Source organism: Schistocerca piceifrons, chromosome 2, assembly GCF_021461385.2.
Source record: "Schistocerca piceifrons isolate TAMUIC-IGC-003096 chromosome 2, iqSchPice1.1, whole genome shotgun sequence".
In the NCBI taxonomy this organism is placed as follows: Eukaryota; Metazoa; Arthropoda; class Insecta; order Orthoptera; family Acrididae; genus Schistocerca; species Schistocerca piceifrons.
Window position 1 is genome coordinate 492,001,771 of NC_060139.1, and position 72,089 is coordinate 492,073,859.

Here is a 72,089-nt window from a genome sequence, read left to right on the forward strand (position 1 = left end):
AAACAACTGCCTCAGTGCCCTTCTGCCTATACACCTGTGAGAACATAAGGTGACAGGAACTGCCACGAGTATGTTGAAATATAACGAAAATGATATATCGACCAGAGTGGACTGCTGCTACTGGATAGCGTGGTGTTTACTTATAGTTCTAAATGGATCAAATGGCTCTGAGCACAATGAGACTTAACATCTGAGGTCATCAGCCCCCTAGAACTTAGAGCTGCTTAAACCTAACTAACCTAAGGACATCACACACATCCATGCCCGAGGCAGGATTCGAACCTGCGACCGTAGCAGTCGCGCGGTTCCGGACTGAAGCACCTAGAACCGCTCGGTCACCGCGGACGGCTACTTATAGTTCTATGTAAAGTAAATTAATTTTGATACTGCAATTTTTCCTTCTGATTTAGCACTGACGACTGCTATTTATTGGCGAAATCTAGGTCTGCAAGAATAATAAGAGCTAATGGGACTGCGACTGACTGCTGTGTGCCTCTCCTGCCTTATAGTCTACGGTCGCTGTGCATAGCTGTTCCTAGCGGAATCAAAGTTGGTTAAGAAATTACTGGGGCGCTGGCGAGTCGCAGCAGTCAGTCGCTGCTTCGTGTACACGTAAGTCTAACGAGCGGCTTCTGTGCACAACTGAACGTCGATTTTGGATGGGAGTTGGTTCAGTTTTGAGGCAGTATTCCCCTTAACTATTAACTTCTGCCTTTGGAAGCAATGCGAGGTCCTCTCTCGTGATATTTCCGCCACTGTTTTACATAGATTCAGATGGAGCCGAACTGGTTCTTTAATCGGCCACGATTCACTTCGCGCGTCGTATGTCCAGATCACTTTCATTATTCTTTTCGGTGCGAGTCGGATCTCAGCCTTTATTGTTCAGTCACTACTGGGAAATGAAGAACTTTGCTTTCGAGTATTCTGTAAGCCTGAATCTTTCTGTGCGAGCAATAGCACGTCCATATTGCATTCCGCAGTCAACCCAATTCTTCCTGAATAATGATGATATTTACGATATTACAGATTGCCTGTGTGGAAGCTAGTGTTAGAATTTTGTATGTGTTTCATGTTAAATGAAATTCAGGGCTACACTCCGCTTTCGTGACTAAATGCTTTTCATGCAGCTAGTCAGTTTGTTAAACATATGGTGCATATCAGCACACTTTCCCTCCACATACGATCTCTAACCTCACATACCCCGTAAGAGAGAGTTACAAGGAAATATTGAATAAAATGTAAACCCTAATCGGTCGATCTAAATTTCAGTATTTAGATGCCCTTTGAGAGTTTCTTTTCTTCCTTTGGATAGAAATTAGGACTATAGCAATTTTTGTCGTGCTTCACACGATTTGACACTCAGATGCAATGAGGCAATGTTGAACACTATACAGGGTGTCCCTTTCAAACCTCCCGCATTTCAGCTGCGAGGAAAAAAGACGCTATAGTAGATATGCTAATTGAAGATGCACCATACGGTAGAGCATCTTAAAGAACTGATACAGTATTAACGCGTCAGACGCGCCACCTATTGTCGCCAGAGTGCAGAATGATAGCATGAAGCGAAAATGGTGACTTCGCACCAGCGTGCGCAAGCAGTAGTTTGGTTTTGCAAAAACAAAATCGCCGATGAATGTGCAAAGTAATTATCGTAGGATGAATGGATGTAACTCAACTGGTGTGAAAACAATTAAGCAGTAGTATCGTAACTTTCTGGTAACTGGAAGTGTCCTGAAACGTTCTCGTGGTGGACTTCCTAGAGTTGCGAAAGACACAGAGGACGATATCATACAAGTGTTTCTCGGACGCCCACAGAAGTCAGTTCCGCAGACGTCTAGGCATTTTAATGTACCCCGAGCAACACTGCATCGTGCAGTACACCAACTTATTCGTTTGTATGCTTACAAAGCGCAAATTCTGCAACATCTGATTCGGAACGACAAATCATGTCGACAACAATTCGCTATAGATGCGCTGCAGCGCACTGACGTGAATACCAGCTCCCTGGAAATATTTTATCTACAGTTAAGACCACCTTTCATGTACCAGGAATGGACAATCGGCATGATGGTGGGATTTGGGGCTCGCAACAGCCGCACGCTGTCACTGAACATGTTCGTGATAGCCCTAATCTGAACGTCTGGTGTACGCTAATGCGCGACAGGACTGTTTGACCTTTCTTCTTTGCAGGAAACACAGTGAATGGATCACTGTGTCTCGACATGGTGGAGCAGTGTGTGTACCCTCCAGTACAAGACCTTGAATCGAAAATCATCTTCCAGCAAGATGGAGCTCTGCTGCGTCGTTCAATGGCTGTTCCCAAGTTCCTGGATACAAAATTTGCCAATTACTGGACCGTACGTGGAGGGCCCCATCCCCTGACCACGACGCTCACCCAACATTATCCCGCTGGATTTGCTTTCGTGGGGATTCGTGGAGGACTTCATGTATAGGCCCAAAGTGGACGATATTCCAGCTTTAAGACGTTGCACCAGTTATGTAATTGCGACAGTGACAGGGACATGTTACAAAGAACATGCCAAGAAACTGAATACAGATTCTATAGTCTTTGATCTACAAATGGTTCACATGCAGGGGCATACTGATAATTATTAAATAAACTCTTGGCGAACTCCGGTATATAGCACAATTTCATTATCGTATCTACTGAAGTTTTATCTTTGGGCCTTTGAAATGTGGAAGGTTTTAAAGGGATACGCTGCATTTATTTAGTCTGAAGCTCGTGGCTACGAGAAGTCCACATTATAGAGCGCAAGTTGGACCCACCATACAATTAACTGCCGATTTTTACTTAACTAGTCAGTAAACAATGGGCGGCTTTTATTCTGACTGCTGCCAAAGAACGCAGTGTTTTGGAGCTTTTAGTGTAGATAGGTGGACGATGGTTACTTTCATTAGGTGTATTTTTTAAATTTTGGATCTTCCTCTTTTCTGCTATTTTGTGTGTGAGTGTTTTAATTTTTGTGGGCACTCCGTACATCCTAGGACAGTAATGATTAATCCTTGATATAAGGCCCATCGAACTAAAATCTACAGGGCCGTGGAAATCTACAATATATGAACTGTTGCTAAACAGGTGGGAGCACAAATTTCACAAATGAGGTCTTTAGACTAATTTGTTCGTATTACATCGTCCGGTCACCAAATGAAGAGCGTTAGATGATGTGCAAACGAAGCGTGTTACTGCGCTCATTTACGAGGCTGCGAGAGCGGTGCGTCAATTCAGGGCGACCATACGCGTCCCGGCAAACCTCTCTGTCGGCTCCACTGTTTGGACTCCAGCGCGCAAGGGTGCATTACAGTAATGAGTCGCACGGGCGCTCGTTTGGAGAACACCATCTGGAGTAAGTTCCACTTCGTGCTGACTTGCTTGCTGTATTTGTATCCTGTTCTTGATTGTTTCCACCTAAGGCTGGCTCGGTTCACTTTGAAATGGATGTTGATATATATTCACTGTCAGCTTTCAGCTTCATTTATGAACTGGACACACAGGCGGTAGTCGCGCTATCTCTGCGTCGGCATCTCCTCACCGACGTTGGTCGTAGAGACAATCAACCCGCATCGTGTGATCGTGAACTGAGCCATGGCCGAGAAAACGACACAATGATGAAAACTTCATATTACTGAAGAAATTAATTTTACAATATAGTTTTTTACATCCCTACTGCGAGAGAGAAAGACTGATTTGATGATGACTTCATTCATAATAACGTAATAATTAACTTCTTTGCTTTATTACGCACGACCTGCTGCCTGCACAGCGTAATAACAATTTAGTAGCTAGCACAGAACTTTCCTCCTCTGCTTAAACAGGTAACATTAGCGACAGTTTAATAAAGATTAACTCAATTAATGCAACCAACGATGAACATACATATTTCGTAATAATTCTTTGAACATGACACGGTTGAACAAACAACTTTAATATATTTTAGACGTTGTCATTTCTTTGCAATTCTTGGTCATAATGAAGATTTCTTTTGTGAAGTGACTTTCCTAAATTGGCCTACACACCTTTTAAAAGAATCAGCATTACCGTCATTTATTAGGTCGTCATCCACTCTCCAATCTTTCTCATTCAGTAGATAAAACTTCACAATTGCAGTTAAACAAATGCAGACACATTACGTGGACTCATTGCACACGGTGTTCACCTGTAGTTAGTTTGCCTTTCAATAAATGAGACGCGCCTTTGTAGTAGCTTTCAATAGCAGCAGTAGCATCAGCAGTTTCGGGAGAGCAGTTTCCCGAGAGTAATTCATTGTCACAAGTAAGCCAAAAGAGAAGAAGAAAAAGTTACATTTCAGATTTCAATGACCTCTCATTCAAACTACCATAAATCAGTAACGTTTTGTCAAATTTCATGGCAGAGAAGTAAATCAGTATGAAATAGAGGGTTACAATTTTTGTAGCGAACTTATGTTGAATGTTGTTTGCTTTACTAGGCGAATCGGCAAACTTTCATGGAAATATCTCAATCAGATTAACTTCGACTTCGATTCATCGTCTTCAATAGACACAGCTTCGAAAACAATCTTTTTAGACAATCCAACAATAGCAACTGGCAACGCAGAATGAATATATAGAAACTATCAGTATAACTAATAATACTTTTTCTAAACAAACTTTCTACTTCCATCCATCATTAGTTCTAGATGACTTTTATGCCAGCGTAAAAAAATTAGTTACCTTCGAAGCAAAATAACACATGACTGACGAAGCAAAGAGGATGTAAATAAAATTAGCAGACGCAAAGAAGGTATTCCTCCCCAAAAAATGTCCACTGGTATCAAACATCGGCGTTAATTAGAGGAAGAACTTTCTGAGAATGTAATTGCGGAGCACAGTATTGCATGGAAATGGAGCGTCGACTGTCGGAAAACCGACGAAGAAGAGAATCTAAGAGCTTGAGATATGGTGCTGTAGACGGATATGAAAATTAAATGGACTTATAAGATAATAAATAAAAGGGTGCTCTGCTGAATCGACGAAGAGAGGAACAAGAGGAAAACATTGACAGTGAAAAGGGGCAGTATAGATGTGCATGTGTTACACATCAAGGAATAACTAGAATGTTAACTGAGCAAACTAAATACGTTAGAAACTCTTCAAGATGACGGAGATTAAAAAAATACCCACCAGATATTGGAGGACGGTGGTTACATGTACTACTCTGAGATGAAGAGGGTGACACAGGAGAGGAATTCATAATGGGCAGCATCAAACCAATAAGAACACTGGTGGAAAAAGAAAACGAAAATATTTAATTCCAAACTGTTACCACAATATGTGAAGACGTGGGATGCTTGAAACTCCGGAATTAATGATGGAAGAAAGGAAAATTACCATTTAACATCTCGCGAATGGGATTGCGGGAGATGCAGGACGAGGACAGAGAAGGACATAGGCTTTGCACACTTATTTTAGTCAAGAGTAATTACGTGTGACTTTGCTTCCTTCCCTTTGTCGACAACGTAGTCCTCAGTTTTAATGTTAGCTTTATCGCCAATACATTTCCGCTACTCTTCACTACTTTCCTCTTTCTACTGTTTACTCTCAATCCGTATCCATATCCTGCCACTCTTTCTTTCACTGAGGCTAACAATAACCTGATAATGCCCCTGTCTACCATCTTAGCGTCGGCCTATAGCGATTTAGGAAAACTTCTGAAACTCCACATCTGGATGGCCAGGTCTTCGGTAATGATTCCAGCCCAAATCTGGTATAACAGCCCCTGGCCACCACATCAGCTGACGATTTTCACTGTGGCCACAATATACTTGGGTAGTTCTAAATACCTTTCACCAGGCGATCACCAGATCCATACACTCCCTCATGAATACTACTGGTCACTGCTGGCGGGGGGGGGGGGGGGGGGGCGTTGTTGTACGCCTCTAATCGACATCACACATTCGTTCTTGCGACGAATAGGTTGTACACAGCAAAACGACTATGAAATTACATTTACTTTTGGATAGATTTCGACTTGGGCAAACACACTTTATCCTTCTTTTTACCCTTAACATCTTTCACTTAATTTACATAAGTAGTGGATTTAAAAATATTGTTTCCGTCAAATTGCTCTTTGCTATCTGTACATGCAAAAATTTTAGTTTTTAAGAAAAGTGTTCACAAATCTAAATACAGACAAAGTCTTCAATAATTCTTTGTTACCACATGGTATAATATTTATAGTTTTCTTTATTTTGCGTTAAAGAGTCTTTTTTTTTATCATCTACAACCATAGGGAACTTAAAGCTTACTTGTATTTGCATCAAAAAATTACGACTGGGATTGTTATAGTTAACATTATTTTACTCTTTAGGAAAATTGTCGGTCTGTGTGTTTGTGTCTGTATGTGCAACATATTTCCACATATTTTTTTCTGGTTTCCACATTACCTACGTCGTGAAAACTTTCACCTTGTCTCTGTTTACAAGATTCGGAAACAAGGTGGCGGATAGTTGAATGGGGCGCGTGGAAATTTTGAATCTTTTTCTGGTATTAGGCTTTGAGAGGAGTATCTGATATTGTGTGCGTGTGTGTGTGTGTGTGTGTGTGTGTGTGTGTGTGTGTGTGTGTGTGTGTGTTGTGTGTGTTTTCGTGGATTTGGGTCGTTTGACAGTTCTTTGATGGCAGAAAACAGAGTTCCGTTGCAGAGAGTTGTGTATTCTTTTATTATGTCTTCTCCTACAACTATGGCTTTCTTTATTTGATAGTTTGCCTCAGTTAGATTTTTTCGGAAGCTGTTGCTACATTTGAGAAATTTTAGGTAGGTGTAGAGGTCTATTGGTCTGTGATCCATATCCATAAGGTGTTCTGAGAATGATGTGGAATGGCAGCTGTTACTTTTTAGTGCTCATCTGTCTTCTGTCTCCGTAAAATTGAAATTTCTTCTTGTCGTCCAATATTTTCCTTTCATTTAAAGGAAAGAAAATGAAAAAGCCACTGATAACGCAGTAACCTTAGGGAGACATGTTTGGGTAAAAAGAAGGAAAAAAACTTTTGTCTGCTCGAGTTGAAACCTACCCAAAAACAAATTTATATGTAAGCAAATATGGGCAGAAGAGTGAACTTCAACCTGAAGACCATTACGGCTCTGAGACCTGAATCGCATTGCTTCTCTGTGGCTTGTTCTTTTGCTGACTTCAACTGCATGGTTAGACTCATGCTATAGTTGGTACAGTTGACAGAACACTTAGTCCGTACAGCACGCGTAAGTGTTCAATTCGTAAAATCTTAGGGGTACCAGTACAATGAATTTGCTGCTCCCGTTACAGTTCTACTCTACAATGACGTCCATATCGTGTTATTATTATTATTATTATTATTGTTATTACGATTGTCACGATGACTGGCAGCAGCAGCAACAGTAGTACAAGTGTTTTTGGTTTTAACTTCGCTACTTCATAGTCAGTATTATTTATTCATATCGTCGCTACAGACACTAAATGATTTTAATACTATTTGTCAAATTAAGATTGTTGTTTTTTAAGTTACTACGATGCAAACAATATATGTGTGAAACCCTGGTCTGATGTAAGACAGGGTCTGATAGACCCAATCAGATCAGGCTAAGTAAATAAGGTAAATAAAGTTGGACTTCGGCATCTGCACCTCCAGAGAAATCCGTACCTGAAAACCGGCTTGTGGCATACTAAATCGCATCCACCTTAACCGTTAATGATTTTATTCCAATGGCGATTACCATAACATGATCACGTATAGTTGGTAGGCATACGTCACGATATTATAAAATAAGATGATGATGTTTGATTTGTGGGGCACTCAACTGCGCGGTTATTAGCGCCCGTCCAAATTCGCTTTTCTCAGTCCTACTTCGCCACTTCAATGAATGATGATGAAATGATGAGGACAACACAAACACCCAGACATCTCGAGGCAGGTGAAAATCCCTGACTCCGCCAGGAATCGAATCCGGGACCCCGTGCTTGGCAAGCGAGAACACGACCGCGAAACCACAAGCTGCGGACTGTAAAATAAGAATTTCATTCTTCTGCTCAGTATAAACTTCCTCAGTATAAACTTCTCACGTGGAGCATATACCTGTTGTAGTTGCTTCAGGCTTGACATTTCATGCGATATTTCTCTCATATACTTGTCACGCCCCGATACAGTACGACGAGACACTTTCATGGCACTGTAGCGAATGCAATGTAAGTATTTGTCGTTGACTTGCTATGTTGTATGATATTACGAGGTTAAGATGATTATATGGTTGTTAATCACAGTACAATAACGACGGTTAATTATTAGCTGCGATGGACAAGAAAATATTTAATTATGAATTACACAGCAGTTGTAATGGGCGAAATATAATAAATCCTTGCACTCATGTATAACAATATGTATAGACTGTGTTAAGTAAAGTGTGTGGGATTTTCTAGTCATATCGTGTCGATCTTGTTGACCAGAAGAGTCTGCATTCAGTCAATTAGTAATACAATCTTAATGCCAAGTATGTTTGTAACACCCTTTTGCTGCAAAAAGCACTTCAGCCTATCGGTCCTGTCCTTATTTTGTCAGTTTCACATGTGGCCTTTAAAGATAATGAATTTCTGTTCGTAAGAGACTGTGCAGATGAAGGAATGTGCTTGATTGCAAAACATGTTTGAGCAGTTCTAAAAGTGAAAAGAAAGAGAGGGAGAAATCAAGTGAATAATTCTGAATACGTACTCTCGCTGAGGTTTGTAGCAGTCGAGATTATATTGAAAGAGATAGTACCTTTTTAAATAACACAGGAACTTATAATTAAAGACGGAAGCAGAAATTTTCCTCAACACTGAAAAAATGTTATTCATCACCTAAAAAGTACGTCACTTTTAGGAATAATTGATATTTCTATTCAAATATAAAATTATTGTAGACTAGCTGTTAATCGCTGCGTCGCTCGCATATCAGCAGCTTTGTTATGATGAGTGAGCAAGCTAATAGTTTTACGATCTATCTGTGTATATAGTGGTGTAGAGAAGTATGTATAAAAAATACGTGCAGTATCGGTATATAGGCACATAATGAATGTGTTTCTATGATTTTGCTATATGTCAAATCTGAAAACATGCATTATATTTTCTAATTATATCTAAGAAATGTCTCAATTCATTACATACGCACAGAAGTAGAGATTTTAGAGGTTTCTCTTGTTCACCTAGTACTGAATGTGAGATTTTGCTACCAGAGCAACACGTACCAACCGTTTCCCCCTTCCATTTTAATGCACCATAGTGCCTTCATTTTTCATCCATTCCATTATGATGATTAATTTATGACTAACAGTCAGTTAGTAGGCCATAATAAACTACAGTCCTAACTCAAATCCTCCAACGTTCCTGATGTAAAGGTACAATTCTCTGTTTGCCGTATAGCCTCTAAATGGCACCGTCGTTGTAAGTCTTCAAGTGTCATCGAAACTGTAAGAGACTCGTAGCGCTCAGCTCTTAAATGCGTCGGGCTTGTGACTGTCTCTGTAGTTCTTAAGGCCTCTTAGCATTCTGCATCCAAATTCTGGTGGACCTGAGATTGCTCGTATGTTTGTTGGAATCGAGTAACTTTCATATTTGAGCTGTCGTGGAACTATGCTCTAAATCATACTTACGTTTTTCAAGGCATATAGTAACAGTTTTAAATATGCTTACCTTCCGATTATATATTGCATCTCCACCAAAACTCTCTATCTATTGCAGATGGTGTAGGAACTCAATATCATAAACCACACTCACAATAACATTGAATTTGCAGTCATGGAATAATTTATAAACACTAAGAATCGTCGACCATCGCACCAGCATCGTCTGCATGCCACTGCACATACCATATTTAACAATGTTCATAATATTCAAAAAGATAAAATTTTCGAAAGTAGCCCATCGTCTTCCTCAGGGTTAAAGCTATCTTCATTGTTGTTGTTGGTTTGATGCAGCTCTCCATGCTACTCTATCCTGTGCAAGCTGCTTCATCTCCCGGTACGTACTGCAGCCTACATCCTTATGAATCTGCTTAGTGTATTCATCTCTTGGTCTCCCTCTACGATTTTTACCCCCCGCGCTTCCCTCCAATACTAAATTGGTGATCCCTTGATGCCTCAGAACATGTCCTACCAACCGATCCCTTCTTCTATTCAAGTTGTGCCACAAACTCCTCTTCTCCCCAATTCTATTCAATACCTCCTCATTAGTTATGCGATCTACCCATCTAATCTTCAGCATTCTTCTGTAGCACCACATTTCGAAAGCTTCTATTCTCTTCTTGTCCAAAGTATTTATCGTCCACGTTTCACTTCCATACAAGGCTACACTCCATACAAATACTTTCAAAAACGACTTTCTGACACTTAAATCTATACTCGATGTTAACAAATTTCTCTTCTTCAGAAGCGCTTTTCTTGCCATTGTCAGCCTACATTTTATATCTCCTCTACTTCGACCATCATCAGTTATTTTGCTCCCCAAATAGCAGAACTCTTTTACTACTTTAAGTGTCCCATTTCCTAATCTAATTCCCTTAGCATCACCGTAGTTAACTCGACTACATTCCATTATCCTTGTTTTGCTTTTGTTTATATCCTCCTTGTTTTATATCCTCCTTTCAAGACACTGTCCATTCCCTTCAACTGCTCTTCCAAGTCCTTTTCTGTCTCTGACAGAATTACAATGTCATTGGCGAACCTTAAAGTTTTTATTTCTTCTCCATGGATTTTAATACCTACTCCGAATTTTTCTATTGTTTCTTTTATTGCTTGCTCAATATACAGATTGAATAACATCGGAGAGAGGCTACAGCCCTGTATCACTCCCTTGCCAACCACTGCTTCCCTTTCATGCCCCTCGACTGTTATAACTGCCACCTGGTTTCTGTACAAATTGTAAATAGCCTTTTGCTCCCTGTATTTTACCCCTGCCACCTTCAGAATTTGAAAGAGAGTATTCCAGTCAACATTGTCAAAAGCTTTCTCTAAGTCTACAAATGTAAGAAATGTAGGTTTGTCTTTTCTTAATCTAGCTTTTAAGAAAAGCCGTAGGGTCAGTATTGCCTCACGTGTTCCAACATTTCTACGGAATCCAAACTGATCTTCCCCGAGGTCGGCTTCTATCAGTTTTTCCATTCGTCTGTAAAGAATTCGCGTCAGTATTTTGCAGCTGTGACTTATTAAACTGATAGTTCGGTAATTTTCACATCTGTCAACACCTGCTTTCTTTGGGATTATATTCTATCTACACAACAAATACACTCCTGGAAATGGAAAAAAGAACACATTGACACCGGTGTGTCAGACCCACCATACTTGCTCCGGACACTGCGAGAGGGCTGTACAAGCAATGATCACACGCACGGCACAGCGGACACACCAGGAACCGCGGTGTTGGCCGTCGAATGGCTCTAGCTGCGCAGCATTTGTGCACCGCCGCCGCCAGTGTCAGCCAGTTTGCCGTGGCATACGGAGCTCCATCGCAGTCTTTAACACTGGTAGCATGCCGCGACAGCGTGGACGTGAACCGTATGTGCAGCTGACGGACTTTGAGCGAGGGCGTATAGTGGGCATCCGGGAGGCCGGGTGGACGTACCGCCGAATTGCTCAACACGTGGGGCGTGAGGTCTCCACAGTACATCGATGTTGTCGCCAGTGGTCGGCGGAAGGTGCACGTGCCCGTCGACCTGGGACCGGACCGCAGCGACGCACGGATGCACGCCAAGACCGTAGGATCCTACGCAGTGCCGTAGGGGACCGCACCGCCACTTCCCAGCAAATTAGGGACACTGTTGCTCCTGGGGTATCGGCGAGGACCATTCGCAACCGTCTCCATGAAGCTGGGCTACGGTCCCGCACACCGTTAGGCCGTCTTCCACTCACGCCCCAACATCGTGCAGCCCGCCTCCAGTGGTGTCGCGACAGGCGTGAATGGAGGGACGAATGGAGACGTGTCGTCTTCAGCGATGAGAGTCGCTTCTGCCTTGGTGCCAATGATGGTCGTATGCGTGTTTGGCGCCGTGCAGGTGAGCGCCACAATCAGGACTGCATACGACCGAGGCACACAGGGCCAACACCCGGCATCATGGTGTGGGGAGCGATCTCCTACACTGGCCGTACACCACTGGTGATCGTCGACGGGACACTGAATAGTGCACGGTACATCCAAACCGTCATCGAACCCATCGTTCTACCATTCCTAGACCGGCAAGGGAACTTGCTGTTCCAACAGGACAATGCACGTCCGCATGTATCCCGTGCCACCCAACGTGCTCTAGAAGGTGTAAGTCAACTACCCTGGCCAGCAAGATCTCCGGATCTGTCCCCCATTGAGCATGTTTGGGACTGGATGAAGCGTCGTCTCACGCGGTCTGCACGTCCAGCACGAACGCTGGTCCAACTGAGGCGCCAGGTGGAAATGGCATGGCAAGCCGTTCCACAGGACTACATCCAGCATCTCTACGATCGTCTCCATGGGAGAATAGCAGCCTGCATTGCTGCGAAAGGTGGACATACACTGTACTAGTGCCGACATTGTGCATGCTCTGTTGCCTGTGTCTATGTGCCTGTGGTTCTGTCAGTGTGATCATGTGATGTATCTGACCCCAGGAATGTGTCAATAAAGTTTCCCCTTCCTGGGACAATGAATTCACGGTGTTCTTATTTCAATTTCCAGGAGTGTACTATCGGAATCAGTTCAGCGGTATAGTTGTAAAAACGTAACAGAGTGCGGCAGTTACTTTCGCAATTAACAATACTGATATTAGAAGTATGGAATAAACACGTTGGGAATTGAATAAGCATGATAATAAAATGATGAGGACAACGCGCACATCCAGACGTGAGCAGAAGAAAAACGACACTAGCGGGAATTCAGCTCATGAACCCATGATCGAGAGTCTATAGCGCTCGCTAACCACATGACCAGAGGCTCTAACACACATTATAATGCAACAAAGAACTTATAAAAACGCATAACGCCCAGCGGCTAACATTTAAAGTGTTGTGACTGATATTAGTTTTGAAGTAGGGATTAAACACGTAGAGAACTGTGTAAGCATTGTCTTCATGTAGAGCACATCAAACAATGAAAGCATTTTCACGGTTACAATGAACTTCAAAAGTCAAAGAGTAAACAGCTTTTTCAAAGAGTGATTATTGTTCCATATTTCACGTTATATTCTGCAAATTAGTAAATATGTTGCACTGCATACTTCCTAAGTAGCCAGCATTCAAGCTGTCATTACATCAAATTTTGCCAAAATTGGTTCAGTGGTTTAGTCGTGAAAGCATAACAGACAAAGTTACATTCGCATGTACAATATTAGTATGGATTACATACTTGAAAGAAAATGGTTCCATGTTTTAGAATAGTTGACTACACTGGAGAGCAATTTAAAGAAAGAAAAATCGTTGATCTGTCTTTTTAGAAGTTTGTAATCTCGGGTATCGGGTTGTTACACTTGTTTGTTACAGGTAATAGCAATTATTAATTCGCAGCCATTTGTGTTCAAAAAAGAGTCGTATAGTTACGATTTGCAGGAGTAAAATACACTTTGCAGAAAATTACAAACCGTGTGACAACTTATCACATCACAATACTTTTGAGCTTCTGAATGCACGATTACGACAGTTTAAAAAGGAGAGAGTGGTAAGATCGAACACTAAGACACTGATTCACCAGCTGTCGCAACTGAAGAGCTCATCTAGTGAATGCGACTCACGGACCTTTTCTCATACCGACTGCAGACCCGGAAACGGTGTTTTTCGATTTAGCTTTAGAGGTAAGATATTACGAGTAACGGGAAAGTTTTTGTGGGGCAAAAAGCGTTCCTGGTCTCATAGCAGACGAGCGTGTGAGTTAAGCGCGCCACTGTTCACTGGGCGAATTCCACGGCTGCACCGATGCGAATGACTGTGACTATAGTTTTGTTCTCGTGAATTGTCGTGTCGAGTGATAACAGGCACACTGTACGCCGACTATGACGGTGCTGGACTAGTTTCAGTGTCAGCTCATGGAGAATTTGAAATCTGGATAGTGTGTTCCTCGTGGAATGAATTATTGAATGATTGTTGATGATTCTCAATACTTTGATTTATTTTAATTTCCACTGAAGGAAACTTTGAATATGTTCTTTTAGACTATTACTTTACAGTTAAAAGACCACAGATTTCGAAGAATATATTTACGAGGAGGATTAGTAATTTTCAAGGAAATCTAAAAACTCCTGAAGGTGGAACTTAGTCACTTTTTTGTGACTGAGTATGCTACAGATTGACATTATTCCGCAATATTCACTAAAGGATTTCATTGCACGTAACAGGATCTTTTGCTAAGGTGTTGTTTTAACAGAGAATAATAAGAAACAAATAAGTGGAGCTTTGCCTTTGGCCTTTCTTCGAATTTATGGATTGCAGGAGACAGGAGCGAGATGATTGAGAATCCGAATGAGGGAGAGAAAAAATTTGAAATTTGTGGTAAGGTCTTAAGGGACCAAACTGCTGAGGCCATCGGTCCCTAAGCTTACACACTACTAAATCTAACTTAAATTAACTTACGCAAAGGACAACACACACACCCAGGCCCGAGGGAGGACTCGAACCTCCGACGGGCAGAGCTGCGCGGACCCTGACAAGACGCCTCAGACTGCGCGGCTACCCCGCGCTGGCAGGAGAGATACCAACCAGTGGCAGAAGTGGAACGTTTAGGTCTTTCTCTTTCCACCAGAGCGTCTGGTATTCCGGGGTCGCTCACTAAGCTTCCTATAGCTAAAATTGTCAAGTGAATAACCCAGGCAGTGGTAGCGAAAGCAATTCTATGACACAGCTTGTGTAAAAAAGTGACTCGTTAACGATCCGAAGAGAGTTTGAGGGAAACTATATGGTGAAACATACGTCACTAGAACAAAGTTTGAGTTTTGTGTCAATTTATCGTTGGTCATTCGTTAGCTGATCTGACAGGTAAATTGTTATCTACAGGCTGAAAAAGTTTGGAAAATTTGGAACATGGGGTAAGGCCTTATGGGACCAAACTGCTGAGGTCATCTGTCCCTAAGCTTACACACAACTTAAATTAACTTACGCTAAGGACAACACACACACCCACGCCCAAGGGAGGACTTGAACCTCCGACAGGGGCAGCCGCCTCAGATCGCGCGGCTACCGCGCGCGGCGAAAAAGGTTTCTTTTGTCATAGTGTCCTGTTATTGCACTACTTGATGACATAATGCGTCCTCGGTCTGTGTGATCGTTGAAGACTAACGCGCGTTACTATCGGCTTGTAACACGATCTTTATGAATCTAGTGTGTCTGTGTCCGTCTTGGTGTGCACAAATCGTTCACGATAGAGGAAATGGCCGACCCCTCGAGCAACACGGCTTCAGATGGAAACATATCAGTCTGTGGCTTCTATTGTCAATTGGTTTCTATTCAACTTAGTACAGACTCGAACGATTAACAAACTCGACAGTTTGCGATAGAGGGTTAGTTTTCAAAATGGATCAAATGGCTCTGAGCACTATGGGACTTAACATCTGAGGTCATCAGTCCCCTAGAACTTAGAACTACTTAAACCTAAGTTAACCTGAGGACATCGCACACATCCATGCCAGAGACAGGATTCGAACCTGCGACCATAGCGGTCGCACGGTTCCAGACTGAAGCGCCTAGAACCGCTCGGCCACATCGGCCGGCCGGGTAGTTTCCAAAGGACCTGTGACTGTAGAGCCTTACCTCTACTGTTGAAATAGCTTTGCAGCAGTGTTACATGTATGGCATTGCCTGCCCTATACATACTTCCACTAATGACGATATCGGTCTATAGACAGACAGAAAACATTAAGTTCTAAATGAAACCCAAATTTGCCCCCGTGGGCAGAGTCAACACCTGTTTTGCAAACTGTTACACTTTCCAAGTGGTCAGTGTTGTAGTACTACGTAGCTATGACGTAAGAAAATAAAACATCTCGCGGGAAGTTCGAGATTGGCGGTTTAGAATTTGTGAGGCGAAAATTCGTAACAGCAGTTACTGTGCCAGAATTTTGGCTGCTTCTCAATTCACTCAATTATCGGAAGAGTGCGGCAGCATCACGCCCAATTTAAGGGAGTGTTTACTTCACTTGACTTGGAAGCCATTTATCACACAAGAGAGCCATTCATTCACGGTTAGGCCAGAAAACGCGCCACTAATATTAGGCCTCTCTTCATCTCTTAAAAAAGGCTGAGGCACGCACTGGTTCATCACCTCGGAAAATACATGATATCTGGTTACAAAGTTCGAGCCACAAATTATAGTTCTTTGTGTGACGACTTCTGATATTTTTCCTATTTAGTGAATAACCCTGATAAAATTAACATTTTCTTGGCGAAAGCCAGCCGCTGTGGCCAAGCTGTTCCAGGCGCTTCAGTCTGGAACTACACGGCTGCTACGGTCGCAGGTTCGAATCCTGCCTCGGGCATGGATGTGTGTGATGTCTTTAGCTTAGTTAGGTTTAAGTAGTTCCGACTCTAGGGGACTGATGACCCCAGATGTTAAGTCCCGTAGGGCTTAGAGCCATTTGAACCATTTTTCTTGACAAAAATTTAATCTTTTCAATGTATGACACATTTTTGTGTGAAACTGCAAAGTGAAATGCTGAGCTTAGAAGAAATTCTAAATGTGTGTGTGTGTGTGTGTGTGTGTGTGTGTGTATGTGTGTGGAATCTTACGGGACTTGACCGCTAAGGTCATCAGTCCCTAAGCTTAACACTACTTAACCTAAATTATCCTAAGGACAAACACACACACCCGTGCCCGAGGGAGGACTCGAACCTCCGCCGGGACCAGCCGCACAGTCCATGACTGCAGCGCTCAGACCGCTCGGTTAACCCCGCGCGGCAGAGCATCTCTGCTCGAGCTAAAGAGCGTTCTTAGTCCACTTTATAAGAAGTACCAAAAATTAGTTATACGTGGTGACTTTAATATTAATTTTGTATATGATTGTGCAACAAAAGGGATGTTGATACAGACTCTGTGTTTTACAACTAGGGTGCAGGGGAACAGTAGCACAGCCATAGACACTATTTTTATTCACTCTTCATTACTAGATGGGCATTCTGTTAGTAAAAGGGTGAATGGCCTTCCAGAACATGATGCACAAATTTTAATAGTAAAAGGCTTTTTTACTCAAACAAATGTCACATATAATTAAAAACCATGTAGGAAAGCTAATCCAGTGGCAACAGAGAGTTTTTTAAACCTCATTAAAGAACAAGAGTGGCAGGATATTTATAGTGCCGATAACATAGATGACAAATATAATGCTTTCCTTAACATATTTCTTATGCTAGTTGAGAGTTGCTTTCCATTAAAATGTTCTAAACGGGGTACTAGCAGTAAAAAGAAGCCTGTGTGGCTGACTATTGGGATAGGGACATCATGTAGAACAAAGCGGGAATTATATCAAAATGTTGGAAGTAGTCCCAATCAAGCTACAGTAGCCCATTACAAACAGTATTGTAAGGTGCTTTAAAATGTTATTAAAAAGAAAAAAGAGTGTGTGTTACGCAAATAGAATAGTTAACTCAAACGATAAAATTAAAATAATACGGTCAGGATAATTGAAATGGCCTGGGAGTTGGGACAGGTTCCATCAGACTGGACAAAAGCAGTAATCACACCAATCTTTAAACATGGAAACAGAAAAAATTGTAACAACTACAGGTATCTCTTTAATCAGCGATGTTGGTAAAATCTTCTCAGGTATTGTTGAAAGGATAGTGCGAGTATTAGTTGAGGACCAATTGGATGAAAATCAGTGTGGGTTTAGGCCTCTTAGAGGTTGTCAGGACCAGATCTTTAGCTTACGGCAAATAGTGGAGAAGTGTTATGAGTGGAACAGGGAATTGTATCTATGCTTTATAGATCTAGAAAAGGCATATGACCGGGTTCCTAGGAGGAAGTTATTGTCTGTTCTACGAGATTATGGAATAGGAGGCAAACTTTTGCAGGCAATTAAAGGTCTTTACATGGACAGTCAGGCAGCAGTTAGAGTTGACGGTAAATTGAGTTCATGGTTCAGAGTAGTTTCAGGGGTAAGAAAAGGCTGCAACCTGTCTCCACTGTTGTTCATATTATTTATGGATCATATGTTGAAAACAATAGACTGGCTGGGTGAGATTAAGATATGTGAACACAAAATAAGCAGTCTTGCATATGCGGATGACTTAGTTGTGATGGCAGATTCGATTGAAAGTTTGCAAAGTAATATTTCAGAGCTAGATCAGAAATGTAAGGACTATGGTATGAAGATTAGCATCTCCAAAACGAAAGTAATGTCAGTGGGAAAGAAGTATAAACCGGTTGAGTGCCAAATAGGGGGAACAAAGTTAGAACAGGTGGACGGTTTCAAGTACTTAGGATGCATATTCTCACAGGATGGCAACATAGTGAAAGAACTGGAAGCGAGGTGTAGCAAAGCTAATGCAGTGAGCGCTCAGCTACGATCTACTCTCTTCTGCAAGAAGGAAGTCAGTACCAAGACTAAGTTATCTGTGCACTGTTCAATCTTTCGACCAACTTTGTTGTATGGGAGCGAAAGCTGGGTGGATTCAGGTTACCTTATCAACAAGGTTGAGGTTACGGATATGAAAGTAGCTAGGATGATTGCAGGTACTAGTAGATGGGAACAATGGCAGGAGGGTGTCCACAATGAGGAAATCAAAGAAAAACTGAGAATGAACTCTATAGATGTAGCAGTCAGGGCGAACAGGCTTAGATGGTGGGGTCATGTTGCACGCATGGGGGAAGCAAGGTTACCCAAGAGACTCATGGGTACAGCAGTAGAGTGTAGGAGGAGTCGGGGCAGACCAAGGAGAAGGTACCTGGATTCGGTTAAGAATGATTTTGAAGTAATAAGTTTAACATCAAAAGAGGCACCAATGTTAGCACTGAATAGGGGATCATGGAGGAATTTTATAAGGGGGGCTATGCTCCAGACTGAACGCTGAAAGGCATAATCAGTCTTAAATGATGATGATGATGATGATAAATGATGAAGATGATGATGATGATGATGGTCAGTTGTGAAGAAAGTGTGTCGTCAGCAGCACAAGATCAATGATTCAAAGTAAGTTCGTAGTAAAAATATTTCTGTTACTAATAAGTGAGATATATGTACAGTATTTAAGAGCCACTTTCTAGGCGTTGCTGGTGAATTAAATAAAAACTTATTTTCCACACGGAATCATATAACTCTGTTGGAAAATGCCTTTCCGAGAGTGATGTTTGAAATGCTCTCTTTGACACCGATTAGGGCGAGATTGAGTTAATAATTAAATCACTGAAGACTAGGGACTCTCATTGATATGATGGAGTTCCTAGCAGAATATTAAAGTACTTGCTGCACATGTTAGGCCTGTGCTTAGCCATATTTGTAATTTTTCCTTTAAGGAAGATCAGTTTCAGGACGATTAAAGTACTCATTAGTAAATCCGCTTTATAAAAACGGAGAAAGGGGTAACGTAGACATTTTTAGACCTATTTTTATGCCATCAGTGTTTGCTAAAGTTATCGAAAAGGCTATGTGTGTAAGGATAATTGATCATTTTATTTCACATAATTTGCTTTCAAATGTACAGTTTGGCTTTAAAAGTGGTTTAACAACTGAATCTTTTCATTGTTAGGTGCCGGATGGATTAAACAAAAGGTTTCGAACGCTAGGCACATTTTTTTTTATTTAACTAAGGCGTTTGATTGCGTTGATCAAAAAATATTGTCCCAGAAGTTGGACCATTACGGAATATGGGAAGTATCTCACAATTGGATGATTTCTTATTTCAACAGACAGCAAAAGGTCATTATTCACAGTGTTGAGAATGGCTGTGATATGGGGTCTGAGTGGGGTACATCCAAATGAGGGGTGCCCCAGGGATCAACGTTGGGGCCATTCCCATTCCCAATTTATGTTAACCATATGGCCTCTAGTATTACAGGTAATTCGAAAATATTTCTGTTTGCTGATGACACTAACTTGATAGCAAAGGATGTTGTGTGCATCATTGGCTCTGTTTCAAATAGTGCAGGTAATGACATAAGTTAATGGCTTGTAGAAAATAAACTAACGCTAAATCACAGTAAGACTCAGTTTTTACAGTTTGTAACACACAATTCAACAAACCGAACGTTTTAATTTCACAGTATGGGCATATGATTAGTGAACTGAACAGTTCAAATTTCTAGGTGTTCATATAGATAGTTAGCTGTTAAGGAAAGCCCACATTCAGGATCTTGTTCAGAAACTTAATGCTGCCATTTTTGCTATTCGAACGGTATTTGAAATGAGTGATCGTTCAGCACGGAATTTATTGTATAAGCGATACGAAGAAGCTGCAATAAATGCTTCGTTTAACTCGTTGTTTATAATTTATAATTTGGAACCACATAACCTCTATTGCTTCCCTCATGTTTTCCTGGCTCATTGTCGCGCTATTAAGCCGCCAAAGTATCTTGCCTTATCGCAGGCAGTAAAACCTGAACTTCGATGGCAGCCGGTCCTCCCGCGCCGTCCCCGCCCCCCCTTCCCCCCCCCCCCCCTCTTCGTGGTCTTTGCGCCGCCATAGCCACTGCGTCCGGGCCGTTTTATCTCCGGCAGTAAACAGCCCACAGCGGCGTTGACCCGATGACAACACAGCACAGAAACTTGGGGCATCTGAGAGTTCCGCCGTCCCTTTCAGCGGACGTTTCACTACGTCTTCCGGTTTCTTAAATGGCACTAAGAGTCGAAAACAGGGACACGAGGTGTCATTAAGTGTTGGTTTTGGCGCACGAAAGACTGATTTTTAGAGCCCGTACAAAAATCTTTGACGAGATGAGCTTAGGTATGTGTGGAAAATGCAGAATACTCGAGAGAGAGAGAGAGATAGAGAGAGAGAGAGAGAGAGAGAGAGAGACAGCCAAACAGGTACACTCCGAAACCTCAAGCCGAAAAATTTGCACCAGAGGGCAGATACTACTCAAAATTGTAAAAGGTTCACCACACCCGTCTTGTCAGATAAGATAAAGGACGTAGTCCAGTCATCGACGGAAAATTACGATAAAAAATTCATATACTCACAAATTTTTGTACAGCTGTAGCAGACAGTGTAAAGACCAGCATACTAAAAATTATGACCTGTCAGATGTCAGGGTGAGGGTGGAGGAGAAAGGCGTTTAAAAGTAAAATTTTAGTTTTCTTGAATATCTCCAAAATCGCGGCTTATAGCGAAAATTTTTTTAGTACAAAATTGAACTACTTTACATTTCATACAAAAAAGATTTTCATTTTGTCTCTGTGTCTAATGGTTATGGGAAATCGCAGAATGAAAAATACTGTTTTAATGGTACAAAATTAACGTATAATGTTAAATAACGTGGCTTGAGAATAAATATTAAATTTTTGTACCATGTCTCCATGTAGTAGACCCGCGTTAAGGTATCAATTGAGCTCTGGGTGTGTAACAGGGTGGAGGCTAGAACCGCAAGAGAATATAGGTCATCAGACTGTGGTAATGCCTTTCCCTCCTTCATAGGTCTGCAAAATCGAGAACGAGCGGGCAACGCCCTATTGCTTCTACCACACTACATGAAAACAGCAACTACAGGGTGTTTCATAAAGTTATACCGACCCTTTCGCTGCTCGTCTTAGGAATCACTGGTGACACAGTGTGCAGGCATGCATGGGGGTGTTTATTTCCGACAAAACTGCATTAACAATACGTGGAATAAGGATGTGAGTTACTGATAACACTAATTCAACAACTGCATATGGGGACAATCTACGACATGTCTCTGCGTAATTCTCTACGATGCAAGAGGGAAACTCATTCTTTGTCATCCTGTACGGTAGCTGTAGTGCTACTACGAGAAAGGCAACTTCTCCGATCCCACCTTTCATTTTACGGACAAACTATCCTCCCAGTATTTTCTGTCCAGTTCTCTCAAGAGAGCAGACAAAATAACCTCACTGAGCTTATGTTCATACAGTGGAGTTACTTTCAGTTTAAAGAGTGAGTATTTGTTTGCAGTTACTAACTGAGCTAGTGAGTAAAAATACTAAACAGCTGGAGCTGTCTACTATCACACTAAAGAGCCTGCCCCATGTGTAATATCCTGCCAATATGTATTCGACAATGTCAGCTCCACTGCCGCCCTTAGCAGTGGTTGGAATACTTTTCGCAGCTGGAGGATCTCAACGCCTCTTAACATCTGAAGAGGCCCATAGGCTTAACTCGGGTCCTCAGGAGCAGTTCACCTGTATATTATGTAACTTCAGGTATATCAACACAAGTCAAACAATGTGTTACAGCAGATTTCTGTGCTTGATTTAAACATTGTCGGTCCTATTTCATGACACATCTTGTCGCATCCTTTACAAGATGTACTGTGGATGTATGTGAAGCGGCTCCAGTCAATGAAGCCCACTCTAGAAGTGCCAGAAATTCCTGACTGGAAGAGATTTGTGCAGTCTACCAGAAATGCAATTAAAGGTGAGAGAAGTGTAGTAACTTTCTGGTTATTTATTAATTCACTACTAAGTGACTACAACACGGTTACATGAATTTACAATATGCTATCAACGACAGATGACAGCAAGATGCCACATTTACCAATCCAACCCCTTTCTCAACGACACTACATATGTCGCTGCCATCATCACGTAATTAAGTATTTCTCAGCCCTTGTTTATAAGAACATATTTCACATAAAAGCCCACTTAACACCTGCAAAATAGTTCTCACTTAAGAAACTTGAAATATCTCTACTGTACAAACACGAGTTCAGTGAAGTACCTTGGTCTACTTTCATAGGAGAACTGGACTGGAAATGATGAGGACATACAGACTGTTTGGTGACTAGGAAGCGAGCAATGCTCTTGGTGGAGGAAGTCGCCTTCCCCGGAAGAACACCATGAGGGATGACTAAGGATCAATTTCCTCCGTGGCAGCGTAGATTTACGTAGAAGCTGTTCATTTTATTTTCTTGATTTTATGTTATTAGCAACTAATATCTGTATTCAATGTAGTGTTAACATAATCTGTGGAAAATAAACACCCCCGAACACGTGTGAACACTCTGTCACCAGTGATTCATAAGGTGAGCTGAGGAAGAGTCCGTATAACTTTGTGGAATACGCTGTATTTGCTTTTGTGATGTCCCGTCGAGGGACTGGAGAGCTGGCGGCTAACTTTTCAGTTTGCAGACCTATGATGGAGAGAAGTGCATGACCACAGCCTGGTGACCCACCTTCCCCCACGTTCCTAATCTCCGTTAATATGGTTCCACTGCATTTAGATGTGATACAGACATTTAATTTTTGTTCTCAGCCAACATTATTTAACAATATGCATTAATTTTATGACACGAAAACAGTAATTTCAAGAATCTGCGTCTTTTCCATCCCATGGAAAGCGAAAACTATTAACCCTAGAGAAAAAATGTATGAGTCATTCTTTGTAGGAAATTTAGTGTAGTTTAATTTTGTACTGAGAAACATCTCTGCTAGAAGCCGCGGTTGACGATATTCACGAAAAACCTAAATAAGTGATCTTTACACGTACCCCACCCTTACGCTCTCACCCAATCGGTCAGGATTTTTGTATGTATGCCCCCTACCTTTGCTACTGCACGAATTTTCTCCCCCACCATTTGGTCTTCGTTGACTAGGCTAACATGTCCCCATTTAGATTAGATTAATTAATCATTCCATAGACCCACGAACGATGGGATCCTCCTGGGTGTGGAACATCTACATTTGGTTCTTCTCATTACTCAAAATACAATTTTGTATTTTTATATTTATAGTTTTACAAATACCAGGGCGGAGGTGGCCCATAGTGAACTTCAGGTAGTGATGTAAGAATCACAATAGTTGGGTGCCCAGCAATCCTCATGTTGCATACAGAGAAATTGAATACCTGAAAGTGAGGTGGTAAATTCCAACTTATAACATGATGTATAATGTATTTATACTACACAAACAGAAACTGAAAAAATAGTGTTCAAAAATAAGATATCTTGCCACTATGCTCAAAATTTTAAAAATTGGTATTTTTTGAGGCACTGTAGCGCCTTAGATATTGGGAGTAGAAAAAAATGGCAAGAATCAAATTTGTAGAGAATTTTGTGCTCTTTAAAAAGAAAATAGACGTTAAAGCGATAGGAGCAAATAAAACTGAGATATTTTGAAAAAAACTGAAGAAAGACCGAAATTTTCGAAGTTTTTTGACTGCAGAAAGTTTTCCCAAGCGAAATTTTGTTGGCAAAACTCGGTTTTCTAATCTTTCCAACCATATGAACGAGCTGAAAAAATAAACTCTTCTACCCCACCTTTTGCAAAGTATATCTACTATTTGACTGGACTATTAGGCTTACTGAAATTAATTAAAGGGAGTTTTACACCACACGCGTCTGACTTTTATTTACCAAGCATTTTTTGTGGGCTTCTACACATTAGACCCGTATATTTGTGCATATTTTGTTGTTGTAGATTAAAAACAGCATTTTGTTTATAAGTTGGTGTACAGCTTACTTAGGTGTATCCAGTTTGCAGAATGACCACACAAGATGCTTCGTGGTGGTGGTGGTGTGTTGGGTCTTATGGGCGCTCAACATCGAGGTCATCAGCGCCCTGACACACATTAAAAGGAACGAATGTGGACAGACCTAAGAAAACTAAAGCACACACTCAATGAAAGCAGGAAAAGTAGGAAAATGCTACATAAGAAAGTAAAACCTAAGGAAAGGGGAAACATAGCAACAAGAATGTCACAGGAAATTGTTATTGGCTGGCCACTTACATAAAATATGGGCGAGCTTGTCACACAGTGAGCAAATTAAAATCCTCTCCCTAAAATCTTTGTAAAAACATTTGACAGGGCACAGAATGCTTCGTAACCAGAAATGAAACACGTCTGGTGTAATATTCTCTTTTAGTAACTGCTGCAAGTGTAGGACGGGGAACCAATAATAACTGATAGTAGCTGCTGCGGAAGATACCCAGACTTACAAATTAACTGATTTTGATTTACTTGCTGCTGAAATATACGGTGTGTACCCTGTTCAGAGTCTTAGCTATGATCGTAGTTTAATCCCCCACCCGCCCTTACAGGTTTTTAACAGAAAATCTTAAAGCCTTATGTATTCTTTAAAAATCACATTGCGTGTTGCAGACGGGTGAATCCAGCACGAGTGCTCGGGAGCGGGGTACCAGGGAGGTTGCTGGCAGAACGTCTGCGCCAAACGAATTAGCGGCAGAGGAAAGCGGAGACGCTGCGGGCAGCGCGGGCGGCGGGGAGGAGTGGGCTCAGCCAGATTTAATGAAATTTTTCAGCCCGAGCAGGGAGGCGGCTAATACGGCGAGGGCGAGGGCGAGGGCACAGTAGCAGCCGGGCGCGCCGCCACTTGCTGCCGAGCCGCCCCCGCAGGAGCGCGCGCCGCCCGCTCCGGAGTGGTCGGGCGTCTAACGCCACTCGCAATCGCAAAATATTCAATCCCCTGCAGGACTTTCCGTTAGACTTACGGAAAAATATCTTCCGCCCGATCCTGATTACAGAAAGGGCAGAAAACTGAGTGAACTAGCGCAGAATCAGCTGAACAACTTATGCATACGAATTATTGATAAGAATAATATAAAGAAGGATGGAAACGGAAACTGAGTTACTTGTTAGATGACGTTCAGTTTGTCTTTATGAAAGGCAAAGATACAGGATGGCAGTTCTGAGGTTGCGTTTGACAATCTGGGCATGACTTAAGGAAAATCATGACACTTCCAAAGGATCTGTCGACTAGGAAAAAGAGTTCTGCGTCATAAAATGCTGCAAAATGTTCGAAATTAATATAAATGTGCATATAAGCCCTATGGGGAGACAGAAACAAACTGACGTATGGGTGCTATTCGGAGACGGGTAATACACATTATATGCAAAAGCTGCGACCCCCCTTCCTCTCCCCTCCCCCCAGTTCTTAGAGAAAGGAAAAAATATAGTGTAGTCAAGTGTTTTTCTTTCAAGGTCATTTAAAATTCGGTATTATGCAAGTTTATAACAGGGTCGGAACTGAAACATTTTTGTGGGTACTTTAAGCCGCCCCTAGTCGTCGAAAATATTAAAAATACTCCATACCCCCTTCCCCCGCCCCCTCTCCGGTCTTATCCCCCACCCCAACAAACTGACGTATGGGCGCTATTCAGAGACGGGTAATATACATTATATCCAAAAGCCAATATGCTTTAATGTGAATGGAAGACCAAGGAAGTGCCTAGATTATAAGGCAAAAATCAGTCAGTCTCCGATAATATTCATCTTGTACATCGAAGTAGTAATAACGGAAACAACAGAAACTTTCAGGAGTGCGATAAAATTCGGGGTGAAAGGATATCAGTGATAAGATTCGCTGATGACATTGTTACCCTGTAGAAAGCAGGAATATTTAAATGACCTGTTGAATGGAATGAACACCCAAATGAGCAAGCATTATGGATAGAGTGTGAACATAAGGGGTACGGAACTGATCAGCAGTAATAGAAGTGAGATTACTGAGAGACTTAACATCAAAACTGGGTACTACGAAGTAGCCGAAGGGAAGGAATTCTGCTACACTGAAAGCATAACAGACATACAGAGCAGACTAGCATAATCAAAGCGTGCGCTCCTGGCAGAAGGAATTCTATTAGTATTAAACATCGGCCTTAATTTCGGGAAGAAATTACTGACAATGTACGTTCGTAGCACAGCATTGAATAGGAGTGAATAGTAGACTGGGAAAATTGGAAAAGAAAAGAGCCGAATCGTTTGAAACGTGGTGGTACATGAACATGTTGAAAATAAGGTGAACTGGTAAGAAAAGAGTAGGCTCTCTGCAGAATAGACAAAATAGGAGCATGTGGAAGACATTGAGAACAAGAAGGAACATGATAATAGGACATGTGTTAACACATCAAGCAATAACTTCCATTGTACTTGAGGGAGCTGTTGAGAATAAAAATATAGGAAGACACAGAGTTGGAATACATGCAACAAATAATTGAGGGCTTTGAATGGCAGTCGTTGTGATGAAGAGACTGGAACAGGAGAGGAATTCATGACGGGATATATCGGACGTCAGAAGACTGGGGAGAGAGAGAGAGAGAGAGAGAGAGAGAGAGAGAGAGAAAGGGAGAGGGAGAGAGAGAGAGAGAGAGAGAGAGAGAGAGAAGAAGTAATGAATGGAGATTCGTATGAGGAGGAGTAATGAATGAAGATTCTTGTTACGTTAGGCGTATTGCAGAGTACTGTTATAGAAGGAAAGCTGCCTGACATCAATTCCGTCTCTGTATTTCTGAGTTTAGTTAGTTAATGTAAGAAAGTTCGCTGGTGTTTCCGAATGTAATGCCTTTCAGTTGCTACCATGGAACTTACAATGGATACAGAAAGCACAACAACACAGTGTCATAGTGCAGTAAATAGTAAATATGTTATATATGTATCCTTATATATCAAGATGATGTAACGATTTTGGAAGAAAGTGAACATGACTTACAAGCACCAGTGTATAAACTACATTAATTAGGGGCAAGATAATATTCTGCACATCAATACAGGAGACTAAAATCTTGCTCATCATAGGAAATACCCCAGCAGTTCAAAAACAATAACAGTTAACACCCCACTTTAGTTGGTGTCCAGGTTTAACTTTCAGGCTGCGGTATAAGCTGTGATATTATGATATGCACAAAGATATACATAAAAGATTATCAGATATCAATCAAAATCCAGAATGTTAAAAAAACATTCCAAAACATAATAAAAATGTTATAAAACCATAGCTACACGTTTATTGCTACATTGAAGTGAGTCATGGATCCCTACAAAAGACCTAAAACAAGTAAACTAAAAGTAACAGAATTGATAAATCTCAGTAAAGTTACAGGTGTTACCAGGAAAGACCACATAAGAAATAAGGATATTAGAATCAAGTAGATTACTACAAAATTAATGTACACGCTGAAGAAAGTAAAACATGATGGAAGCTTCACCTACAAAAAATGAATGTAGCGAGAATCCACTTCAGACCATACTTTACCAGCCAAGAGGAAGAAGGGGCATAGGAAGAACCAGATCGACGTGGCAGTGAAGAGTGAAGACAGAAGAGGCACACGCGAATAAACCTTGAAGTGCTGAAGAAAAAATGGCTCTGAGCGCTATGGGACTTAACTTCTGAGGTCATCAGTCCCATAGAACTTAGAACTACTTAAACCTAACTAACCTAAGGACGTCACACACATCCATGCCCGAAGCAGGATTCGAACCTGCGACCGAAGCGGTCGCTCGGCTTCAGACTGCAGCGCCTAGAACCGCTCGGCCAGTACAGAAGAAGGAGAAGAAATAGAATAATATTTCATGACATATATAATACCATTTCTCAACATAGCTAGCACCATTTTTATGCACTTTTGCCAACGATGAATTAGAAAGAGCCCACATGCTGCGCTCGTAAGTATTTGTGTCAGCTGAAGTTACCGCCTCACGGTTGCAACTATCAACAGTCCAACTGTCGTTCAGTAGCTCCATGAAAAATGCTTCCGAGTTCATCTCCCCATCTTTACACTACCTTTCCCCTCCCCGCCGTTTCTCCAGCTGGCGACGCCATCTTAGAAGGGTGCTGACTCAGTTCTCACACTAGCAAGTGGGAAGTTGCGGTGCGTAAAATGGTCCTAACATCAATCGATGGTATGAGTAGTGTCATGAACCAATATGTGTAAAGTGTGTATAGTGCATTCAGTGACTAGGAGTGAGAAGTGAATGAACAGCGTAGCATTTGCCTTTCATCATTATTAAATAACTTATTTCTAAAACAAAACTATTCTTCAGGGGTAAACGGAATGAGGTAGCACTGTTTCGAACACAATGGCCTTGTATTCGGGAAGGTGGAGGCTCCAACATTCATCCAACTATGCTGATTTAGGTTGTCTGTGGTTTCCCTAAATTATTTCAGGCAAATGCAGGGATAGTTCCCGCTATAAGGCCACGGCCGACTACCTGTGCCATCCTTGTCATTCTAGACCAGTAGGTCTATGTGAATTACTTTATTTTGGTTATTCTTAAATTCTAATACCAAGACATATCAAACATACTTGCAAAAGAGATCTATGGATAAATAAAACTACTACTACTAGTACTACTATTACTGCAATGATTAAGAGAATAGTTTCCCTCAAAGTAGTATATGTGAGGTGTGCCAGTACTTCTCATGATTTTTTCCTGCTTCAGATTTGTAAGAAGAACCCTTCAGTTGCTGCTGACATTTAGAACTCTGGATGAATGCACCGACAAGAAAAAAATAATTTTTAAACTGAGAAATCTGTGATGTATCTTCCTTTAACTTCCAGATTCTGTTTGTAACTTGCCTGGTTTGAGGACTAGACACACTCTTGTTAATTTAACCGTAGATTACTAAACCCTAGCAAAATTTGCGATTGCAGTTGGTACCAATTCGCAGTTCCCGTCAATCTGACATTGTCAGTAAAGGATGTAAAAGAAGACTTTTTTGCTTTTTTTGTATGTGACATACCATTGGAGGCCTTACAATCGTAATAAATTTCCTTGACTTCCTTTGAATTTAATATGGAGTATTAAGAAGGAAGGAAGGAAGATTGGGTTTAACCCCCCGTCGACATCGAGTTAATAAGAGACAGAGCACAAGGTGGGATTGTGTCAAGGATGGCGGAGGAAATCGTCAGTGCCCTTTCAAAGGACCCATCCGGGAATTTGCCTGGAGCGAATTAGGGAAATCACGGAAAACCTAAATCTGGATGGGCGGACGCTGGTTTGAACCGTCTTCCTCCCGAATGCAAGTCCAGTGTACTGAACACTACGCCACCTCGCTCGGTGAGTAGTAACATTTACGGTGGTTTAGTAACATTGTAATGGCTTCGTCTCTTTAGTGTTGTAGTTTTAAAGAAACTACTAAGTTTCTGGGCCGCATACTTGATTTTTAGTGTGACATACCTTAGGAGTATATAAAATATAGACTGGCAATGGCAAGAAAAACGTTTCTGAAGGAGAGAAATTTATTAATATCGAATGTAGATTTAAGTATCAGGAAGCCCTTTCTGAAAGTATTTGTATGGAGTGTAGCCATGTATGGAAGTGAAAGATGGATGACAAGAGAAAAGAAATTTGCGGTACAACCTGACTAGAAGAAGGGATCGGGAGGTGGAAAACATTCTGAGATATCAAAGGATACCTATTTTAGTACTGGAGGGAAGCATGGGGAGTAAAAATCGTAGAGGGAGACCAAGAGATGAATACAGTAAGCAGATTCAGAAGGATATAGGTTGCAATAGTTACTCGGAGATGAAGAGGCTTGCACAGGATAGAGTAGGATGGAGAGCTACATCAAACCAGTCTTCGGACTGAAGACCACAACAACACAACCTTAGGGATCTGAAACCATGCTCCTAAAAGCACAAAATGTTATAAAACATATTAGTTATGGTACTTGGGGAGCCGATCTTACTTGTATGTTCAAGTTTACACGGTGTAGAGGTTCGCAAGACCCTCGTATTTAAGACTGTTGGAAGTGACGCACATGATGGAATTAGTCAGGCCTTATCCGAGACTATACGCCAACAGCACGCTAAGTGAAACAATGTCCCAGGCCCCTGCGCTGCTATTTCCTTGATGAGGCAGAGAAACATGCAGTTGTAAGGAGACTGAGTGGCTACCAACGAGGACAGAAAGATTCCGTTAGTGAAACTGATCATTGGGCCGGAGGGGTGTGGGGAGGTGAGAGTTGTGGAGGGTAGCTTCTATTGGTCTTTCCGATCGGGCGATTTCACCTTCACCTGCCTCTAAATAGTATTAACACATGGTTTCATATTCCGACTGGATGAACACTATTTTTTCAGTTTCTGTTTGTGTAGTATAAATACATTATACATCATGTTATAAGTTGGAATTTACCACCTCACTTTCAGGTATTCAATTTCTCTGTATACAACATGAGGATTGCTGGGCACCCAACTATTGTGATTCTTACATCACTACCTGAAGTTCACTATGGGCCACCTCCGCCCTGGTATTTGTAAAACTATAAATATAAAAATACATCATTAAGAGACATAAACACACACACACACACACACACACACACACACCCACATACAAAATAAATTGTCTCAGGAAACTGAACTATTATTAGCTGCAATAAGACAACCTAATTAGGTAGGTAATTATTCTTGTGTATAAAAGCCACACAGTTGACATTAAAAATAAGTAGCTTTATTACAATTAAAATGCATTGTCAGTTACTAAAAAATGTTGACAGTTCTGGGTGTGTAATACTTGTAATATTGCACTTAAGCGCACTTGAGACAGATATGAGCATCACTTCCAACGTTTTGATGGGCCAGGTTCCTCAGTGTCACCAGAAATACCTTGAGTTACGGATTCAGGGTCTGTACTTGATCCCAGATTGACCTCTTCTTTAAACAGCGAGTCAGCCTCAACAAGTTCGTTGGTTTCGTCAGCGGTTTCCTCAACATCCTCCATAACATCTTCTTCACTGTTTTCATATAAAAATTTTGGCACGTTTTCACAGTTGACCCCAATACATTTCTTGCAAATTTAAGAACATTTCAAACCCACTTTTCTGCAGGAGCACGCTACGCCACAGTTCAGCTTGCATGAGCATGAAACAATGTGAAGAAGTGCTTCAGGTACTGGATCTTGGCTCATTATAACGGGTATTGGACCGTGGTCACTGTGATTCCAGCCCCATTTCTCAGGAGGTTCCCAGTTTCCCATCCAACTGTGGACTTGTTGGTAAGTTCGCAACGAATGATGTTGTGCAGCATCTTATGTAGGTGGCAACCGTGCAAGATTCAGTTTGCTTTTTGTGGCAGACTTGGCGAATAGCTGGTACCGCAAATGGTCTAGTGTGTGGGAACTGCTGACACCTCCACTATACAATGTGATAGTAACCTGTTCTCGTGCAGTTATTATTTCTTCACGGGTAGCATGCGGTTTATTGAACGTGCAAAGCGCTGAGGTTAGGTGTTCATTTTTCGCAACAATATTGCAGCACTTAATTTTTCCTTGACTAAAAAAAGCAGATGTTGTATTACATCCGCTAAAGGCGTGAGTGAACAAAATATATTCACTGTCAAACTTGTAAGATGCAGTGGAAAACCATTTGTCTTCTGCATTTCCGCTTCCTGGCTTTAAGAAAAATAAGTTTTCAATGCCTTGCCCCAAACCGGTCATGAGCACAAGCAGGTCAACATCTTCTCCTACAGTGACAACACTTCCAAAATCTTTGGTTCTTGAAATGGCGGATGTTACAATTATAACGTCAGCATCTTCTTGTGCCTGGTGCACTTCAATGCTACACTCCAGAAATTCTATTTTAAGAAGTGTGATCAAACGCATCTTGTTTCGTTCGTTGTACAAGGACTTGTCCTGAGGGACTTGGTTCACCATCTCTGATTCAACCACAACGTCAACCGAAGAATATTGTTTGGACCTAAAAATCCTCTCAGCACTCTTTGTGCTACATTTGTCTCCCTCACATGGATACCCATCAAATACAATAGCAAATTGAGATCCAAAATGACGTTGCAGGCCCGCATCTCGTGGTCGTGCGGTAGCGTTCTCGCTTCCCACGCCCGGGTTCCCGGGTTCGATTCCCGGCGGGGTCAGGGATTTTCTCTGCCTCGTGATGGCTGGGTGTTGTGTGATGTCCTTTGGTTAGTTAGGTTTAAGTAGTTCTAAGTTCTAGGGGACTGATGACCTAAGATGTTAAGTCCCATAGTGCTCAGAGCCATTTGAACCTTTTTTTTTTTTTTTTTTGACGTTGCAGGTAAGAAACATAGCTTTGGGATATTGACTTGAAACAAAAATTTCGAGTCCAAGTCACTTTGTGGATAAGGTACCCTCCATCAATGACAAAAAATTTACTCGGTCCACCTGACTTCACATCTTCCACTGGAACGAAGGCATTGTAGAATGAAGATTTTGTTCCTTTTCGCATGCCTTTTTCTGAGAATAGGGGAATTGGGTAAGGAGCAAGTTCATGTTTCAGAAGGGCTTATAACTCTTCTTCACTTTGTTTCATTAAACAAATCCTTTAGAAAAGAGTTAAAGGATCAACAGGAGTAATTTTAGTGCTCCCAGCTTTTACAGAATTGAACGCAGAAAGGAGAGTCACAACTTTATCTTTTCTACGGAACTTTACATCGTGGAAATTGTCACCAACTATTCTTTGCTCGAAATTTGAAAAATTGGTATTTTTCGACGCGCTGTAGCGCCTTAGATACTGGGAGTAGAAAAAAAGGGTAAGAATCAAATTTGTAGAGAATTTTGTGCTCTTTAAAAAAGAAAATAGACGTCAAAGCGATAGGAGCAAATGAAACTGAGATATTTTGAAAAAACTGAAAAAAGTCCGAAATTTTCGAAGTTTTTTGACTGCAGAAAGTTTTCCCAAGAGAAATTTTGTTGGCAAAAATTGGTTTTCTAACATTTCCAACAATATGAACGAGTTAAAAAATAAAATCTTCTACCCCACCTTTTGCAAGGTACAGGCTTTTTTTCTGGCAGTTTCACTGGACTATAAGGCGAAGAAACAATAGTAACTAAAAATCAGTTAATGTTCCCAGAATGAATTTTCTCTGTACATTCGAGTGTTCCGAAGGTAGGGGAGAGATACTGTGACTAGATTCAAGACTTCCTTGCAGACAGATCTCAAGCCGTCGCTCTTAACGGAACAAAGTCGATAGATGTAATTTCCCGAGTACCCCAAGGAAATGTGCTATTACTGTTTCTGGTTACAGTGGGTATAAATGATTTAGTGGAAACTTTGGAAGACTGTTCGGAAATGATGCGGTTGTTTAAAAGTAAGTAGCAAACTTCGAAAGACAGTATAGATTTGACGAATGATCTACAGAGGATTGCTGGATAGTGCAGGCTCTGGCAGTTGACGATGAACGTAAATAAATGTAGTACACAGCGAATACTTATGACAATAAATCCATTAATGCACTGCTATACAACTGATGACCAATTTCTGAAAACAGTAAAATATCTATGAGTAACTATCCAGAGCGACTGTAAGTGTGTAAGTAGGCTGAATATGTGTTTGTTGGCAGTGCTACGTAGCGCTCTGCATTAATAACTCTGATAGCGCTGTGCGCACTATGTAAGAGACTCTGTGGCTGGTCGGACTAGCAGCTGGAGGTGAACAGCCAGCAGTGATGGAAGATGAGAATGAGAAGTCTGCAGTGATGGGGGTTAGAGGTTAGAGGTTAATAATTACCAGTGTTGGAGGTTTGCAGTATAGCGCGAGCGGACGGTCTGAATGTGTATACGTCATGGATATTTATTACTGACGGTTCCATGGAGGGTGGTCCATTGATGGTGACCGGGCCAAATATCTCACGAAATAAGCGTCAAACGAAAAAACTACACAGAACGAAACTTGTCTAGCTTGAAGTAACTGCGTTTTTTCAAAAATAGGAACGCCCATTTTTATTACATATTCGTGTAGTACACAAAGAAATATGAATGTTTTAGTTGGATCACTGTTTTCGCTTTGCGATAGATAGCTCAAACTTTTAGACGAACATTTGGTAACAGGTAGGTTTCTAAATTAAAATACAGAACGTAGGTACGTTATATTTCGGTTGTTCCAATGTAATACATGTACCTTTGTGAACTTATCATTTCTGAGAACGCATGCTGTTACAGCGAGATTACCTGTAAATACCACATTAATGCAATAAGTGCTCAAAATGATGTCCGTCAACCTCAATGCATTTGGCAATACGTGTAACGACATTCCTCTGAACAGCGAGTAGTTCGCCTTCCGTAATGTTCGCACATGCATTGACAATGCGCTGACGCATGTTTTCAGGCGTTGTCGCTGGATCACGATAGCAAATATACTTCAACTTTCTCCACAGAAAGAAATCCGGGGACGTCAGACCCGGTGAACGTGTGGGCCATGGTATGGTGCTTCGACGACCAATCCACCTGTCATGAAATATGCTATTCAATACCGCTTCAACCGCACGCGAGCTATGTGCCGGACATCCATCATGTTGGAAGTACATCACCATTCTGACATGCAGTGAAACATCTTGTAGTAACATCGGTAGAACATTTCGTAGGAAATCAGCATACATTGCACCATTTAGATTGCCATCGATAAAATGGGGGCCAATTATCATTCCTCCCATAATGCTGCACCATACATTAACCCGCCAACGTCGCTGATGTTCCACTTGTCGCAGCTATCGTGGATTTTCCGTTGCCCAATAGTGCATATTATGCCGGTTTACGTTACCGTTGTTGGTGAATGACGCTTGGTTGCTAAATAGAACGCGTACAAAAAATCTGTCATCGTCCCGTAATTTCTCTTGTGCCCAGTGGCAGAGCTGTACACGACGTTCAAAGTCGTCGCCATGCAATTCCTGGTGCACAGAAATACGGTACGGGTGCAGTCGATGTTGTAGCATTCTCATCACCGAAGTTTTTGAGATTCCCGATTCTCGCGCAATTTGTCTGCTACTGATGTGCGGATTAGCCGCTACAGCAGCTAAAACACCTACTTGGGCATCATCATTTGTTGCAGGTCGTGGTTGACGTTTCACATGTGGCTGAACACTTCCTGTTTCCTTAAATAAGGTTACTGTCCGGCGAACGGTCCGGACACTTGGATGATGTCGTCCAGGATACCGAGCAGCATACATAGCACCCGCTGTTTGGGCATTTTGATCACAATAGCCATACATCAACACGAATCGACCTTTTCCGCAATTGGTAAACGGTCCATTTTAACACGGGTAATGTATCACGAAGCAAATACCGTCCGCACTGGCGGAATGTTACGTGATACCACGTACTTATACGTTTGTGACTATTATAGCGCCATCCATCACAAAGCGAAAATAGTGATCCAACTAAAATATTCATATTTCTTTAGGTACTACCCGAATATGTAATAAAAAAATTGGGGTTCCTATTTTGAAAAACGCAGTTGATATCCGTTTGACCCATGGCAGCGCCATCTAGTGGGTTTACCATAGCGCCATCTAATTTCCCCCTTCAAGGTAAACGAGTTTAGTTCTTTGTAGTTTTTTCGTTTGATGCTTATTTCGTGAGATATTTGGCCCCGTCACTATCAATGGACCACCCTATATATATAATCTTTCCTTTGCTAACCACATGCCTATTAGTAGTTAGAGCCTACAGTAGTTAGAATCTTTTATTTACCTGGCTGAATTGGTGCTTGCTGTATCGCTGTAGTTCGTGTAATGAAGATTTTCTGTGAGATAAGTGTCTTATGAAATGTATAGGTTATTGTTAGGATTTCTTCTAATTCGGGACCATTCTTTTGTGTTAATTATTTATGCAGTCAGATTGCGTTTGAGTTGTATTTGTCAGGAATGATTCTGTAGGTCAGATATCAAATGATAAACACAAGCAAAGTGACACTTGCATTCAATCTCACTCATCCGTTTAAGTACAAAATTTAATTAAGAAGTTTCAAGTGGAATGACCACATAAAGGAAATAGTAGGAAAAGCAGACAGCAGACTTCCATGGGAAGGATCTTGATGAAATGTAGTTCATCCACGAAGAAAGTGGCATGCAAGGCGCTTGTTCGACCGATTCTTGACTACTGTTCATCTATTTGGGATATTTGCCAGATAAAACTGAGAAACAGAGAAGATCCATGTTTCATTACGAGAGAATTTGGTCGACGCGAGAGCGTTACAGAGATGTTCAACAATCTCCACTGCTAAACGCTACAAGTGAGGCGTTGTACGTCAGGAGAGGTTTACTGTTGAATACCGGCTGAGCACTTACCGGTTAGCGTCGGACAACTTTTACTTCCTCCCACAAACGTCTCGCGAAATGACAACAACGAGAAAATTCGAGCCGGCCGCTGTGTCCGAGTGGTTCTAGGCGCTTCAGTCTGGAACCACGCGACCGCTTCGGTCACAGGTTCGAATCCTGCCTCGGGCGTGGATATGTGTAATGTACTTAGGTTAGTTAGGTTTAAATAGTTCTAAGTTCTAGAGGACTGATGACCGCAGATGTTAAGTCCCATAGTGCTCAAAGCCATTTTGAAGAAAATTCGAGATTAGAGCTGATACATAGACTAACCGACATTCTTCACACGTGAAAATCGCGAGTGGAACAGGGAAGTGGTGATCAGTTTAGTAGTCTCAGAAACACCCTCCGCCACACACCGTTAGCTTACTTTCGGTGTAAGATGTAAATTTACATCCTGGCAGAAGTCAAACTGTGAGGACGGATTGGTGAGTCGTGTCTGGATAATTCAGACGGTAGAGCATTTGTTGCCGAAAGTCATAGGTTCCGGTTTGAGTCCCGGTTCGGGATCAGTTTTAATATGCCATGAGGATTTAAAATCAAGTATCGCTTTTATCTCCCTTCTAATAAGACAAATAATGGTACTAAAGTACATAGAGGGGACTGAGAAATTGCTGTCTCGAAACGGGGTGAAAGGAATAGACAAAATTGACTCATAATCATTAAAAACCTGGCGACACAAACCGACAAAACTGCTGAACATGCCAGCACGGTAGATCAGCGTGTTCCGTTAGAGAGCTGGCCGCTCTCTTCAGCTGATGTAATATGAAGTCCGTTACGACCAAATACAACGAACAATAACGAACAAAATGAGAAAAAAAAAGATTAGTTGAGTGGTAACGTGCGTGCCACACAGCGGCCCTGGGTTCGATTCCCAGCCGGGTTGGAGTTGTTCTCCGCTCGTGGACTGGGTGTTGTGTTGTCCTCGTCATTTCATCACCGTTACCGACACACAAGTTGGTCAATGTGGTGTCGAATGAAGTAAGACTTGCAACTCAGAGGGCCGAACTTCCCCGGATGAGGCCTCCCGGCCATCAGTGCCACACGATCATTTCATTTTTTACTAACATGAATAACCATCCCAAAAATAGAACGACTGCTAGAAGCCGATCTGGGGAAAGCCCAGATTTGTTCCGCATTAGTCCATAGGAACAAGCGAGGCTATACTGCCCATGCGACGTATCTTAGGGGACAGACTGAAGGACAAACCTACATTTGAAGACTATGAATTGCTTTTGGCAGTGTTGCCTGGGGTATACAGCTTGTAATTATAAAGTAGTCGGGGATGAAATACGGGGAACGAAAGATTATCTGAAACTTGTACAAACACCAGATTGAAGTTATGAGAGTCGAAACTCATGAAAGAGAAGCAGTAATTGGAAAGGGAGTGAGACAGTGTTGTATCCTGTCACCGAAGTTATTCAGTCTGGAAATGGTGCAAGCAGTGACGGAAAAGGATTTAAAGTTACAAGAGTAGAAATAAAAAAAAAAAAAATCACGTTTGTCGAAAGACAAGTCTGTCGAAAATGTCTGTCAGAGAGGGCATAGAATTTGGTAATCGATCGAAAGGAGTAGATAATATATTCACAACGACTTATAAGATGAACATTCGTGGAACTAAAATAAGGTTAATGTAGTGCAATCTGTTTAAACCACGAATCCTGAGCGATTTATTTTAGGAAGTGAGATACCAAAAGTAAGACATGCGTTTTGCTGTTTCATAACTGACGACGGCCGAAGTGATAAGGATATGAAATGCAGACTGACAACAGCAAGAAGAACTTTTCTGAAAAAAAGGGGAATTTGGTTACCTCTAACATAAATTAAAATTTTAATAAGTCTTTTCACAAAGTATTTGCACGATGTATTTTCTCATAAGGAAGCGAAACGTGAACGTTCAGTAGAAAAGGCAGGTACAGTATAGAATCTTTTGAAAAGTGGTGTGGCAGAAGAATGACACGCATTACACGGCTAAAGTGGGTAGCTAATGAAAAGCTACTGAATCGATTGGGGGAGAAATGAAAATTATGGTATAATTCGATTAAAAGAAAGGTTAGGTTGCTAGCACACATCATGAGGCATCAAAGGATAGTTAATTTGTTAATGTCGGTTTAATTGTAAGAGGAGACAAATTCTCGAGTGCAATAAGAAGATTCAGATTGATGTAGGGCACAGTAGTTATACAGATATCAACAAAACGGCACAGAACAGACTAGTGTGGGAAGCTGTAAGGGGTGATCAAAAAGTTTACACTTGCAGACTACCCTAATCCCTTGCCAACATGTCGGTGCATATATACCCACATCGAAGTCGCGATGGGCTGCATGTACGCTGTAACAACTGCGTCAGACGGAAACTTTTTGATCGCACCTTGTAAATCAGAACAGTCTATTGACTGCAGGCCACGACAGCAATATTGAAAACACTGTTGTACATACCAATTTTGATCATATCACTATTTGAGCTTCGGAAGTTGCTATTGTTTTCTTCAGTTTTCTGCAGATTCTAGGCAGTACGGGACTCACTACTCAACTTCTCCTTATTAACAGAAAAAAAACTGTAAATATTTAACGTGGTACGGTTGGAACATCTGGTATATTACACTAAAAATTACTTTTTCGTTATTTTCTTTTTCATCTATAGGAGTTCGTCGAATTGACAATAAATAGTTTATTTGCAAGCACAATCACGACCACAATTTTTGTGGGCGCTGGAAAATTGGTATTCCACTGTTATTTCACGCTAAGCTGAGAGCATTATTCGTGTCACCACACAGTTACTTGCGTGCTGCAGCGCGCACATCACACTGGTCCGGTATTTAAATTGCAGTGGAGTTGTGACATCTTGTGACGTCACAAACATGTTAATAATAAATTGTTTGATTAGAATAATATATTATATAAAATGCTTTGATGTAGTACCACTACTTGTTTGCATCAGTTCTTAGTAGATCGCCCCATAACGTTCAAGAAATTGTGTCTGAGTGTAATATAACATTTCAGAAGCATGAATCCGAAAATAGGAGAAGTCTACTTGTCATGCAGTTAATTTAGGAGCTATGATAGCAAAACCTCTCACAACTTTGAGAACGTCGTAGCTTACACCACATAAAATACGAGAAAAAGTTTGGCCTCACCACTCTTATTATTGCCTAAACGGACAGCTTATGGACTCAGGTATGCAGACTGTATCTGTTGGGCCGCGTAAAGGAAGCGGAATGCTGTTTTCCTTTTCCAGTCTGTTTTTGACAACATTTGAGAGGTCAGTATTTCTGCTGTTCTTTAGTAGATATTTCCTCTTCTGTTTTCCCGTACCAAATTTCTTGTGCTTTACCGGTTCTGTAAGTCGACTCACGAACCGTGTCGGATTTGTTGTTGTAGGTTCGGTCAGTTTAAGAGTGTGTGCATTTACCAGGCTCAAATATTACTGGTCAAGCCTATCCACACAGGCCGTACCTCACGCAAGCAACTGAATAATGTTAAATGTAGTTCATAATTTCTACGATTCGTTGTCGTTTTCTAGACTTAGTTTCGCGCTACTTTGTTCTCTGAAAGGTACCAGTGAAATTGTAAATTGATGGGAACATTAAAATATAAGAAATTCTGCTAATTTATTTTAGAGAGGGTGTCATGATCGCCACCGATTCTCACTTCCCCTTTCCTTTGGAATCGCGCTTGTGTCTGGGCTGGCAGGTAAGGGTGAAAACTTTGCGCAAACAGCGCATCAGCCTCAATAACTAAAAACGTTTGCGCCATAAGAAGTTTTAATGTAAAAGTGCCTCCAATAACTTGACTAAAACTTCTCCTCTTTCTTGTTTTAATTCCGAATTTTCATGATATATTCTAGCTTGCGTGAAAGGGCTGGGAAGGAAAGAGGGAACACTCAGTATTGTCTAACCCAAGCTCCCAACTCACAAGGTTTGCTCCAGCAGAACAGCCATCTGGATGCCGGCCTTCTACAAAGGCTTAGACAGTTGACAGGCTGGTTCCCAACATCCGCCTCAGAACAACAGCACAAATACTGTCAACATACGAATAAACACAAAATGAAAATCTACTAGATCTGTCGACAGACAGCGCATATGACTTTGTTCTCTTAAGGTAGCTGCTGAACGCTTCGCGAGGAATTGCAGAATAAACGTGAAACAATACATTCATTACTAATGCACGATTATCCCTTACATCCTTAGCGGTAGTAACACTGAATCCCATGACGAAAAAATGGCGCCTGTGTTGTATCTGTATTCTATCATTTAGTAGAAGAGGTGCCTCAAAGCTCATAACTGTTTGATCAAATTCGTATTTTCGAAATTTCAGGAGGTCCTGATAAATAATACTTTATTTATGTGATCATCTTCAGCTATCATAAAAGTATTTACAACAGCCCACTTGCTAAAGTTCGTCCTTTTGCGTCCAAGATGAAATCTAAAACGGTCCTAACACATTGTCATCGGTAGTCAGGACACTGTGACAATTAAATTCAATTTTTTTGTGTTGAGTGTACTCTCCATATTTGACACCAAACTAAAAATGTTGCGATAAAGGGTCTTGAAAATAATTTTGTGATACCTGATGCACATAAAATGATCTAACCCGGTAGTTGTAAAGACAAATTTGCCAGCAGGTCTTGGGAATTGCGAAATGTGGCTTTTGTCATGTATTGTATCAGCTTGTAATGAAATTCCATTACAGGCCTCGGGCTCTCTTTACACTTCTGTGAATACCCTTCTGAAACCGGCGAATGAAGTACGCAGATAGTAATTGTCACTCTCTTCGACAGTGGTTTGGAAACAACTAGGTACAGGCCAAGTGTTGCTCTCCGGCGTGGCGTAAAATCGGACCATTCGACTGCTTCAGGTCGCTCTCCTGACAGTTGCCGGCAGCATCAGAGTCTACTCCTACCGCAAACTTAATTCACTATGGTGCCACGTTTGATCACAGTGACAGTGGTAAAGCGTCATTAAAATTAAGAACAGGACGGGATGACGTGATTCTGCTTAACTATCTATTACAGACTCAGTTAATCAGATATAAGTTATCTTTCATAGTACGTCTCCAGTAGGCACAAATGTTTAACTAATTAATTAATTAGAGAGCACTGAAATAAATCACAGAAATACTTTATCGTAGATAATGAACAGTTAAGGACAAGCTGACAAGGCTCTGTCAAATAGGAAGAAACTTCCCACAAGAAATAACGGAAAAATACAAATATGAAAAGTGAATGTCTAAAAATTGAAGGCGTGCGAGAAAGAGGTTGCCTGTTGACAGTACACGACAGAAGAATATCGAAGACCAGCTTGATGGGGGCGTAGAGGCGCCGGTGACCCATATGCCACTTTCCTTCTATGCATACAGCATGTTCTTTCGGCAGCGTAGCACATAGCTTTCAGGCTTATGCCTCCCTCAAATCAAATCTAGTTGTGGACACGATTCTTTAAGTGGCATGGCGAAGAAGTCTGCCATGAAGAGCCCACGACAAAGAATTGCGGCAGTGAGTCTAAACTGTGTGTGTTTGTCCTAGGATAATTTAGGTTAAGTAGCGTGTAGGCTTAGGGACTTAATGACCTTAGCAGTTAAGTCCCATAAGATTTCACAACCATTGGAACATTTGAGTCCAAACAACGCATCACAGTGCGTACTATGTTTTACAGGGAGGACTACTGTAACACGAGCTTATAATGTACACCTCCGTGTTCGTCCTTATTTTTTGATTTATTTGTGTCACCTCAGCCAGCCCCCGATAAATATAGAATCAGTCACACACGCATATTCCCATATAGTATTTCACTGGCAGTAAACATATGACTTGTATTACGATGCGCTTCCATTATTGACATTAGACGACACTCTAAATGCCAATTCAATACGGAACACATAACATTCATACCTCCAGACAACTTTCCTGCCGTGCTCTGCTTACATCGCGTAAGTTAATGTTGTTCTCTGAAATTTTTTCATAGCTCTACGCAGTGACCGGACAACGAAATACACTATGCCACACAAGGCGACTGGCCGCACATAATGCTACCTGGGCGAAGCTGAGCCTAGTCGCTCGTTAACGACAGTTAAAAATACAAGTTTCTACTTTATTCCTGGCCTAAGAAGCTATCGTGCTCTAATTGCCCTAATTCAAAATGATTCAAATGGCGCTGACCACTATGGGACTCAACATCTGAGGTCATCAGTCCATTAGAACAAAGAACTACTTAAACCTAACTAACCTAAGGACATCACACACATCAATGCCAGAGGCAGGATTCGAACCTGAGACCGAGAGCAGTCGCGCGGTTCTGGACTGAAGCGCCTAGAACCGCTCGGCCACAGGGGCCGGCTTTTACCCTGATTATTCATTATTTAATAAATTCAGTCATCCCTTGAGAGTGTGGCATTACACTATGTAGGTGTAAAGGCTCTCTGAGAAAATGTACTTGAACATACTGAGTGCCGTAGCCAGTGTCCGAGATAGCGAAGCTATTTACGTCGTGAGCAGGCAGCGCCTCATACTTGTAGCGGCAGTAAACATACAACGACCAGCTGGAGAAACGGTGTCCATCGCCACGTCGCACGTGACATCACGTGGAGCGATTCCATGGTCTCGGGAATGGGATAAAGCTGCCTTCACAGCAACCACATTGTAGTGTCGTATTCAGTTTTCATGCTTGCAACCCGCGTGCCAGCTGCCCTCGAGTTGAAGAAGTAAGCTGCGAGCTTGGACTATATTTGCTGTTTGACTGGATTTATCGTAGCAGTACGACGAATTAGGGCTTTATCCGCGGATTTGCAGTATTTCACAGTGTTTATACTTTGCGCTTTGCGTGATAACAGTCTGTCAGAAGTTCCTGTTGTTCACGGAACTCTCAAACAGTGCCGAACTTGTGTGTCTTTGGACAAAGGGAGTTGAAGCAGCGTTCCAACAGAGACACATTGCTCTCTCTTCTTTTCCCTGTGGGCTGTGAGTTTCTCTTTAAAACGTTGTTAAATCAACATCTACTACGAGCTCTTGAAATGCACGGTGCTCTCGGCTGCACCCGCCAGAGCCATACGTTTGCCATTACCCGCTGCCTACCACCGAATGGCTGAGACGGCCTCCAGGGCGGGAGCAGATAAAACTTGTAATTTGTCGCAGCAACTTCGGCGTCCCGGATCTTATTGCGTACCGAGCCGACTGCGCCGCCAAGTCCCGCGGGCGAAGACGCCGGGGAGGTCGTTAAAGCCGGCAGGCACTGCTTTCATTTGCATGGACGCGGCGCGCATATTCCCAGCGCGCAGTCCAGCGTCAGTTACGAAAACATAAAGCAGACGGTGGCTGCCTGTAGCCCCGGCTTAAGACGCGGGGCATCTTAACTATACATTTACATACGTATGTGAACAGACTGGCAGGGAGACATTCACTCTCCTGGTCATTAGTTAACTAACTGTGTGGTTCCAAAGGTCGTTCAGGTCAGTTAGCATTTAAATGTGTCTACATGCTGGAAAGTTGTAGATGCAACAAAATGTTTTAGGGGGTTAGTTTATGAAAACTTCAGTCGTCTAAGTTACAGAATTTGGAGTTAATATTCAGTTACCTAAAGTTATTACCTGAATTTTAATCGCAACTCCATGCAGGGCCTATAAAAAATAATCACCTACGCCAGGCAAGTCGTCAAACCAAAGATACTTAGTGCCAGGAAGGGTCGCTAGTAAACGCCATGATAGAGAGACAGAGACAGTATACTTTCTGGCATAATGTCTAAACTGCCCATACCTAATACGAATGTGTAATCCATAACCAAAAATAAGCTCGTTTCAAGTGAAATATTGAATAATCACCAAGAATGTACATAGGAGACCAGGTACTGTCGGAAGTAACGGTATGAGTCGTGCTTTGGTAGCTTAGTTGTAGAGCACTTGTGTGTGAGGTAACGGGCGAGTTGTGGCGCCCTGGAAATATTCTGTGTTTGGAGTTGGGGCGGCCGCACAGGACGCTCTTCAAAGCCGCGGCCCGGCAGCAGACACGTGGTGCCGGACGTTGGCCGAAGCAAGAGGGGTCCGGCCCGACCGCGTGGCTGGGAATTCCGTGGCGACGCTGTGTCAATGAAAGAGTCCCAAAGATGGCGGACTTTGTGAAACCTTAATGGCAGACATTTCACAGATCGTGTATAAATTAACAGTAGCCAGACGAATCATGATACCTCAAAGAGAAACATGTACATTACCATTATTTTCACCACGATTCTGTAACACCCAACAACGAATTTACAAAATATAAATGCTTCATCCGATTTTGTCGATCGCCATGTCTTTAGAAAGCTATTAGTGTAAACCTAAATTGGTATGAATTACAGCCATGTAACTTGAATAGCACATGAGTTATTCGAGGTCAAAGTGGCCGATTACTATCGATCGCATCAGGCCAAAAGTACTCCACAGTTACATGAAAAAGCGGTGGCAGCATGCTTATGAATATATTTATTCATCTATGTCTTTGTTTATATTTGATATATACTATTAATGAAGAAATTGGTTACATGTTTACTGTGTTTTAGAAAGCACAGAGACATTAGGCTAATGGCCTACCTTTTGTTGCTATTCCTTTGATATATGTTTAATTTGTTTATGTACAGGGTTATTACAAATGATTGAAGCGATTTCACGGCTCTACAATAACTTTATTATTTGAGATATTTTCACAATGTTTTGCACACACATACAAAAACTCAAAAAGTTTTTTTAGGCATTCACAAATGTTCGATATGTGCCCCTTTAGTAATTCGGCAGACATCAAGCTGATAATCAAGTTCCTCCCACACTCGGCGCAGCATGTCCCCATCAATGAGTTCGAAAGCATCGTTGATGCGAGCTCGCAGTTCTGGCACGTTTCTTGGTAGAGGAGGTTTAAACACTGAATCTTTCACATAACCCCACAGAAAGAAATCGCATGGGGTTAAGTCGGGAGAGCGTGGACGCCATGAGATGAATTGCTGATCATGATCTCCACCACGACCGATCCATCGGTTTTCCAATCTCCTGTTTAAGAAATGCCGAACATCATGATGGAAGTGCTGTGGAGCACCATCCTGTTGAAAGATGAAGTCGGCGCTGTCGGTCTCCAGTTGTGGCATGAGCCAATTTTCCAGCATGTCCAGATACACGTGTCCTGTAACGTTTTTTTCGCAGAAGAAAAAGGGGCCGTAAACTTTAAACCGTGAGATTGCACAAAACACGTTAACTTTGGTGAATTGCGAATTTGCTGCACGAATGCGTGAGGATTCTCTATCGCCCAGATTCGCACATTGTGTCTGTTCACTTCACCATTAAGAAAAAATGTTGCTTCATCACTGAAAACAAGTTTCGCACTGAACACATCCTCTTCCATGAGCTGTTGCAACCGCACCGAAAATTCAAAGCGTTTGACTTTGTCATCGGGTGTCAGGGCTTGTAGCAATTGTAAACGGTAAGGCTTCTGCTTTAGCCTTTTCGGTAAGATTTTCCAAACCATCGGCTGTGGTACGTTTAGCTCCCTGCTTGCTTTAATCGTCGACTTCCGCGGGCTACGCGTGAAACTTGCCCGCACGCGTTCAAATGTTTCTTCACTCACTGCAGGCCGACCCGTTGATTTCCCCTTACAGAGGCATCCAGAAGCTTTAAACTGCGCATACCATCGCCTAATGGAGTTAGCAGTTGGTGGATCTTTGTTGAACTTCGTCCTGAAGTGTCGTTGCACTGTTATGACTGACTGATGTGAGTGCATTTCAAGCACGACATACGCTTTCTCGGCTCCTGTCGCCATTTTGTCTCACTGCGCTCTCGAGCGCTCTGGCGGCAGAAACCTGAAGTGCGGCTTCAGCCGACCAAAACTTTATGAGTTTTTCTACGTATCTGTTGTGTGTCGTGACCATATGTCAATGAATGGAGCTACAGTGAATTTATGAAATCGCTTCAATCATTTGTAATAGCCCTGTATTTAATAATGTGTGTTACAGCGTGTTTATGATCCAGCCGTAGGAATATATATTTAATCTTAAGTACTTAAATGTAAACCCAGTATTTCGAATATGTTTTATTTGTGTTTATGTGGGTGCATTGGCTTGAAGACATGGCGCGAGCGCTCTAGCCAATCACAGCGCTCGTGAATGGGGAAACTGGATGAAAGGTAGTTCTGGGGAGTGCGGGACAGGACACGGCAAGTGCTGGACGTGAGGGCGCGACGGACGCTCTGTCGCGGTAGAGACTTGGAGAGAGTGGGGCGGTTTGTGCGTCGCCGCAGCAGATGGCAATACGCTACTGGCCATTAAAATTGCTACGCCACGAAGATGGCGTGCTACAGACGCGAAATTTAACCCAGAAGAAGAAGCTGCTGTGATATGCAAATGATTAGCTTTTCAGAGCATTCACACAAGGTTGGCGCCGGTGGAGACACCTACAACGTGCTGACATGAGGAAAGTTTCCAAACGATTTCTCACACACAAACAACAGTTGACCGGCCTTGCCTGGAGAAACGTTGTTGTGATGCCTCGTGTAAGGAGGAGAAATGCGTTCCATCACGTTTCCGACTGTAATAAAGGTCGGTTTATAGCCTATCGCGATTGCGGTTTATCGTATCGCGACGCTGCTGCTTGCGTTGGTCGAGATCCAATGACTGATAGCAGAATGTGGAATCGGTGGGGTCAGGAGGGTAATACGGAACGCCGTACTGGATCCCAACGGCCTCTTATCACTTGCAGTCGACATGACAGGCATCTTATCCGCATGACTGTAACGGATCGTGCAGCCACGTCTCGATCCCTGAATCAACAGACGGGGACATTTGCAAGATAACAACCATCTGCACGAACAGTTCGACGACGTTTGCAGCAGCATGGACTATCAGCTCGGAGACCATGGCTGCGGTTACCCTTGACGTTGGATCCCAGACAGGAGCGCCTGCGACGGTGTACTCAACGACGAACCTGAGTGCACGAATGGCAAAACGTCATTTTTTCGGATGAATCCAGGTTCTGTTTACAGCATCATGATGTTCGCATCCGTGTTTGGTGACATCACGGTGAACGCACATTGGAAGCGTGTATTCGTCATCGCCATACTGGCGTATCATCCAGCGTGTTGGTATGGGGTGCCATTGGTTACACGTCTTGGTCACCTCTTGTTCGCACTGACGGCACTCTGAATAGTGGACGTTACATTTCAGATGTGTTACGACCCGTGGCTCTAATCTTCATTCGATCCCTGTGGAACTCTACATTTCAGCAGGATAATGCACGACCGTATGTTGCAGGTCCTGTACGGGCCTTTCTGGATACAGAAAATGTTCGACTTCTGCCCTGGCTAGCACCTTCTTCAGATCTCTCACCAATTGAAAACGTCTGGTCAATGGTGGCCGAACAACTGGCTCGTCGCAATACGCCAGTCACTACTCTTGATGAACTGTGGTGTCGTATTGAAGCTGCATGGGCAGCTGTACTTGTACACGCCGTCCAAGCTCTGTTTGACTCAATGGCCAGGCGTATCAAGGCCGTTATTACGGCCAGAGGTGGTTGTTCTGGGTACTGATGTCTCAGGATCTATGCACCAAAATTGCGTGAAAATGGAATCACATGTCAGTTCTAGTATAATATATTTGTCCAATGAATACCCGTTTATCAACTGCAATTCTTCTTGGTGTAGTAATTTTAATGGCCAGTAGTGTACTTTGGAGTCCGACTTGTGCACTTCTGAGATTTCCGTGGCTTCCACAGTGAAGACTTAGTGTGCGCTTAGAAGTGAATATCTCGCGAGCTAGTTGTTGTTCATAACTAATTATGTGCTGTAGGAATCTGTTGTTACCCTGTTAGCCACGCGGTATTAACCGAGCACGCAGTCTGCCTTCGGCGGTGCTAGGGCACGGACGTCTGTTTACGTCCCTGCTGGAGAAGTTCGCGCTACGGCAGTTGTTTACCTCTTCGACGTACTCTTGCGTTTAGACGATTCGATATAGAATGGCACATGCATACCGAAAGTCGACTCTCAAGATTAGTTTTTCGAATGAATATGCGAGACCGAAAGCTTACGAAATAGAAAGGTTCCTACGAGACGAAGTTAAACTTGACTACAACGAACTTATCGGAATCCACCTCTCCACAGTCAAGCTGATTAACGATGCAGTATGTGACAGAATCATCCGAGATACTAAACATAGACTCAAATTTCGTCACTCTGATGGACATGTTGGAGAAGTAACTATTGATCATGCAGGACTGGGCTTACGAAACATACGTATTTCCGAACTTCCCTTCGAGGTTCCGTCTGACTTGGTCGTTGACGCCTTACGCCCATATGGAAGAGTGCTTAGCCACGTTGAGGGAAAATGGTCCAACTTCACGACTTACCCCGTTCTCAATGGGGTGCGTCAAATCAGAATAGAACTGACACAACATGTACCCTCGTACTTGTTCATCGGCGGATGCAGAGCTATAGTCATATACGATGGACAACCCAAAACATGCTCAGGCTGCGGGAAAGAGGGCCACGTCCGTTCCGAATGTATGCAGCGGAGGATAGTGCAAGTTCCAAACGGCGAACCCGTACCTCCGTCCACGCTGGCGCCGCTGCCACTAACGTATGCGGACGCGTTTCGAACGGATCCCATCCCGAAGAATGACCAGCTACAGAATCCTGACAGTTTACGGCAACCGACTGCGGCGGAGACCGCCTCCAGTGACGAAACGACGCACACCTCTGCCGCTCCGGCGCCGACGACGCACTTAACCGAGCGGAAAGGATCGGTAGGAGAAATGGAAATTGATCCTGCTGTTGTGCCGACAGCTGCTTTTGTCCCTGAGCACCGGGAGTCACTTCCGCACTCGGATACGGAGGCGCACACGCGCAAACAACGATCGCCGAAGCGCCACAAGAAACGACGGCTAGCGCCGTCGGATACCTGCTTACTGCAGTCCACGTCAGACGGACTTGGGTGTAACCTCGATACAGTGCATCCGGATGCGCAACGGGAGGTTCTACCTCCCACACAGCAGTACGACGGGAATCATGCTACACAGGGGTTAAATACAGACACACCGGACGGAAAGCCGACGGAAGGAGTCCCTCCACCCACCGCAGCGCCGCCACAGCCTTCGGTCAGCCCGGCCGGAGAGACACGACGGGAGCTGGACCTCCAGCACAGGAACTGGGCCGACGAATCCGATACTGACCCACAGACCGACGACGCACCCGCCATGGCGAGTGCTGCGTCCACCGGATGTTAACCGCGCAGAAGATGCAGACTGACGCACGGACAGCATGTCACCGGGCAGCAGCACACAAATTAACATAAGCGTTCATGTGCGCTTTACGCACTGAGGAACAGCGGCAGGCATATCGAACAGCCTCTATTAATATTAATACGATCAGAACGCCTGTCAAATTGCAATTATTACGAGACATGTTGCATGCGTCAGACGTCGACATCGTTCTGCTGCAGGAAGTATGTGTTGAGAGCTTCCCCGACCTCTATGAGTACGATACGTACATTACACCTACTACCGACGGCGGCAGCGGAACAGCGATACTTCTACGTAGCGGCATAGAAGCCGAGGACGTGGTGTACCTGCCGTCAGCGCAAGGACTGGCGCTCACAGTGCTGGGAGTACGGGTAGTTAACATTTACGCACCGTCGGGGTCAGACAGACGGCGCGACCGATCCCGATTTTATACAGAGGAGATTGCAACACTATTCTTAGGTCGGTATGAACATGTGTTATTTGGAGGCGACTTCAACTGCGTGCTCGCACCAAAAGATCAACATCCACGTTATACTTCATGCCCGGAGCTGCGGCAACTCATACAGGACATGAATCTTATTGATACATGGGAGAAGATACATGGCGACAGACGTGGATACACCTACGTCACGAGTCACTCTGCAAGTCGTCTCGATCGCATTTACGTAACACGTCGTCTCGAACCTGCGATCCTCGATGCGGAATTGTGGCCTGTCGCCTTTTCAGATCACACAGCATATATATGCACGGTCTCCCTGAGTCGTCAACAAGTGTGGAGGAGTCGCAGTGTTTGGAAACTGAATACAGCACACCTTAGGGAACCTGAGTGCAGACGCTTAGTCGAAGACACTTGGCACGTGTGTGAACGACGCCTCCCGACATATCCGACGACGTTGCAGTGGTGGCTGGAATGCGTTAAGCCTGCATTGCGCCGAGCGTTAAATGCATACGGAAGAGAGCAGATGATGTGGAGGCGATACACGACGGAATTTTATTTCACGATGCTCCGCGAACTTTCTGTACAAGCACCTTCACAGGAGCGTCGTGCCGGTATAAAACGAGCACAGGCCCAAATAATTTCCATAACGCGCCGCCGACTGGAGGGTGTCGCAATCCGTGCAAGGGCCTTTGAACGAGTCCGTGGAGAATCCCCGTCGATGTATCACGTTATCAGAGAAAAACAACGTAGCCGCAGAACCTTAATACAGACGGTCGTACTGCCAGATGGTCGCCGCATGACAACGCAAAAAGACATTGCCAACGCTTTCGTGGAACACTACGGTCATCTCTACGAAGAAGCGGAACACGATCAGGCAGCCTTTCATGAGGTCCGACGAACGCTCTCCGCGTGTCTCGACGAGTCGGCCAACCTGGAGTTAACAGGTGAAATCACAGTTGACGACGTAATGGAAGCGATTGATAAGGGAGCGTCGCACAAATCGCCGGGGCCCGACGGGTTTGCGTTAGAGTTCTATCGTACATTTAAAGATCTCATGATTACACGATGGACTGCCATGTACTGCGAATTGATGTCTCCCAACGTGACTCTTCCACCCTCCTTCGTGGAAGGAATGCTCATCCCCATCCACAAACCATCTGGCGGCACAGGGATACTGGCCTACCGGCCACTGACCCTTCTTAATTGCGACTACAAGATCTACGCCAGGATACTTGCAGCACGCTCTAAACGCGTGATACGCCAAGTGATTTCACTCGACCAAACCCAGCTAGGAGGAGCTAGCAATATACAAACGGCACTCAGCGACTACCGCGATGTTATCGCACTGGCTTCAACATGTCGTCTCCGGGGTGTATTGGTATCGATGGACTTCGATCGCGCATTTGACAGGCTGAGTCATGCTTATCTCACGGACGTGATGACGAAAATGAATTTTCCGGAAAGTTTTGTCACCGTCGTCATGAGACTACTCCACGGAGCCGCATCCAAAGTGCTCATCAATGGACGCTTGGTGGGGCCCATCACCATCTCACGATCGGTCAGACAAGGGTGCCCGCTGTCAACGATATTGTATGCCATCGCTGTCGAGCCGCTGCTTTGCGGGCTCCGGAATCGACTCCAAGGAATGACGATAAGGCACAACAAGTTTATATGCCGAACATACGCAGATGACCTAGTGTTTTTAGCACGGTCAGGCGATGAGGCAAGAGTGGCCTTGCATTGGATTAATTTGTATTGTATGGCTACGGAAAGTCGCCATAACATGGCAAAGTCGGGAGCGATGAACATCGGGAGAGGACTCCCGACAGGAAGTGTAGCACCATTACAGCCGATCAACAAGATGAAATGCCTAGTAATTATCTTCACTACAGACGTTCGACGCACGGCGGCACTGAGTTACAGACATCTTCTGCAAACAATTCGTGCGAGTGTCCGAAGTCACAGGTTAAGGGCACTGGATATGATACAACGGGTCACCTTTGCCAACACTTATCTAGCCTCTCGCATCCCCCACCTGGCACAAGTTCTTCCTATGCCGGTGGTGTTGGCCCGCCGAATCCTGGCGGCACTAGGATATTTTGTGAGCACAGGTCTGCTTTTTAAGGTAGGATACGAAACCCTCACCCTTCCTCGTAGTCGTGGAGGTCTTGGACTAGTCCACGTACGCGACCGAGCAGTGGCTATTTATGTAACCACAATGATAAAGATGTGAACACGACACCAGACAAGTCTGACGGGCAGCTTGATAGACGAACTCGCTCCACCTTCTCGTTCGGCTCCGGTAGCGGTGGCTCACATCTCACCATCGCTTGCCCATATGCGAACCTTCTTTGTGGAACACAGCTATGTACATATGAAACTACCGACTACCAGGACGGCGACGGCACGTGATATATATCACATCTTGACTTGACGACGGCCGAATAATGCCGTAGAGCGCCGCCAACCAACAGTTACGTGGTCAGTGGTATGGCGTACAGTGCACCACCCACACCTTGATACGGGAACGCGCGCACTGTGGTATCAGGTGGTAAATGGGAAATACGTGACTCGTTCCAGGATGCATACAATTCATATGGCGGACGAGCCACTGTGTCCGCAGTGCAATGTTATAGACACTGAGGAGCATCGCCTGATATGCGGTCCTTCGGCGGACGTATGGTGTTTGGTCAAAAAAATGATCGCCTTTCTCCTTCGGGTGGGGCCGCAAACAATAGAACCACGCACACTTCTTCTCCCAGATAGGACATATTATCCCCGAAATAAGACAAATGCAGTGACTTGGATTCGAGGTTTGACTGTGCGTTATCTTTTCCGAGACGGCAGTAAGAATGTGCTTGACTTTTGGGCCTTACTACAGGAACATCACTCACAGCTTATGGGACATCCGAGATATCGAACATATTACGCAAATTTTTAGGGAGTGCCTTGCTTGATCCCCCACACAGTTGGGGTGTCCCGGGTAGGAGAATGTAATTATTGTCTATAAGTATCAGAACAAGAAAAGACCAGGACAGTGGAGAGGATCCACAAACACACGTGAAGACGTACCCGACACCAACGCGAGGTATGACGGGATTAGGGAGGTACGCGCCTAAAAGAGGAACGTAGAACGTTATTGTTTTGTACTGACAGAAGCAGGATATTTTATTTTATTTTTTTCACTATTATGTAAAAAAAAGTCCACTTATTTACGTTTCCCAGAAAAATTTTATTTTATAAAGTCATCGTCTTATATATTTAAAAAAAATGCTAGAAGCAGTTTATGTTTGTTACTGTTACACCGGAAAAAAAGTCGGTAGAGCACTTGCCCAAAAAAAAAAAAAAAAAAAAAAAAATATGGTCAGCGTGATGGATTGTCAATCTTTTGGGCCCGTGTTCGATTCCCGGCTGGGTTTTTATTATATATATATACACTCCTGGAAATTGAAATAAGAACACCGTGAATTCATTGTCCCAGGAAGGGGAAACTTTATTGACACATTCCTGGGGTCAGATACATCACATGATCACACTGACAGAACCACAGGCACAGAGACACAGGCAACAGAGCATGCACAATGTCGGCACTAGTACAGTGTATATCCACCTTTCGCAGCAATGCAGGCTGCTATTGTCCCATGGAGACGATCGTAGAGATGCTGGATGTAGTCCTGTGGAACGGCTTGCCATGCCATTTCCACCTGGCGCCTCAGTTGGACCAGCGTTCGTGCTGGACGTACAGACCGCGTGAGACGACGCTTCATCCAGTCCCAAACATGCTCAATGGGGGACAGATCCGGAGATCTTGCTGGCCAGAGCGGTTGACTTACACCTTCTAGAGCACGTTGGGTGGCACGGGATACATGCGGACGTGCATTGTCCTGTTGGAACAGCAAGTTCCCTTGCCGGTCTAGGAATGGTAGAACCATGGGTTCGATGACAGTTTGGATGTACCGTGCACTATTCAGTGTCCCCTCGACGATCACCAGTGGTGTACGGCCAGTGTAGGAGATCGCTCCCCACACCATGATGCCGGGTGTTGGCCCTGTGTGCCTCGGTCGTATGCAGTCCTGATTGTGGCGCTCAACTGCACGGCGCCAAACACGCATACGACCATCATTGGCACCAAGGCACAAGCGACTCTCATCGCTGAAGACGACACGTCTCCATTCGTCCCTCCATTCACGCCTGTCGCGACACCACTGGAGGCGGGCTGCACGATTTTGGGGCGTGACCGGAAGACGGCCTAACGGTGTGCGGGACCGTAGCCCAGCTTCATGGAGACGGTTGCGAATGGTCCTCGCAGATACCCCAGGAGCAACAGTGTCCCTAATTTGCTGGGAAGTGGCGGTGCGGTCCCCTACGGCACTGCGTAGGATCCTACGGTCTTGGCGTGCATCCGTGCGTCGCTGCGGTCCGGTCCCAGGTCGACGGGCACGTGCACCTTCCGCCGACCACTGGCGACAACATCGATGTACCGTGGAGACCTCACGCCCCACGTGTTGAGCAATTCGGCGGTAAGTCCACCCGGCCTCCCGCATGCCCACTATACGCCCTCGCTCAAAGTCCGTCAACTGCACATACGGTTCACGTCCACGCTGTCGCGGCATGCTACCAGTGTTAAAGACTGCGATGGAGCTCCGTATGCCACGGCAAACTGGCTGACACTGACGGCGGCGGTGCACAAATGCTGCGCAGCTAGCGCCATTCGACGGCCAACACCGCGGTTCCTGGTGTGTCCGCTGTGCCGTGCGTGTGATCATTGCTTGTACAGCCCTCTCGCAGTGTCCGGAGCAAGTATGGTGGGTCTGACACACCGGTGTCAATGTGTTCTTTTTTCCATTTCCAGGAGTGTATATATATATATATATATATATATATATATATATAAAAGTGGTCAGCGCAACAGATTGTCAATCCAAAGGGCCCGGGTTCGATTCCCGGCTGGGTCTTTATCCTTAAAAAAAAAAAAAAATGGTAGAGCACTTGCCCGCGAAAGGCAAAGGTAAAAAAAAAAAAAAAAAAAGCGGTCTAGGCGCTGCAGTCATGGACTGTGCGGCTGGTCCCGGCGGAGGTTCGAGTCTTCCCTCGGGCATGGGTTTGTCCTTAGGATAATTTATTTTAAGTAGTGTGTAAGCTTAGTGACTGATGACCTTAGCAGTTAAGTCCCATAAGATTTCACACACATTTTTTCCCGTATTATTCACTTATATTTTATTTAATTGCTGGACTATCGAGACCATTAAGTGTTTTGCAGAAATATACCGCATTCTCAAAAGTACTTATACTATCGTACTTCACATTTAAAATCGTTAAGATGTAGTACCTGCAGATTTTATTTAATTGCAATATTTCATTTATAAATTTATATGTTACATTCATAATTCACAATTGCCGAGTGATAGAAACCTTCGACCATTCGATACATGTGTGTATTCTAATCATATACTGTAGACTCAGCAGTATTTGGCCTGTAATGTGATAACTACGTATCCCAGCCCCTAGACAACGAAACCAGCCAAAACTTTTAACATTGCAAAGCTGAGTCGGAGGGTACGTAGTTGAGGGCAACACCACACGATATCATTCATCATTTATTGTTTGAAAGCCCGCAAGTTCGAGTCTCAGTTCGGTACATAGTTTTAATTTGCCTGGAAGTTTCACCAAAAATGTGAGCCAGTAAGTCAGAGTACAGAGTAAAGTCGGTTTCCTAACAATAGCCAAGAGGGGTACGAAAGAACTCATACAAGACTTAACTGCGACCGCTCGCCTTGGTCCATACCGCTGTCGGACAGTAACATGTGATCTGGCGATCATGTCACTGAAGGCACCTTACAGACTCTAACTGCAATGTCTCTGATTCGCTATCATCTGCGTTTACTAGTGGGGCTATTGCATCCCTCCTCCCTAAATTTGGCACAAAAATGTCGCAGCTGATTCCAGTGCCAGTGGGGAGAGGGTGCAGAGGCAGAAATCTTCATTAGAAGATGTAGGACCATCAGTTTGGGCTCGACTCCTGCAGGAGGCCTGGTCGAGGTATGTGGGAGCAGTGGAGCCCTCAGTGCACCTGCAGCGTGAGACTGCTCTTATGCTACTAGGGTTGAGGAAAGGTTAGGATGGAGGAAGCTGTTATGTCTTCATAGAGTCCCAAATTGCATACTCTCACCCACTTTTGGAAGAGTGGGGAGTGGGTGCAGAAGTTGTATCGTGTTTCAGTATGCACAGGGACAAGACGAGAGACCCAGATAGTAGCAACCCTGGTTCCTAGCCCAATGGTTGGAGATGGAGACAACGGTAGAGGTGCCAATTGGGAACTGTGGTGTTGGACAGAACAGATTGTGGTGACAGATCAAGTGAACATGGCCAGCCACGATGCCAAACAGCTGACAGCCCTAGTGGTATGTGATGATCTCTTCAGTCCACACTGAACATCAGCCAGATGTGCGTGCTCAGACTCAGGCACACTAGATACAGGCAGCTCTGTAAGTAGAACAGGCACATTGCACGAGAGGAGGGAGGTCAGAATCTGTGCCAAATTTTGTTTGGTTTGACCCCACTGATGGGGTGATCCTATATGTCATACGATATCTGTGCCAGGCATCCTTCGACAATGACAGCAAAGTCTTCCTCATATGCGATTTAAGCGTGCAAATCATCCACTCAGCCTCCATATGGAGGTACTGTGGAAAGCAGTGGTGGTCAGGTGGTCGGTGCCGTTACAGAGACAGAAGGCCTGGCATTGAGTCCCTGTAAATTGAGGCCTGTTGTTTATCAGGGTACAAGACACTGCTTCAATGGTGAAGACCCTGCCAAGGGCAGGTTTGTTAGTAAAAAGCATGCACGGCACATATGGGAAGTTGGAGGCGTCCACCACTAGCAGTCACATAGCTCCTTGATATGGCCATGCAAAATCGGCTCGGACCCTCTTTCATGTGCAGGGCGAGACCATTGCGAAAAATGTGCTGGGGACGCCCGATTCAGGGAGTCGGCAGAGTAGGAACTGTACACGACTTCAATGTCAGCATCGATGCTGCACCAGTAGACGTGCCGCTGGGCCAACGCCTTCACGTGCGTCATTACCCAAAGTGGTGCACAGAGGATATGGAGGATGCAGGGCCGCAGCAGGTGCGGAATGACCGCCCGGCAGTCAAACAGCCCTCTGTGAGCAACGATAAGATTCCGCACGTGGCGTTGAAACGGTAGAAAGACGAGTCGACCTGGCAGGAAACAGCCACTCTTTCTGGACCACCGAGAAAACCTTCCGCAGGACTGGAACAGGGGACGACGCGGAGGCCTCCTCGAACGCTATCAGCGGGAATTCGTGCAGGGATGTTTGCATGTTTTGATACTGGGCAAATCGAACAGATTCCTGGCTATCGATTTCCGCGTCGGGCCTAAGAGGGAGGCGGGATAGGACGTTGGCGTGAGCTTGTTGGACGATGGGACGAAAGTAGAATTCGTAGTGGTACCCACTCATCAAGAATGCCCAGCGCCGCAGACGCTGCGCCGTCTTCTCGAGGATGTTTGGAATGATGCCTAAAACTGAACTCAAAAGTTGTTCGGTTAGATCTAAATCTTCCTATAACTAGCAGAACTGGTAATGGTTACCTGATGTGCGCTATAGCCTATAAAAAGCTATGGCTTCAAAATTCTATTAGTTTGTCAAAAGCATTCCAGATCATTTTCACCCTTCTGAGTATTTAATATGTAATCCATACTGTAATTGTCTTCAGCTGTCCCAAATACACTCATGTTCAGAAAAAAGAGAACACCTTGAACGACTAGCGATAGGATGTTCATACTCACAGGAAATGTACTTTGGTACGATCTGCAGAAATGATTAGCATTTGAACAATATCTGCCCGCAGGTTCAAAGTCAACATCGATATCGCAGCGCCACACCACCTACCGTGTGTCGTTAACGCAATGGTTGTGTGCAAAATGGTTCACGGAAGGCCGTAGAACACGACGAGATGGGCCAGGTCGCACCACCCAGGCCGCTCCCCGAGAAGATGGACACCTAATCCGAACGGCACTGTAGAACAGGTCTGCGTCCTCCTCGGCTCTGGTGCAACATTGGAACATTGAAACACATCGTACACTATCAGGGGTGGCAGTCCGTCGCCGTTTATTACGGCACGGACTACCTGAGCGTCGTCCACTTCTCCACCTACCTCTGACGAATACGCAGAAACTTGCAAGACGGCTACGGTGTATGCAACGACGTCACTGGGGACAGGAATATCATCAGATATTGTTTTCTGACGAGTTCAACTTTCGTTTGTTTGAAGATGATGGCCTCATTTTGGTTCCACGCAAACATGGGGAACAGCACACAGTAACTGCATTCGCACAAGACATACAGCACCAACTCACAGCGTTATGGTGAGGTATGCTATTGGATAAAGCCACAAATCACAGTTGGTGCATGCCCAGGGCATTGTGTTTCCTGCACAACATCCCAGATGCCAGTTTTCAACAAGACAATGTATGACCACATGTTGCTGCACGAACACATGCCTTCTTGGTGTCATAGACTGTCAGCCTTTTTCCCTGGCCCACCATATCACCAGACCTGTCGCCAATCGGAAATGTGTGGGATATGGTGAAACGACAGATGCAGTGCTGTGACCCAATACCAACTACCACACATGAACTTTGGAACAAGTGAATGTAGCCAGCCGCGGTTGCAGAAAGGTTCTAGGCGCTTCAGTCCGGAACCGCGCGACTGCTACGGTCGCAGGTTCGAATCCTGCCTCGGGCATGGATGTGTGTGATGTCCTTAGGTCAGTTAGGTTCCAGGGGACTGATGGCCTCAGATTTTAAGTCCCATAGTGCTCAGAGCCATTTGAACCATCTGAACAAGTGCGAATTGTAAATGGTTGCGAAAACATACTTGACCTCTTAGCCACAAACAATCCAGAGCTAATAGAGAGCATCATGACTGATACAGGGATTAGTGATCACAGGGTCTTTGTAGCTAGGCTCAATACCGTTTCTTCCAAATCCACCAAAAACAAACGCAAAATAATTTTATTTAAAAAAACCGATAAAGTGTCACTAGAAGCCTTCCTAAGAGACAATCTCCATTCCTTCCGAACTGACTATGCAAATGTAGACGAGATGTGGCTCAAATTCAAAGATATAGTAGCAACAGCAATTGAGAGATTCATACCTCATAAATTGGGATGAGATGGAACTGATCCCCCATGGTATTTCTGGATTTCCGGAAAGCTTTTGACCCCGTTCCTCACAAGCGACTTCTAATCGAGCTGCGGGCCTATGGGGTATCGTCTCAGTTGTGCGACTGAATTCGTGATTTCCTGTCAGGAAGGTCGCATTTCGTAGTAATAGACGGCAAATCATCGAGTAAAACTGAAGTGATATCAGGTGTTCCCCAGGGAAGCGTCCTGGGACCTCTGCTGCTCCTGATCTATATAAACGACCTGGGTGACAATCTGAGCAGTTCTCTTAGGCTGTTCGCAGATGATGCTGTAATTTACCGCCTAGTAAGGTCAACCGAAGACCAGTATCAGTTGCAAAGCGATTTAGAAAATATTGCTGTATGGTGTGGCAAGTGGCAGTCGACGCTAAATAACGAAACGTGTGGGGTGATCCACATGAGTTCCAAAAGAAATCCGTTGGAATTCGATTACTTGATAAATAGTACAATTCTCAAGGCTGTCAATTCAACTAAGTACCTGGGTGTTAAAATTACGAACAACTTCAGTTGGAAAGACCACATAGATAATATTGTGGGGAAGGCGAGTCAAAGGTTGCGTTTCATTGGCAGGACACTTAGAAGATGCAACAAGTCCACTAAAGAGACAGCTTACACTACACTCGTTCGTCCTCTGTTAGAATATTGCTGCGCGTTGTGGGATCCTTATCAGGTGGGATTGACGGAAGATATCGAAAGGGTGCAAAAAAGGGCAGCTCGTTTTGTATTATCACGTAATAGGGGAGAGAGTGTGGCAGATATGATACGCGAGTTGGGATGGAAGTCATTAAAGCAAAGACGTTTTTTGTCGCGGCGAGATCTATTTACGACATTTCAGTCACCAACTTTCTCTTCCGAATGCGAAAATATTTTGTTGAGCCCAACCTACATAGGTAGGAATGATCATCAAACTAAAATAAGAGAAATCAGAGCTCGAACAGAAAGGTTTAGGTGTTCGTTTTTCCCACGCGCTGTTCGGGAGTGGAATGGTAGAGAGATAGGATGATTGTGGTTCGATGAACCCTCTGCCAAGCACTTAAATGTGAATTGCAGAGTAGTCATGTAGATGTAGATGTAGACAAGTGAATGTAGCACGGATGGCTATACCACAGGACGCCATTTGTGCCTTACAAGCGTCGATGCCATCACGCATGGAACATGTTATCAGGATCCCTGGCGGACCCTGTGCCTACTAGGCAACAGGACGCATGCTGATCTGAGGTGACTGAAATGGTACTCATTTCTGAGGAACATGCTGATGTACATGTCCTGTGAATGTGAACGTCCTGTCTCAAGTCGTTCAAGGTGTCCTGTTTTTTTCTGAAGATGAGTGTAGAAATTTTCATGAAGCCATCTATGACTGAGATTTATATTTTCTTCGAACCATCATCGCGCACAATAAGGCCTGGTATCACTATTTTAGTTCGCAGTAGAGCAGGGAATCATCAGAGTCACGATATGAAACACGGCCGTACAGCTTTTTATGCAATCGATTACAAAATAAGTTTTCACCAACAGTTGCCAGCTGCTGTATAAAATTTGTCGAAAGTGTATTGTAGTCATTGTGTACCGAATCACGGTATTGCGTTTCTATTATTTCAGCTTTGTTATTTCACTACTTATAGCATGCGTTAGATTATAAAACATTTTGTGAACGAAACTGATTGCATTACAGTCATTCTTAACTTAAGGCAAGTAAAATACAAAAAATTAAGTAGATAGCTTTTTACTCTACACTTTTTCTCCTTTTCTTTTGTTAAGTGAACAAGCTGTAACTGAAGACACAAACATACGATAGCTGAGAAAATTTTAAATGTGATGGAACCAGCGCAACGTCTGGAATACATGACACTCTTAAAACAATACCTGGGAATACAATTCTAGGTTTTTATATTTGAAGATTTTTCAAAAATGCAAGATGACTATCTCATTTTCGTGGAGTTCAAATAACGCCAATAATGCGGTTATCTGTATAATCAGTACAACACACAAATCTATATGCTGTTCTGGTAACGAGAGGTGGTGTGCCGTAATGGTTCTGGCTTCTCGCTAAAGCAATACAAAATTAAAGTTCCCTTAAGCAAAAGCAGGAGATATCCTAAAGGTATTTTTGGATACTGAGTCCTGGATTTGAGAAGGGTGACTTTACTTTGTAAGCAACACAAAAAACTGGCGGTGTAGTTCAACTGTCTACCAGCAGCCAGTGGCTCTCTATCACACTTCGTTCGGGAAATGACACCGTTCTACGAGACTATTAGTGTCAGCTATCTTCAGTCCTTTTCAGTATTACTGAGGTAACAGCATTCATACATGCTGTCCCCAAGTTGAAAATATTTTTGACTTTTATTTTTTTTTATAGAATCCTGAGTATTCGAGTTAGGCAAAACAGGCTAGTGGTTGACGTGCGTGCGTGCGTGTGTGTGTGTGTGTGCGTGTGTGTGTGTGTGTGTGTGTGTGTGTGTGTGTGTGTGTTTAAGGCACGCATTTACGTGAAATATGACCTTACCAATCCAACCCTCATACGCTACATAGCAAACTATAACCTAGCAAATGAAGCTCAAAAATATTTTCAAGTCGGGGTGGCTATGACTCACTTCAAACGAAACTTTTGAAAGTTGTTACCTCAGTAATGCAGCGAGAGGGGTTGAAGACAGCTAAGACTCTCAACATGGTTGAATGTGTCTTTTACGGAAAGAGCTGCGAAAAAAGGTCAGTGACAGGTTGGAGACAATTTGGATCCTAACATCGCCAGGCCCTTGGGTTGTTTATAAAGTGTGATCACCTCACAAATCCAGGACACGCACGTGCACGAAGGTGTGGGGGAAGGCCGTAGATGGCAGGAAAATTATAGGATAATTTCCGACGTGGTTTGTGTTTTCTGTTGACTTGACAGCTAGGTGTACTTGAACGGGTATTCCATCATTTACTTGCTGCTCACTATCGAATAACAACTTGAGACTTCGGGAGGGCAAGATTGACGGCTACTTGCACATAATGAGTTGTCTATCTCAGAATACGTATTCCATTGCAACTGATGATCTACCTTCGATCTTCATTCCTTAACTGTCCTCGTATCAATTAACCTCGACAGTAAGCTTCTTTTCAGAACCAGTTGTCATAGAAGCAAAGTTTGGTGAAACTCTTATTATACATTACTTTGGGTTGTCAGGCTTCTAACTGGTTTTATGCAGTCCACTATTAATGCTTCTCCTGTAGTAGCACTTGCACTCTGCAACTCCGTCATACACCGTGGAAGCTATTCCTTGGTATCTTAACATACTTCCCAACGATATGTTCCTTTTTCTTCTAAATGCTTGGCACATATAACTTTCCTCGTCGATTCCATGGAAAACGCTTTGGTTCTCTTGTTTGGTTTTCCCACATTCCATGATTTACTTTGTTGTGCCCCTTCGTACATTCTTAGAAATTTCTCCATCAAGTTAAGGCCTACATCAGATACTGGTAGCTTGCTTTTGTCCTGGAATACCCTCCTTTGCTGAGCTAGCCTGATTTTTATGTCGTCCTTGCTTCGTCAGTCATACGAATATGTTACACTGCTTCCAAGGTAGCAGAATTCGATCATTTCATCGACTTTGTGGTCCCCAGTTTTGGTGTTAAGTTCATCATTTATCTCATTTCTGCTACTCATCATTAGCTTCATATTTCTTTCGTTCACTTTCAGTCGATATTCTGTGCCCGTTAGACAGTTGATAACATTCAACAGGTTCTTCCTGACTTTCACTGAGAATATCTTTGTCATCAGCTAATCTTAGCATTGACATCCTTTGACCCCGAATTTTAACGCCCCCACCCCACTGAACCATTCTCTTATTTCCGTCATTTCTACTTCGATGAACAATAGGGACGAAGGACTACATCATCGTCTTATACCTTTTCTAATCGGAACACTTCGTACTTGGTCTTCCGTTCTTATTGTTACCTCTTATTTTGTGTACGTATTTTATATTACCCATGTTTTCATATAGCTTAAAACTGTTTTCCTGAGAATTTTTAACGTCTTGTATGATTTTACAACGCCGGACCTTTATTTAGGTCAGCAATTTTTCCAAAGTCTTATTCTTATTATCAACCGCAACATCAGCAGTACCTCTTTGTTGTATTTTCCTTTCCTTAAGCAAAAGTAATCATCATCTAAGAGATTTTCAGTTTTATTTTCCACTGTACTGTATACTATTCTTGCCAGAAACTTGGATGTATGAAATGTTGACTGTGTTATAATTCTGGCACGAATTTGACCTTACTATCTTTGAGATTATGTGTGACCAGGCTAATAAAACTCTGCAAATCAACTTTAGCGGTTGTTTGATTACCACTTCCCACAATGATTTGAGAGATTTCGAAGGAATCTTATATATGCCCTCTGCCTTAAAAAGCTCTGTTAAATTGTGACTCTCATACTATGTCTTCCATATTGAATCCCATGTCTTCTTATTTCACGTTATCAGACAGTTCGTCCCCGTCGTAGAGGCCCCGTCTATAATGACCGCCCGTTTGCGGGACGTTACACGTCTAATCTTCCTTCCTTCCATATCGTACAGAGCCTCAATGTACTCTCCGCAGTCTCCCTTGCGTTTAAAAGTGCTGCCCCTTAAAGTTGACGCTTTTGCCTTTAATTTCATCAAAGGTTGTTTTTACTTTCTTATATGGTGAATTACTCGTTCCTACGACCATTTTTGTTTGGATTTCTTCGCATTTTTCCTGCATCCATTTCGCCTTGGCACGTTACTGAATGAAGTATTTTGGAAAACATTCTTCCCAAGGTTAGTTGGTTGCTGGTACTTCTGATATTTTCGTGACCATGGAAATATATGTAAACACGCTTCATTCCAAGAGTATAGCTACATTTTCCGTTACATAAAGATGTGAGTGCTTTTGTGGAGTTTACCAAGGTTTGATGGAAAGTGAGGAGAGGACAAACTTGGTCTTCTGATTCACTCTGGTCTGGAGAGGATTCTGGTCTTGACTTTTGTTATGAGTGGGGTGCACTTGGGACACTTGTCCTGATCATGATTTCTGGCTAGCACTGGTCTTGACTGGGAGCCTGTGATAACTGTACCGACAGTTTAGACCTCAACCGTCTCGGACAACTCGCTGTGCCAAGTGATGACAGGTCTTCCAGTTTGACGTTCGATCTCCTTCTGCGCGCTGCCGTATAAGTGAGCCAATTTGGTCCATGAATGGGAGTGTCACACGCTGGAATCAGATGAGATTTCAGGGATCCATTAAAGAGTAACTGAGATCCGTCAAACAGATCAACAGCCACGCCTTTGCATATTTCGTGCCCACAATACGAAATTACAGGTGCCTCACGTCGCTGCTCTGTTGACGCTGGTACTGCGACCATCAACAGAGACAGTGCCACACACTAAGAAAAGGGGTACTGTGTTGCTACTCCGGCTTGTTATGGCAAGCAGGATCACAATCTCGCCACTTGTTCTCAGATGCATCAACGTAGTACAACTTTTGTGTAGAATAAATCCATCAAGGTCTATTCAGTGCTAAATAATTTCAGATTGCATTATCCATATTTTGAGCCAGAGTAAATAGTTCAAGCAGACAAACCATAGTCTATGCCAACTAGCTGCCACCCAAGGGAGTGTTAATTGTTCGTTGCGTATTTTTGCTGTCATCACATCATGTTTTATTTTTGCCATCTCGCTGAACACGTATTTTTTTTGTTCTGTTTTACTATCAATATACTAGTCCTATAGCTTTTATAAAAGATCAATCCCGTGTTAATACATTAATCGCCCATCAACAGTTGACTAAAATAGTGGCAGGGTTACCATTTCATTAATGTTATTTCAGCACTGAAGTTCATTTGGGTTCTGATAAATGTGATAACTTCTAATCCAGGCTGTCACAACAGACACAGTCAAAGGGGAAAATCAATTTAATGATTGCTGTCAGGGCGATAACACAGTGTCGCCTCTCGTCTTCCGAAACATACCACAAGTCCATTGTAGTCCTGCAGTACTATGTATTCACTACAATTTTCTGATGACTAGGTAATTTTTGTATAAGGTGAGAAAGACGTTGAATATATCACCATGAAATAGGAGTATAATAATACGGTCCTCAGGTGAGAAAGCTAGAAGGGGACCAATTAATGATGTGTGAATATCAGTAATAATCACAACACTCAATACCCATTTAAATTATCATATAAATCCCGACAATTAAAAAATGAAGACTGTTGAGGTGTTTACACAAGCCGCACAGCTGTATGAAGGTGCCTTATTAGCAAGTACCAGTTTCATGTCAGTCTAGAAGCATCTTTATGTTTATGATGGTTATATTTTCATAGTATCGATGAACAGTTACAGAGTCCCAGCATTCGAGAAGTTATCCACGTTAAGAGTCAAACCACAAGGGTAGGTTGTCACAATAAAATTGAGTACAATCAAAAGATGCTCGTCAAAATGTACAAAGCATGACTGTTCAATGAGTCAGGTTCGGCAACATCCTGTAGGATATTTTATTATTTTATAATGACATAGAAACCAGTGTGATTTGACTCTTAACGTAGATAACTTCCAAAATGCTGAGACTCCGTGATTGGCCATCTACAACAAGAAAACATAACAATTATAAACCTGAAGATGGGTCGATTCTGACGTGAAAGTGACGGCTGGGAATAAAGCAGCTTCATAAAGCTATGCAACTTTTGGAAACACCTCATCACTCTTGACATTTATGATTATTATGATTAATTAAATGGTTATTAAGTGATGAGTGTTTATATTGCTATTCTTAACGTCTCTGAGCTGTGGTAGCGCTCTCCAGAAAGTTGTTTGTCAATTAAAGATTAGACCTTGAAATAACGTATAAGTACTGTTGTGGCGTAACAAGACAGCTACGCCACACTGAAGTAGCCGAAAGGCACGCGTAATCTCAAGTAGGCTAGATAGAGGTCTGAAACAGGATACTTATTAATGTTATAAAGAAAAGTATGTAGCTGCTGGAATACTTAACTTTTAATCCGTCATTGGTTTACAACGTTCTCGATGAGACATTTCATATGATAACTATCAAACTATGTAAGGCTAAAGGCGCCTTGCTAGGTCGTAGCCATAGACTTAGCTGAAGGCTATTCTAACTATCTCTCGGCAAATGAGAGAAAGGCTTCGTCAGTGTAGTCGCTAGCAAAGTCGTCGTACAACTGAGGCGAGTGCTATATCGTATCTCGAGACCTGCCTTGTGGTGGCGCTCGGTCTGCGACACGCGGGTCCGACATGTACTAAATGGACCGCGGCCGATTTAAGCTACCACCTAGCAAGTGTGGTGTCTGGGGGTGACACCACAAGTACATTACCCATAATGAATAACACGAACATTTAAGAGTAAAAATCGCACAAGATGATAAACAAGATGAGACAAGTCATTCATCAATAAATGCTAGAAAATTTATTACTGGAACATTAAATTGTATTTAATATTATCAATAGATTAAAAAGAAAGCAACAGGAAAACGAAAGAAGCATTACAACAATTTTGGCACATAAATCAGTATATGGACAGTTAGATCAAAAGATGGATGCCAATTGATATGGATTTAAAAAGACAGTCTGCAAGGGTGCGTAGGTGGAAAAGACCAGAAATGAAGTCATCAGAGAGAAAATGGACGTCACAAATTCGATTATCGATTTTGTGGAAGAAAACAACTAATATGGTATGGACATACGAAAAGGATGAAACAGGAGCAATTTCCACAACGGATCAGGGAAAGCAAACCAGTAGGAGAGAAGAAAAAGGGGGAGATCTTCGGCTTCATAGAGATAAGTAATTCATTCTTTAATTAGAAGAAGAAGTGTTGAAGAAAATGCACATATAAACAGACAGGCACAAACAGAGAATGAAAATTAAATTAAATTTATATTCTTGGATTACGGAACAAGTAAATACGTAGTAAAACAAAGAATTCTGTCATTTACGTACGGATGCCTGACACCTCTCGTTGCTATCGAGGGAAATTTGAAGGCTGAGAAGCATCGGACGGAATCCTCCAACCTGCTGCATACCCCTACAGTCGTTAGTTCGGCGGTAGATTCGTCTTTTAAGACGATGATGTACGACGAGACCGCCACCATCTAAGGAGCACCTTCTTCCAGGAAACAGGGATCAACTGCGTGAAGTGCCTTACGGTAACTGCAGAGATGAACCGACTGAGAGCACTTGAGACTTTTTGACAGTTGTTACCTGTCTGTCTGTCTGCCTTTCAGTTCAGACCCTGTTTTTTGGAACAGTTCCCCCCGTGATGTTCAAATTTATGTCGTCCACTAAAGTCTATGGTGGCTAGGAGGGGTGGAAATTGTAAACTTCTAAGTCAATGCAACCAAAATATCGATATTTATGTCACGTATTTTGATACTTGAAAAACCTCTCATCAAAACCTGCCGGCTGTTTCACGTTGACGTAGAATCATAAATTCTGGCAAGGAGCAAGGTTTTACAGTACAAGTAAAGAAAAAATCCTAACGTTGTCAGTTTGTAATTGTATGACACGAAAAAATATCTCTTTGTAGTTTTTTTAGCCGTCTGTCTGTGTGTCCATCCGTCTGTTAAGACCATTTTATCTCTGAAACAGTTTGGCGTATCAAGTTCAAATTTATATGACGCACTAAAATCTGTGGCCCCTTGGCGGTGCAGAAAATTTAAGTTTCTGAATCAATGCTATGAAAAGATTCAGTCGCTTACGTCACATATTTTGATACTCACAAAATCACTCACCAAAACCTAAATGTACTCCCCGTTGACCTAGACTCATGAAATTCGGCAATAAGCAATGTTTCACTTTACAAGTAAAGTAAAAGATCTGAAACTTGTTGAACTTTAATTACGTCACACATAATTATTTTGCCATTTGAACATAAATTACATTCATCATCTGTCAAAAGCACAATAGGTGAACATTACTGAAACAAACATAAAATGTAAGTTGCCATTTTTAGTACGTAAATAAAAAATATTTAACTAATCTTGTTTCTCTATATAAATAAACTGAAATCCTGTGTTCGCTTCATTTTGTACGTCTGGGCTAGTCTGAAGAACTGCTCTAGACATTTTGATACGGTCGTGGAATTCCCGGGACTGATATTGCCAGTATCGATTTTTAGAAGCCAACAATCGTGGAGATTCACGAGTCCCAAGATGGAAGGATTATGTATACTCATACTCGTAATTAAGTTCGCACGGAACCCTCAGTGCGCGAGTCCTATTCGCACTTGGCCAGTTCCTTTTTTTAAGTTTCATAATGGTTATTCATGAATTCTCTGCTCGTCTGGAATCTGAATTGACACATGTTCGTAGATACATATGTAGTACCAAGTTTACAATGAACATGACTGTCAGGCCTGGGTTAGTATCTGTTTTGACAGAATATCATGCAACATTATAGCCGGCCTTTGTGGCCGAGCGGTTCTAGGCGATTCAGTCTGGAACCGCTCGACCACTACGGTCGCAGGTTCGAATCCTGCCTCGCTCATGGATGTGAGTGATGTCCTTAGGTTAGTTAGGTTTAAGTAGTTCTAAGTTCTAGGGGACTGGTAACCTGAGATGGTAAGTCCCGTAGTGCTCAGAGCCATTTGAACCAGTTGCAACATGATAAAAAGTATCGTGCACTAATTAATGAAATTGGTAGAAGGCTCTCAACAGAGTTGAGGCATCACACCGTAGCTTGTAAGTCCCTGCTTCGGTCACGCGGTACTGATATCTATGTAGTGTGCTTCATTTTCCATAAAAAAATAAAACACTGTTTACGTAGTTAATAACTCCGCTGTTTCCGCATAAAGAAGAATGTGGCGTCACTGTGAGCATCATCAAGATGGACAAAATTCGATAGAAGATTAACAGTTTATGAATTGTGTGTTGGTAATGATAAGAATCAGGGAAACGAATATCTGTGGGTAGTAATATTAGCCTAGAAGCACTGATGTTTTAGCAACTAACCTGTACCTAAAAGGTGTTTCCTCTCCTTTCAGGTAAGCCGCCAAGGATTATCATCGCAACAGCCTACGAAGCCAACGTGCAGTGACCTAATTCCTCCACCTTCCCAAGAATAACTGAGCAATATTGATTCACTGTAAGACGCTGCCAGTCTCTGAGGGCTGTACAGTGAATCGAAGCAATGTGTTCGATGACTACATACGTTTCATCATGGCAGCTGCATCAGGTAAATAGTCAATCGCCGCAACTGATAAAGGTAAGTCGTTCATTAATGAATTCGATCAACAAGACATGCAACAACAAGAGACCAGTAATGGATCGTACTGGTACGGCAGAAGTATCTTTGTTAACATTAATACGATGATTTGGCTGTAGCAAAATTTTTCCTCGGAGGGTTACATAGCTTTTGACATAAGGGCTTACGCAAGCCAGAAAAAAACTTTTTTTTTATTCCCAGCTAAAATTCGAATAGATATTTTCTTTTTCATCACTGACATCGATTTTGCTGAAGAGATTGAGTCCAATGTACTGTATGTAGCTATCGAGTACAGCGATCGTCACTATGAACAATTCGTCTAAATTGTGTATTGTCTATTGTAATTTATTGGGAAGCTCCAAGTCTATAACTACAACAACGTAAAGTAACTCATTGCTTTCCTCTGCAGAAGTTTCCCATACAGTCCTTCTTAAGATAACAACCTCTAGGCGTAAAGTGGACAAGCTTCACCATAACTGGTTCCTAAATCTCTCTGAATAAATCACTGGCATTCATTGGCCACATTTACCAAAAGTAAAAGCAAAGATCAAGCAACTTAGTTCGACAATCTAACACTGTGTCCCTACTAATGTTCTTCTGCAGTCGTATGAGGATGAAAATTAGCAGACACGTCACTGGTAGGGTATAATTTGTTCATTACGTCAGCATTAAACTGACCTTCCTGTAATGCACTTTCATACTTGGGTCTCAGAGTAAAAGTTTAGAAATAAGAGAATAATTATCACCAAATGACATAAATATGACATAAATATTCAAAATTCAGAACATTTTGTTGCTATCGATTTCACAACTATGGATGGAAGGGAAAGACAAGGACGACAATCTCTACACTGGACTCGTGAACTCAGGCATACATTTAGATTAAACAACATCACAAAATATTACTACCGCGCATACATTACTGTTAAATCCATTTCGAAATATTCATAAAATATTTTTTTAGGAACACATCTTTGCAGCAAATCTTGGTGAATTATTCATTTTGATTACTTGCGGGTGGTCTTCATGAACTGAAGTAAAACTAACTACTTTCGTTTTATGTTCCATAACAGTTACTTTAGTAATTTCTTAATAGTAGTACGAGGACATTTGAATGTGAAGACTATGTATATTTTGCATAGTAAAATGTCAGCTTCCACTCAGTTAAAATACTGTCATATAGAAAACGTAATGTGCAATGCAATAACTTTCAACTACATGGAAGCAGTTCCCATGGATATCTTCCATTCTTGAGAACGCGTAGTAGCAGTGATGGTAGTGGTGGCGATGGTGGTGACAGTGTAGGTATTAGTAGTAGTAGTAGTAGTAATAGTAATAGTTGTAGTACTAGCAGTCGTAGTGATATTGTAACCAATGGATTCTTAATACTGAAACTGGCAACACACTTTCAAGCCATGCGGGGTAGCCGCGCGGTCCAGGGTGCCTTGTCAGGGCTCGGGTGGCTTCCCCCGTGGGAGGTTCGAGTCCTCCCTCGGGCCTGTGTGTGTGTGTGTGTGTGTGTGTGTGTGTGTGTGTGTGTGTGTGTCGGCATTAGCTTAAGTTAGTTTAAGTTATATTAAATAGTGTGTAAGCTTAGGGACCGATGACCTCAGCAGTTTGGTCCCATAAGACCTTACCACAAATTTCCAATTTCCAACAGACTTTCACCATCGCGTATTCTCTGCTGCTATTTGGACTGACTGACTTCGCCTCCGACTCTCTACATCGACCAGTCTACTTTATATAAATTACATTCGTACATGAAAAATTATTGTTATCTCATATGTACTACGTTAAAACTAAGATTTAAAATGTCACATCGAACATACGAGTTTAGCCACATTGCCATCACATGGTAGATTCGTCTATGTAGTCAGTGCCACACTGTGAGCATCTCTCGAAACGAAAAGAAAGTATTTATAAGCTTTTGCACTGCGTTCATTCATGACCTGATAAACATATGAAGCAGAACGTACTTTTAGGTGACAAAGTGTTCTCATTACTGATGGAAAATTGAAGCGTTATTGTGCACGTGACTGGTAATTGTTTCTTTTGAAAATTAAGTAACGGTGAA